Genomic DNA, 72,089 nt, shown 5'->3' with positions numbered 1-72,089 from the left:
CGTTTTAACATGTTGACCAGTTTGTTCTTTGCTGATGTTGCAGGATTGCTCTTTAATTTATAATATATGCATTTGTCGTTAACCAACAGTTCCATTTTATTAACATTATCAGCCCTGGTGAGTAATACTGTTGTGTGTCCTTTGTCTGCTGGCAGGAACATTATACATTTATCTTCCGCAAAGTCTCTTTCCATCACGTGACCATTATTATTTTCCTGATTAACAGTAGGCGTTGATGAAGGCAGTGTCATATTGCCGAAACACATTAATTACATAGATATGTATGCTATGAATAAGGCCAAATTCTAATAATCGTGTCTTATTTCAGTTGTATAAAAATAAGGAATTTAAATATGCTTAAAACGACTGACTTTTGTGTATCAACTTGAATGTATTTAATTATAGCTAGTATATAAATGTAGCCCCAAAACGTGCTTGGGTATATGGCGTATATTCAGTACTTAGAAACTAAGGATAAGGATCTATTACGGGTCCAAAAAAGTATGTTCCGTTTGAGAAGGAAAGAAAATATTAACTTGCCTGTTAATGCATATTAAATTCATTCATATGACCCATAGAACAGATTTAAAAATTCAAAGTTAAATGATAAATCCATACTTGACATGCTAACAGGACTATGACACAACTGTACATTATATTCTTAGTCACGGTTACGTACATGGTAAGGGATATCACTATCTTCAACAAAAAATGCCAAATATTTATTTGTTTTAAAACTGATACATTAAAAGATGTTTAAAAGAATGTGTGAATAAAAAGCGTTATGTAATAAATACAAAACAACATTAGTGTTTTGTTTGGGTGGTCTCGTTTTGGATAACGCATAAAAACAATGTCTCTGCCAGACGGCATCGATATTGATACAGGTCTCAAAACTCGTTCTTTCCGCCCGGAACAAAACGCATATGTAGTGTTATCTATTTAGTTAGAACAGTAATGGACGAGAAGGCATAAAATGCATGTTACGTAAAAGTCATTGTAGGCATTAAATACATGTTAATTAAATAAATGTTAATATAGTAGTGGACGAGAAAGGTCTGAAATCATATTAGATTATATTTATTGTGTGCAGTTGAGATAGTAAAGGATTGGAATGAACTGCATGCATGTCAAAATATTATTTTGTTTCTAAAATCTTACTTCATCATTATCCAATCATGGGCAAGCAAACCATTATATACTGTATTGTATATTCACCTATTTCTAGACTATGTCCAATTCCAATGTTGACCCGGGCTGCGACCGATCCGGTATGGAATAATTGTTAGTTTTGATCAAGTGGTGTGTCAAGTGCAGGATACAGATTGGTGGAGCCCATTACTATCCAGAATGGTTTACTGCAGCCGCAATCAACTGATATACTGTGGCACGCCCCCCTGGCTATGAGAACAGGGTCGTTGAGCTCATCCTGGAGTCATTCCGCCCTGGCCGTTGACTTCATCGATGTAGACTTCCGCCTAGTGATGGTGCGCTATCATCACACTGTTTTACCTATAGTTGGGAGACTCGTGGGGTGCAGTTGGGAGACTCGTGGGTGGACCCTTAAAATAAGTAACATAAAAGAGTGAAAACAAGAAACTGTAAAATTTAAAAATAATTTATTTGCCTAGAACACAAAATGAAAATGAGAAAAAAAGATATTACGGTATTGCGAATTATCTCCAAAAATAATCAGAGTTAAAGACAAATGTCCTAGTAATTTAATGTCCTGAATACAATTCAGTACAAGTCCCGAAGAGACCCAAAACTAAAGGCGATGTCGTGTTTGTTAAAGCTTATGGAGTTCTGATGTGTCAACAGTCTTTTGTTGAATTACAGTAATATAATTCCTTGTTTAAATTCAGTATAAATGCCAGTGAATGCCTTTATCCAATAATTGTATCTGACCACTTTTGTATTTCCAGAGAAAATAATCATTTGAATTAAAAAAGTTTGAAGAAAAGAAAATTCAGCCCGAACTGGTCACAACATAATACAACTTGAAGGTGCTACATGTAAAAACACGACTGACTAAAGCCTCAGAATCACTAGATTATATAGTTCTCTACTTTAATTCAGGTCACAATCTTAATTTGCTATAAAAAAGATAACCTAATGGAAAATAACCTTCTAGAATGATCTAATGAGCCTTGTTTACTTACAACACAATAACCTGTAAAATTCACTTAGGAATCTCTAATACCCTGACCATATCAACATTTTTACTCCTTCTTGTTTACTTGAATAATAATCCTGATATTAAGCTCATACACGTAACGAATAATTTTGATATGTATTAGTTCTTGACATAAATGAAAAAAGAGTCAATCAGGTCAAACAGAAATGAACTATATTTTGGACAAGGTCACGTCCAGCAAACAGTATTATATTAGAATAGCATGTAATGAAATACAATTATTTTTTTTTAAACTAACAAATAAACAATTAAATTAAATATACGTAACAAACCTTTATTTTGCATTTATTGCAATAGATCATGTTCACTTTCTTGACTGAAATTTGTTTTATAAATGTACCCCCCCCCATTTGTTAAAGAGAAACCGATATTAAGCGTGAATCTCAGGTAGAGACACCTTCTGTTTAGCATTCCCCATACTTCTCTGGAAGGAAGACATCTTTACTGAAGCTGTGTTTTTTAAAAACCGGATTATACTGTTTAGATCTGTGAAAATGTGACAATACTTGTAAGAATTTTACACAATCGAGTAAACAATATTTTTACAAACGCAGACGACTTGCCAAGCCTAATTTTGCTATTTTTAAAGTGTACATTTTAATAATTGATTTGCCTGGAATACAAAAGTGAATATATAAAATAACCTTCAGTAGTATTAATTAAATCCCAAACAATATTTAAGTTATAGCATAGGTTTAACGGTATTGAGTAATCCAAATGAGTTCCAGTGGTCTTCCGAATGATGTCCTATATTGTTCTGATGTGCCAATATGCTCTAATTAGTGTTGATATGACAGAAGTCCTGACGTGTCTCTATGATATAATCCAAAATGTCTTTAAATAAATTCACAGTACTTCCAATATATTTATTTAGTCCTAACGTTAATGAGCAACTTGTAATTCCAATGAATATTTGAAATAGATAGATTCTCTCAAATACTAATTGAGTACTTCCAGATGACTGTCTCAGCTACAGATGTTGTATATAGAAATTCTTAATTCCGTTACTCACTCCATTCTATAAAGCTAAGATACATTTACAGAACAGGATCAGAGTCCCAGGTTATTTCCAGAATAATCCATGTCTTAGTAAGATTAGGTTCTCTGACAACCAACCAATTAGAAATCAGGAAACCAGAATTTCCAAGGACGAAACCAATAACCTGAATTAAAATCCCATTAAATTTGTCAACAAGGTAAATTTTGCGCTTTCCAAGGTCAAAATTTAACATAAATATATTTCCCAAATTAAACGTGCCACCCACTGTCCCAAAACGGTGTAACATATTTAAAAAAATGTCCCTTTCCCAATCTACAATCTAAAATGAAACACATTATATCAGTAATGAAGTGGGGCTGTATAGGGACAATGGAAAACCCAGTCAAAAAACGTCATGGGGATGTATAGGGACAATGGGAATACAGGACCGGCACTCTGGGAACGATGGGAAAATGCATTACAGAACCCACCTGGTACTGTTTAGGGCCAATGGGAAATTAACATGGGGAATATTGGGCCTGTATAGCGACAAAGGAAAGTGGAGTTTATATAACGTCTGGCGTCCCGGTATGGGTTATTTGTAACAATGTTGCAACCATGTGAGGTGACGTCACATTACTGAGCAACGGAGTGGGAGATAGATTAATATAACACATACAATAGACAACATACAAAATATAACATACAAAAAATATTTTTGAGGCAAGAAAGCAATACTTTTTGAAGCATATGTGTGGCCCTGGAAGGGGCCTTTGGGTTTATGCTAACATTATTACGTTAACACTGAGGGCATCGAATAGGTCTTCTTCTTTTCCTCAATCTTTGTCCGACGTATGGTCAGTAAATCAGAACCCTCTTCAAGCAGCCTTGTCTCTCCGCATAAATTATTCTTTTCCAAACGCTTGTATCCGTGATCCTGATAATTGTCCACGATGATTTCACATGCACGAGTAAGTCCGTACGGGACAACATTTAACGAAAAGAGGGTAGATGATTCTACGTTGGTCCACATCTTATGACGAGAACAGGTGAAGGGTTCTTGTTCTAAAAATCAAAACCAAGAGACAGTTGCGTTTTATGCCTTGTATAGTCTGGTATATTTTTCACAATCCAATTCACAACACAACACAACACTTTAAAATGTTTATAGGCTTCTGCTGCGTCTGTATTCACTCTGTTTTCTTTTTAATTTCTTCACTTTTACAATTATTTCATCCAGTTCTTCCTCACTTTCTCCTTTTCGTCTCTTTTCTTCTTTTTTAATGTGGTTGGGTTCTTCGTTTGGGGAGGGTACCTCCTCTTCCTTTTCTGAACCCCTCCTGTTGTTTCTTACTGCAATCTGAAGACCAATGTCATTTTTCTTGACAATGATAACAGGTATCTTGACGTTTGTCTCTTCTAGCACCTGTCATGCTTTTTGGATGGTCTGGATAGTCTGAAGACCATTGCCCTTTCTTCTTAAATATACAGCAAGTATATTGACTTTAATCTCGAAAGGAGGGTAGGTAGACTGTGGGCTTGTATGAAGAAAATTTCTTATGACACCTCGCAAAGCTCTGATCAAAAGTTCGATCGGTGTAGGCTCTTCCATCGTGCTGCTCGGTTTGAGAGTGAAATGAATATTGGAAGGGAAGTCACACACCCTTTATATATACACTGATCTGCCATGGGTATAAAGTGATCCATGGTGTTTAAAATAGCCAATGTTCACCACCATTAGTAAACCCTGAAAATTAATATCCCATTTATGAGACGGGAAAACGTTCATCTAGACAAGTTAGAACGACGGCTTACACATACACGGTGAAGTTTAAAGATTTCAAGTCCAACGTACCACTGGAAAAAGCAGACGACTTCATCACTGAGATGTGGGATTCTTTGGTAACCACTCTGAAACGCCAATGTCAATCCAAAGAAGACGATCGCTTGAGACTTTCCATTCATCACGACAGTCTGAAATCCCCGGTTTGGATCGAGTTTAGCAACCCAGCAAAATTGACACCTTTAATCGACAAGATTCAACAAGTGCAACAGCCCAATGACTAGTTTCACATCACCGATGGAAAAGAGACACTGTTTATGACCCACGTGTCTCTTCCCCAAGGGACATGACTCAAAAAGGTGTTATTGGTGGACGACCTACGCACCATTAGATGTAGCCTCGTCCAAATTAACAACCCTCAAGACCACATGCGTTTATCCAGCACTATCATGGTGGGACGAACCTATGCCGATGAGAATGACACAGTAAAATGGAAAAGAGACTGGGAGAACATTCGAAAATCGAGCGGAGGCAAACAACAAAGAGAAGCAGAACTCCTGTTATAACAACCAGGCTTGTCAACAGACGCACCATGTGGCATTCCTGAAATGCAAAAACTGAATGTGCACCCTCAAGAAGTTAGCGAACTTCTTTTGTTTCGAGGCAAATATTTTAAAGACGGAAAATACATTAACGTCTTTCATCAGGATGAACATTTTGATACCATTACCAGTATCGCCCCATTCCTGGAATACAGTTATTACTGTGAGAAATGTGAATATGGCAATACAGATCGAGAGCAACACAAACATTGTGGATCGAAATATGAGAGATGTTTGGCCTCTCAACCCTGTCTGGACGAAGAACAAGAACGAGTGCATTGTAGAGCTTATCAGCGCACTGTTAACAGTCCTACCAGTTAACATCAACATATGAAGATGCAAGGTACAGGGCAGAAAAGTTCTTGGTGAACTGCTGAGATTGTACCCTACTTGTGGACAAGGCATACGTACCAATACTGCCAAGGCACACGTATGTTCAGGAAGGAAACGATGTCACATTTGTCACCAAATCGTGGACTTGGAACACACATATTACATTTCAAAAATACCATTATAAACATCAAGAGGAAGACGATGACCAGAAGAAAGGGAATTTATTCTTTTTTTCATATCGAATGCATGCAAGCGACTGGCATTCCCATTCCTAATTTATGTGTGGCTCACCGAGAAGTGCATCCAGGAGTCTATCTTTAGTCATTACCCTCAATGTAGCACGATTCCTGGAGGACGTGGAAAAATATATCGGAGACCGAACACGCTAGCCGAATTCGCCCAATGGATCTTATGCACCATCGACGAGACGTGGAGCCCAGAGCACATCGAATATTACGGAGATTATCATCGCTCTGCCACAGTAATGGCTCACAATTTCACAGGATACGATGGACAGTTTCTTTTGAGATCCTATACGGAACAACGCACCGCACGTCCTAAGGTGAATTTGAAAGGGGAAAAAATCATTTCCATGGCAGTGGGACAAGTACAATTTAACGATTCAGTGAGTTACTTGGCCATGTCTTTGAGCCAAATGCCTAACACATTTGGAATGACAGAAATGGCCAAAGGTTATTTCCTCACGTTTTCAATACCGAAGCCAATCAGCACGCCGTTCTACCCCATTTGCCCGAGGCTCAAGACTACGACCCCGACAACATGCGTACCGAACAACGAGAAGCTTTCTACGCTTGGTCCCAGACTCACGCCTCGGACCCCTTTGACTTTCAGGAAGAAATGTTCATGTATTGTCGTTCCGACGGGGACTTTTTACGGCATTGCTGTGGAAAATTTTGAGAACTGGTCATGGAACAATAAGGGGTCGATCCTTTGAAAGAAGCTTGCACCATTGCCAAAGCAAGTTCATTAGTGTACCGTCAACAAGTCATGCTCGAAAACACCCTGGTTGTCATTAACCCTCAAACAACTTTGTCAAACGTCAATACTCGGTCAAAGCCATACGTGGGCTTCAATACTTCTGCGATAAGGCAGACAAATGTATCCAGTACGTCCGCAACGGAGGAGGAAAAAAGACCATCAGAACGTAATCGGTGGATGGCTGGAACTTAGGAAACCCCAAGATCTCCTACGAGTTTAACGGTTGCTTATTTCACGGATGTCCCGTCTGTTACCCTGAACTTGGCAATAAAAATCAGTTTTACAACGGACCATGGAAGACTTGTACCAGGCCGCTTGTCAGAGGCGTTTGAAGTTAGAACAGAAAGGATACCAAGTGGTGGAAATGTGGGAACACGAGTACGATCACCGTTTGAAAAACGGTCCCGAGATTAAACGCATCTCAGAATATTACAAGTTGATGGACCCCTGAACCCGCGGAATTGTTTGTACAGTGGACGGACAAATGCCATATGTTTGCTGTAACACGCTGATGAAGAGATAGGAGAAGAAATCAAATACGTGGACGTGTATTCACTGTATCCATACGTGTGCAAATATTGACACTTTCCTGCAGGGTATCCACAACTGTTGACGGAACACATCGATCAGGACAACATTCGACAATACGAATGCTTGATCAAGCGCAAAGTTTTGCCTCTCACTGACGTTTACCATCCCGTTTTACTCACCATTGCCAAGGAAAACTAATGTTTCCCTTGTGTCGCATTTGCAATCAAGTTCAACCTTGTCAGCACGCTCAGAAAGAAAGCACCTTGACAGGAACGTGGGTTAACGCGGAATTGTTTAAAGCTTTGCACCTGGGATACCAACTGTTAGAGGTATACGAAATTTACCACTTTCCCAAGACACAAAATACCACAAGGGCGACGAGATTCAGAAAGGCATTTACGCAAACTACATGGATGTTTTTTTGAAACTGAAACAATAAGTCATCGGCGATCCTTCCTGGTGTCACACTCACGAAGATCAAAAGACATTCAAAGATAAATAGTGGGTACAGGAAGGCATTATTTTAGACCACATCGAGAAGAACGTAGGATTTAATCTTAGTCAGTTACGAAGAAGATCTGGACTTTGTAAAAGCCGACAAATTTGGAAATGTCATCATTGCGTCTTATGTGACAGCCCAGGCTGTCTTAGAATTGTTCGAAGCTTTAGAACTGTTAGGTGATCGCTTCCTGTACTTTGACACGGATAGTTGTATTTACATCGATTGCTCAGGACAGCAACACACTGAGATCGAAGGAAATCGTTTAGGAGCCTGGACAGACGAACACCCCGACGAGAAGATTCTAAGTTTTAAAACTAGCGGTCATAAAAATTACGGCTACGAATACCGTGAGAAACAAAGAGAAGCGCACATCGAGTGTTAAGTGAATTGATTGACTTTGAATTATTGCACCAGTCGAGTGATAAACTTTGGGGTATTGAAGAAGCCTTGCAGTCTGTAGAGGATGAAAAATTTTAAATTGACCATCTACGAACCGCACAAGATTGTACGTTTAACCACTCACCAAATCGTCAGTCGTCCCTTGGAAAAGATGTATCAAATCGTGTACCAGAAGCGAATGCGACTTCCCAATCACTTCACTGTGCCGTACGGTCACGTCAATGTTGGACAGCATATAAAAAGGGACGATATGCAAGATCAATAGTTCATTGAAACTATCAAAACCAAGCGAGAAAGATGAATCCTTTTAAACAGACATCATTCAAGTTCGGTGATTCTCAAGTGGAGAGCGATGCTGTGCCTTGCGATGAGAGCGATGCAGTAAAGCATTATGGGAACTTTGTTATCACTACTACTACTACTACCAATACACCTACCATAGAAAGTGATGTGGTGCGTGTCAAACCTGACGGATGCGAAAGTAATGCCAATCGTAGTCGTGGACTCTTTACTGATTTTCATTGTCAATGTCAACTTTCACGTGAGGCCATGAGTCTACCACCTTACGGATTCATCCAAAACTGAACAAACACCTGTTGATGTAACCATGCCCTCATGAACACGAACCTGTGAAACACGAATATTCGTTCTCTGTTCGTTTGCCTGAATAGTGTGACTTTGAAAATCGTCTTCAAACCTTCCAAGGAAAATGGCCTAAATATATGGGAGGACCGACACCCGAAGAATTAGCCAGAGCCGGATTTTTCTACCTGGGCGAAGGGGATAAAGTCAAGTGCTTCAGTTGCGGTGTGTCACTTCACCAAAACTCTTGTATTGTCTGTCTTCGTGTCACAAGCGATATTCTTGCACTATGGCTACCTCTGCTGTCTCTGCTCCCTCTTCGTCCGCTTTCAAAGCCATCGACGAACACTTGGATCGTGCCAGTTGGGAGACCTTGTATGTATTACATCCCTTTAACATGTTAATTGCTGGACCTAGTGGTTCAGGCAAAACCGAATTTGTCAAACGTTTGATCGAAAATAATCATCATTTGATCGATCTTCTTACTCAATGAATCGTGTGGTGTTTCAAAGAGTGGCAATCGGCGTACAGTCTCTTGCGAGAAAGTCAAGGCGATTTTATCGTGTTTGTAGAAGGCATTCCTAACGAAGACGATGGAATCGTGTCTGACCCCAGTCAGACTCATCTGGTCATTTTCAACATGTTAGGAGAAGATGAAGAAGAAAATAAACTGTGGTTTACACGCGAAGGGCATCATCGATCGTAATGCCAGGGTCATTTACATTACTCAAAATCTGTTTCAACAAAGTAAAGCCCCACAAAAACAGCTTCTACCCTCAAGAAAGGCACTTCGGCCAGGACACAACCTTACATTCGCAAACCACGACCTGCAACGACCGCTACCGCGTCTCCGGTAGCGTCAGGTTCTTCCACTTTTCCGTTGCTGGTGATGCCTGCCCAACATAATTTTACTCCCGTTCTTCCTCAGTTGATGAAGCCCGAGTCTCCAAGAACTTTACCTTCAGCGGTGACACCCTCCTCCATGGAGGTGTGTCCCAATAACATTTTGTGTTTTTACACGGCCAAATTACGTCAGGCCATCCAATGAGATCACGAAGCCCATTGGGAGGTGGCTTTGGTGGAAATCATTCACCAATACACATACCAAAATCATCACTGAAAAGCAAACCACTTTCCAGGTCGAAATCCTGAATGCCCAATTGCAACAATAAAAAATAAAATCGGGTTTGAGGGGATATCAAGTCAGCAAGCAATCCATCCTTCAGTGTCTACACGTTGAAAATTCATTCAAGTTATTATTTTAGTGGTGAACATTTGGTTGACACCCTTGCGGACAGGTTCGACTTAGCCATTGGCAAAGCCCTGAACAGAGCCAAAATAAGTATTAAGATTGAGTATCATAAAGTGGCTCGTCGCCTCATGATCACATTTCAGGATGCCGACACATTGTCCCTCAGGTTTAATAATAGTTTATTTGAAATTTTGGGTGGACATCCACAGATGGTAGCACACAATTTTAGTCCCAAAATCAACAGTAATATGGATTTGTACAGGGCTTTTGGAAACCCGGTAGAACTTAACGAAGGACTCAATTTGATCTTTGTGTACTCCGATTCAGTGGAGTATAACGTGGTGGGACACACCTCCATGCCGTTTCTGTGTGTCATTCCTTTCAAAGTGGGTAGTACCACATCCAATGACCAGGAAGGTGCAAACACCTATCACGTACACCGTGAATTTGTACATTCTCACTATTTACCCGTCAGTACGAAGTATTTCGACACTGTCAACATTACTATGAAAGGAGATCTGGGACAACATATTGCATTCTCCAAAGGAACAGTCACGGTGAAACTCCATTTTAGAAAACGATTCTCCAACGAATTGTAAGTCATGTATCCAGTGTACCGAGGCGTCGCTCGACAGCGAGGACACGGTTTAGGAGATATGTTGAAATCGATGGTGACGCGAGGACTGCACACCTTGAAAGATGCCGCAATGACACAAGGCAAAAAGGTTCTCCAAAATGTAGTCATCGACAAACAAAACCCTAAAGAAGCTTTCTTGAGACCAGGCAAAAATGTTTTGCTTCAAACAGGAAAGGACATTTTGGACCGACGAGAACCTTATATAGATGCCCAGAACGCTACTAGTCGGGTATTACCGCTTCCCTGAAATCTACAGCAAGGACAAGGTAGAAAGAGACGACGAAGAAAACATCCCTTCAGAGGACTTCACACTCCTAAAGCTAGAAAAACAAAGAAAAAAAAAAAAGAAATGCTAGAGATTTAGACGTTTTTGATTATTAAATCATAGAAACAGGAATGATGCACCGAGAGTCTTGCGCCTTTTCTAAATCGGAACTGGATCTGTTTTTCATGCCACCCACAATGTTGACAATGGAAAAATCCCAATGGGTCGAATTTCATCCCGTTTCCTCTTTGAAGGACTCAGCTCCCATCGAGTTTAAAATCAAAGGACAACCTGAAGATTACATCGATCTGAACACCAGTTACTTGTACCTGAAAGTCAAAGTGATCAACACGGACGACACTGCTCCAGGAAACAATCGGAGTCGTCCATGTGCCTGTGGTGCCAGGGCTGGAAGATGTCATCATTAGCCAGGTGCATCTGGAGTTTGAAAACAAACAGCCATTTTCAGGGCTAGCCAATAATCAAGAAAAGAGACTATTCAAATTGCCAAATTGAATGAATGTGGAGTAGTGTGATTAAAAACACTCACTCATTTCCTAATGTGTGTGTGTGTGTTTGTATAAACTCACGTACTTTTGTGTGGATAGTAGATTATTGGGGTTTGCAAGCGCTCACGTACGTTTGTGTAGATAGTAGAGTGTGATTTTTTACCTTCCTTTCTGTGTGGATGGTATAATTGTTTTTTTTCTGCTCGTGTGTGGATAGCATATTTTAGTGAAATTTTGCTTCTTCTCGTGTGGAGATAGTATAATTTAGGTTTGATTTTGCTTCTTCGATTGCGTGGATAGTATATTTTGGGTTTGATTTTGCTTTTGGCGTGTGTGTATAGTATAGTTTGGGTTTGATTTTGCTCCTTCGCGTGTGTGGATAGTTTAATTTGGGTTTGATTTTGATTCTTCTCGTGTGTGGATAGTATAAGTTTTGGTTTGATTTTGATTCTTCGCATGCGGATAGTATATTTTGGGTGTTGAATTTGCTTCTTCGTGTGTGTGTAGTATATTTTAGTGATGTTTTTGCTCCTTCGCGTGTGTGGATGGTATATAATATGTGATGTGAGTGTATGGGGATGTTTTCCTTCACGTCCGTGCTTGACAAATATAAAGTCAAAGCGTTCGTTATTCACGCCAGTCGCGTTGAACCGAGCTATAAGCTATAAGTGTAAGTGTATATATATACACATGCACACACACACACACACACACACACACACACACACACACACACACACACATATATATATATATATATATATATATATATATATATATATATATATATATATATATATATATATATATATATATATATATAGGTTCCACGTTTTAAAACAAAATCTCTTCCTAACTTGACTTGTTACTTCAACTGTTATTTGAGCTAAACACTCCCAATTGATATATATGGGACTTTCCAAGTTTCAAATGCTATCAACTGATTCGTCGATGCACCTACAATACAGTCTTATACTTCCTTGCCATTGTATAAAGCCTCACACACGTGTTAAGCGTCATTTATTGTGTTCTGTCAAGAGTACTAACATGCCTCGAGATCCAGGTAAGGGGCACTCCATATAATGGACGGGAGAGGGGGTTAGACCAAATGCATACGATTGTGTGTGTGTGTGTGTGTGGGGTCTACTGATGATGTACGTACGCATAGGAAACGGGAGAGGTGAAACCTTGATAATAATTTGTTTAATACGTAACCTGCTCGTTTGAATTTTAGCGGACACTAGACAAACTTTCTAAGGTTACGCAGCTTATTTCTTTGATGCAGGCAGACATTCAACGTCGGTGGACTGTCTGTTTTATAAAACACGTTAGCATTATTAATCCTCGATTGTTTCTGTGTGGATTAGATATAGGCCGTTCTATAGAATTGGGGGGGGGGGGGAGTCAAGCATGCGTACGTAGGTGGGGATGTAAGAAAGTACACATGTGTACAAGAAGGGAGGAGGGGGTCAAACGTTGCCAGGTTTTACGTACGTACTAAATGCTTGCCACCCCCCACCCCCATAGATACATAAAACTGTTATATGCCAACAGAAGGTTTAGAACTAAAATTGTATGTGCTGAAAGGAAACTCGATAATGTATAATTTATTCGTATTATGTCTTCATGCCTAACACTGGTAAGGCATTTTTTAGAACATTGTGAGCAAGCGAAGGGATAACATACACTTGTCTGATGTTATCTCACAACAAATATTATGACACAGAATAATGTTGGCTTTAGTTGTTTACTAATAAATCTTTCATATAAATTATTCCACTCATTATCAACGTTAAACATGCAAATTAATAAACAATTAATCAGACGCATTAATATTATAAAGAAAAATAAATAATAATGTAGGTCCAGTTTCGATATCTTTTGTACGACATATACGGTTCAGGTTACATATACACGTTCGTTGTATTTCCTTGTATTGGCATGGCATCCTAGAATGTGTGATGCGATGAAAATTGTCCAATATTTTGTGAGAGTGATTTTATTTATTAACATTCAATCAATATATATATAGTTTTTGTTGTTGTGAGGTTTAACGCCATTTTTTAGCACACGATAGGTTATATATGGCGGCCAGTATTATTGATGGAGGAAGAACCCGGGAAAACCCCGGGAAGAACCACCGACCCACGATAAGCTACTGGCAAGCTTTCTCACATACCCACATATATATATTCAGTGTGATTTGTGAAATAATATGTCTAGAGGGAATTTCAAGATAATTTATAATAGTTAAGGTATAGTTTTAAAGGGCAAAACCATGAAAACTCGATATTTATTATACTGTCATATTAAATTGATTTTAGCTTCTGATTATGCATAGCGTCTATCGCTTTCCCTCTCTTTCTCCATCATTCTCTCTCTCTCTCTCTCTCTCTCTCTCTCTCTCTCTCTCACGCACACACACACACACACACACACACACTAACAACAACACCAATGACAAACATAAAGTTCATGTGGGAATTATTTTACAAAATGTGAATCTGGACATTATGTGTGCATGTTTATATACATGAATCTCCAAATAAATCCCGTTTTAAAGAGGTTAATAAACACTTGTAAAATGTAGAAAGATACTAAAACAAACGTTTACCGAATACCTTAAAACGATTATTTGCTAAATTTAGGTATTCATATGGAATATTTAATATTGAACAAAGTCGTAATTTAAGGAGTTGAAATAGCTAAGGGTAAATTTTAAGTGATGTTTTGATGACAGGATTGCTATTTGTGAAGAAGACTCTTGTTTACTATTGCAAAAAATTAAAAGCACGTTGAAGACGATCAAGATATGGAAACATTGTTAAAAATCTAACGTCTGTTCTCTCTGCCGAAATAGGTGCGTTTTAAGAGCATTTTTGGATGAGATCACAGTGTCATTGTGTTTACGTGCAAGAGGCAATTCGTTCCAAGTAACAGGGTCCTGGTATTTAGTGGTCTCTAATTACTTAGTTTTGATAGTAGGAACAATGGGAATAGAGGAGGATATGTATATAGTTTTTTTTTTGTTTTTTTTTTTGGCCGGGGGGGGGGGGCATCAGACAGATGCCCCCCCCCCCCTCCTAGCCAAAGCTTGTAAATAGTTTATGTGTATTTGTCTCCCCCTTAGGCGTGTTGTTTGTTTTATGTTATATAATTTTGAATCAAATAATTAGAAATTTTGAGTAGGGTATTTCTATGTTCCCTAGTGTATCTATAGGGTTGTTCATCCGAGAGTGATTTCTATTATCCTCTCGGAATTCCTTCTCTGGTGTTTTTGTCGACCTTGCTAGGGTCGCCTACGTCCCGTGTTTGCTATGTGCGTATGCTATATGTTGGTGAGTGCTATATTATGTGTTCGTGTAGGGACAGCAGCTATATTAAATTCATTCTTCCCAGTTGTCTCCTATAAGCGTTAGTGGTGGATTAATTTTGAATTTTGTTGAGGAGTGTCATAGATTGTTTATTTGAAACTCTAGTGGTTCATATGTGTGTATTATTACTGTCTCGAATAGAAAAGGGTGCGGTATGCTCGAGATAGGGTCTTTACTTCTTTATTTTGTGTATGTCTCCCATCTCGAGCATTTTCCTCCCTTATTTTATTTGCCCAAAAGTCTAAAAGTCTTTATGCATCAATTGCCTTCCCTTTCGGGGTATTTGCACAGTACTAGATTCTGTGCTAATGTTAGTAAGGAAGAAAAGTATATAATGGGTTGGGATTTAAAATGGTAGGTATCTCATAAAAGGTTGTGGTATTTTATAATTTTACATTTTTTATTTTAGCCATATCATAAGGGTTCTTTTTCCAACTCTTCCTAGGGCCTGTTCACTTCGCGTAGCGCCATTTGACATAGCCCCATGACGTCATTATCCGTACTTCCCTCATGATAGGCTCTATTTCTTTTTGTCTATGACTATAACTTGTCCACACATTTTCATGGTTGTGATTATGTATTCAGTTATTTTGTGTGTTGTATTTTTATTAAAATTTCCGTCAAGGTATAGAATATTTTGAGGTCTGTATGTATCGTTTTTCTGTATTTCTTGTATTACCTTTTGTCTACTTTCTTTTGTTTTTGTGCACTGTATTATTGTATGTATTTTTGTGTAAGGACATTTTTTACACAGCGGACACATTGGCGATGCTCTGACCATATGCCGTCTCGCTGCTGCCTCTCCCGTCAACCATGCATCATGCATGTATTTGAAGCAGAGGCTTTGTATTTAGGGAGCCTAGTTTAGACCAGTGCCCCCATGCTCTTTTCCAATTTGCATACGTTCTTTCTTCTTCTATTTTGCATGGTATTTTGCTTGTTATTTCCCTTACCCACCCATATGTCAATTTTTCTTCAATTTCCCATAATCCTTTGTTTTCCCTATATTTGAAAAGTAAATCTTTTATACTCCTAAATTTCCTTGGGCTCTCAAGCAATTTGGTTAGGTTGTTATTTCTATATATTTCTCTCCTATTTCTTAAAGTAAATCCAAACCAATACATGTATAATCCTTCCCATGGTACTTTGGGGTCTGCATTTATTTTTTTAAATCTATTAAGAATATTCGTAATTATTAGTAATATTGGGCTTGGTATCCCTATCCCCCCTCCCTTTCCTTAGCTCTATACAAAGTTTCTTTATTGATATAATGCATTTTAGATCCCCAAATATAATTTATAATTTGTTTACCTATAATGTTTAATGTTTGGTTACTTATGTCAATCGACTTTAAAATGAAATTTGTATTAGAGTACATATACGTTTTTGCCATTTGGGCTCGTTCCATTATACATAAAGGCGTTAGTGCCCAGATATCAACATTTTTCCTTATTTCCTTTTCCATTTTTTGCAGTTTTCTTTCTCTTCGTTTAGGCCAAAGTACGCTTTAACCGTTTTTTTTTCAATAATTGTGCTGGTAAGCCTGAATGGTTACCTCGCCAGTTTCCTATTTCCAGAAATTCTGTTTTTTCCTGATTTATTTGCGATCCTGAAGCAGCAGCAGAGAGACTGGACCCACCAACTTTTTCGTCCAACAGGACCATCTATCAAAAACTCTTCTGATAGAAGGTCTTATTTCGCAAAATAAACCCTTCCAGCCAGAAACTATGATGACTAAATCCTCTTTTCTGGCTAACGGGGTTATTTCGACAGCGATAACTCGCTATAAAAAATAGTTTCTTCACACGGGGTGACGTCGACGACGACGTTGGTGGTGTAGTCTCTCTGCTGCTAATCATTTTAGGATTTCTGTTGTGAATTAAAAATTCGGGTTAACAATAATGGCCAACATTGGAGAAGCACATTCTGCTAGATTAGCTCGAGAGCGACTAGAAGCAATAAAAAAATTTCTTCCTGTGCGAGATAGTGTCAGAGAAAAATTACAGCAACGACAGCAAGCACAGGAAGGTTTCGCAACGACCACAGGGGAATTATTTAAACCTATCACCGCAGTCACTGGAAAGGTTTTAACTGCGATCAAGGGACGAACTGAAGAAGAGGCTGCAATTGAGGGCGGAAAACCAGAGCAGGGTTTGCTTCAAGCAATAAAACAACTTAGTGAACAACAAGTAGCAGCCGCAGCTGATCCAGGTGCAGTAGGTCCACTTGTAACTGTCAAGGAAACATTTATTAAAAAAGTTACCGAAGATGGTATCGACGAAATAAGAAATATTCCATTGAGTAACGTAGAGGAACTTCGGCAGTTTTCTGTTTGGATCGTCGAAAATTATCGTCGCAGACATGAATTTCTAAAACCAGAAGCTGCCATGGGCATGTCTCAAGCTGAGTGGAGGGATTATGTGTATAAAATAAATCGAGATCTCCCCCGAATACCTCCAAATGATGATACCTATAATTTTATAAAAACAGGAAGAATTGGGTATAATAAAGAACTGAGAGATCGAGCAAAAAAAATAAAGGAAGAAAAAAGAATCGCGAAAATGCAAGCGAAGGAAATGAAAAAGAAAGTTACCGCAGAGAGAGATCAATCACCGCCACCTGAACCACCTAAGCGAGCAGGAAGACCTAAAAAAGAGAAACCAGCGCCGTCTTACTCTGATCTTCCGGAGGGGGATGTTCTTGAAGAATTGGGTTTGCTGGAACCTAAAACTGGGTCTGGTTTTATTGCTTGCCCCGAAAATATCGTCAACGATGTGTCACGGTTAGAAGTTCTCATCGGAGGAAAACGTGCCGGAAATAACTCACCAGAAATAATTAATGAAGCGGCTGATATCTGTCAGCGACTATTTCAGCGTGGTATCATGGATATCGGCATCTACCGTGAACTTGTTAATGAACTCGCAGATGGTTATTACAGCGACTAGTTAGAGAAAACAACAATTAAATAAAATGATCATACACGATACTCGACCCAGCCCAGTCAGAGTAGTGAATTCACGATTACCGGTCTACAGAGCAACCTACGGAGATGGTCTCGGTGATGTTGTTACGGGTTTGTTTTCAAGGATAGCCCCTAAGGCGTTACCGATTGCGAAACAACTGTCGATGAAAGCGATTGATGTTGTCAAGGATAAAGCCCTTGGAGCTGTTGGTAATCTTGCCGGAAAGGCATTTACGTCAGTTAAGGGTAGACTGTTACGGTTAGTACGCAGACCTAGCGCGGTTAAACCACCGCCAGTAAAATTGCCGAGTACTGAACTTATGCCCGCGGATGTCAGTAAAGTAATAAATCAATCCGCAAATCAAAAACTTGCGGAGCTAGTAAACCAAATACCCGAACAAATAAATACGAGTCTGATATCAGGAAGTGGTCTTCGTTTTAGACGTCGATAATTTTATATAATGTTCAAACGAGTATCTGATCCAGCGTTCGACATGGATGCACCAACGCTTAAAGATGAATCTGTGCGTGATTATCAGTATTATTCCTACGAAGCAAGATCAGCCAATCAGCGGGGGCGAATTGAATTACAAGTACATGATACAAGTAGATATTTCTTACCCGCTGAAGCATTCCTTGAAGTCACGGGCGAAGTTGTAACAGATGTTGTCGCTAATACGCCATACGGAGGTAATGTCCGAGTTGGTCTTGTCAACAACGGCATCATGGCACTATTCAGAAGTGCTTCATATAACATCGATGGGAAAGAAATTGAAACGATTCAGGATAACGTCGACGTTGCTACAACAATCGTCGGATTAGCACGATACTCAGATGATTACACTAGATCAGCTGGTCCGACTATGATGTTCGCTAAGGATAATTCTGATCATCCTGAACACAGACCTCATGAAATAAGACAACCAAACGACCGTACTGCTCCTGTTGCTGCTGCTGCTGATATAGAAGATTTATCATTTCCCCTTCCTAATTACAATCTTGGTTTTGCTGTACGTAAATCGATGTTATCAGGTAATCGTAGAAGATTTTCATGTGCAATTCCGCTGTCTCACATCTTTGGATTTTGTAGAGGTGTCAGAAAGGTTATTTTTGGAGCCAAGCATACAGTTGTACTTGTTAGAAAAGGTGACGACAACGACGCTATCTGGCGAGACGGCGATGCTGGTGTTGCTGCCGGTAAAGTAATATTAACCAAGCTTGCGTTGTGGATGCCAGTAATGTCCCCATCGATCACTGAAGAGCAACGGTTGCTCTCTTTCATGGACACAGGTGGTAAATCATTGATATCATGGTTGACAACATCTACAGATTCCATTCAGGGCGCCGGTGCTGGGCAATTCACGTGGCACATAGCATCACAGCAGGGGGTGTCAGCACCACGACATATTTTCGTAGCGCTCCAGGATAACGCAAGAGTAAGTAATCAAATACGTTCGCATATGATATTTGACAAACTAAATGTCTCTGAAGTTTCGCTGCGAATAAACGGACATCAAGAACCATCCGATGATATAGTGATAGATTTTGGAAATAATCAAGTTGCACGTGCATATCATCGTCTGATGACATTTATGGGACGTGATCAAAATATTGATACCGGCTTGCAGATATCACAGTTGGATTTTACAACGTTGTATCCGATTTATTACTTTTCGCTGGAACATCTTGATCTAACCAAACAATCGGTCGTTGATATACACTTCAAGGCCAACGTTGGTGAGTTTCCCGCTGGTGGTTTTAGAGCGATCGCTGTCATACTCTCCGATAAAGCAATGTTGCTTGAAGGTGTTGGTGGACGAATGAGAGTCATCGATGCTCCAGTGGAAAATATGTAACATTGCTAGCAGCAACTTGTAAACAATTAGATCAACATCATATTAAATAAAATGTCATACAGTTACGTTAATGTGTCACTGACTCCTGGTCAGGTGAAGAAATTACAATCGAAAAACGCGAGCACATGTGGGACATCAATAACGTTTAAACACGATCAGCTAGCTGGCGGCCCAAACAAGCTGTCGCTGACCAAAACTCAGCTAAAACATTTCAATAGCGCGAAGCAGGGCACGACTGGAGTTCGAATTGATCTCTCTCCGGCCGCGGTCAAAGATATGGTCAAAAAGACCGGCGGAATACTTCCATTTCTTCCAATAATTGCCGCCGCATTAGCACCAGCAGCAGCCGCCGCGGCAATGGCAGCCGCGTTAGGAGCAGTTGGAACCGCTGCTGGAATGGCACTAAAGAAAGTAACCGGAAAGGGAATTTTACACAAGGAAAGTCTAAAAAAAAGACAAACAAGAACACAAAAACCAACAAGACGCCCCCGAAAGACAACTATGCCTCAGCCCAATCGTTTAAAACTTCCAGTGGAACAATACGGAGCGGGTCTAAGACTACCGGGAACTCCGGCGTCATGGTACCCAAAAAGGTTTTGAAAACACTTCCAGCATTGAAGCTTCCAGCGAGTAATTTTGATTTACTTAATGCTGCTAAACAATTACGCATAAAATCCTTCAAAGGTGTATTTATGCGAGATGAATTACCAGCACGACCGAATAATCCAGAAACAGGAATTATTAATCTTGACAACAAGGAAGGCCCTGAGACTCATTGGGTTGCTTACGCGATCGATCCGCGTGGAATTATCTATTTCGATTCGTACGGGCTAGCACCGCCAGTTGAATTTCTCAGGTACGTCCAAAGATTTTCAATTCCAGTTTGGCAGTCAACGTTACCAACACAAACACTAACCGATCCTCGGATATGTGGTCAGCAGGTATTGAATGTTCTCGCCGCGATAACAAAACATCCAGCGATTCCTCCTCATAAAATCGTGCATGAATACACGTTGAAAAATCATCAATGATTTCCAAATTTAAACAACCCCATAACAGATAAGGGTTGATATTTACGGAAGATCAAGCAGATCCAAGGAGCGCCGCGAAGATGTCGATTTATCGAAGTATGCGACCAAAGATGACGTTGATGATCTTTTAAATCTAACCGGGATAGACCCAGATGAGGTTGTTATTTTTCAGGACAGGCATGGTAAGCTAAAAACCAGTAATATTAGGTGGAATGACATAATTCGCAGGGTTATTGGAGCTGTCGCGGACAACATTGTTGTATTCACTGACAGCGGCAGAATCAGAGACTCATCGATATCAATTGCGATCCTGCGAGATGATGCACGAAAAGTCGCAGCGACGCGTGTAGCGAAGACCGGTGATACAATGACAGGTGAACTCAGCATGAACGGCAACAAAATAACCGTTCTAAAAAATCCGGAAGGTCCCGAAGATGCCGCAAACAAACAATACGTAGACACCGTTGATGGTAAACTAGCCACGTTGCGGGCAGAGTATGATGTTCACGTGGGTGCGTTCACAAGATTTCGAAGAAACTTTCAAAAAACTGGTGAGACCGTGGATAAGTTCTTTGGGGCTCCTCCAGTCGTCGATATGAAACTCGCTGAAATCAAAACCAACATTGACACGATCAAACAAACACAGCAGGATATCGTATCGGGAATTCCTGAGATCGTTAACAAAACCAGTTTGATTAAAGTCCCCGTTACAGTTACTCCCGGGCATATCACCAACATCGTATTCACGGTATCATCGGGATTCGCAACATGGTCCCGACAAAATAACACTATCAAATACACAGCAACGGTCACTGGCGTGTACAGGTTGTCTGTGTTTTCAACCGCTAAATTTGAAATCTTCACAACATATCCTTGGAGACATCCCCCCGATAAGTATTCCGGGGTTGTAACCGTAATACTAAACAGCGGAACCGAAGAAATATTTATACTTGAAGCCGCAGACAAGAAATTAACCGCAACATCCTACTGGTGGTGTTTGGAATTCGTCGCAACAACGCCTCAATTGGTTACCGCGTAATTGAATAATGTCAACGACAAAGTTGAAATCCGAAACATTTCCAGATGCACAACAATATCGATATGATCAGGAACGCGAATGGCAATCAACGTTGAAAAACACCATTGACAGATGCGCAACAAAAATAAAAAAATACAAACGCCGTGTGACCGTGCTGGACATAACAGTGTACTCGGTATCCGCGGTAGTTGCATCCACTGGTGTGCTATTGTCTGCGTTAACTCCGGTAACTGCTAAAATCGCGATCACAATCACAATTTCAGCATCAACGACGATTGCAGGAGTCGCCAACATCATCGCGAAAAAAATATCTTCGTGCGCGATAACAAAATTACACGAGTATACCCGGGTAGCCAACGCGGCCAACAGCGCCTACTCGAAATTGTCCTCGTTGATATCATCCAGCGTAGACGAAAATAACATATCAGATTCTGAATTCACGCTAATGTCCAGCATTTACAACGATTACGAGCGCGCAGCGAATACTGGAACCGCAAACGGTTTTCATTTGAAAACCAACAATAACAATAGCGATGGAGACACTTCAGCATCGAGCGCTGCTCGACATAGCAGCAAATACAGCTCCGGTAAAAACATCAATGATATCAATATCCTCGACGCAACCAGAGTTCAGCATTAATTTTCCAACTGCAATTCCAGTAAGTGAAATCGCGTTGGCACAATTACGAGTATATCACAGTTGGCCCAATATCAGGTCGACATCATTTCACGGACAGTTGCCGAATAACTCATTTGTTTTTTCGTATCAGAATAGCACTGATGGAACCCCAGATTGGAACGTCATTGCGTTACCCACTGGGAGTTATCAGATCGAAGAAATCAACAAAGAAATACAGCGTCAAATAAAACGTATCACCGGAAAAGAATAAAAAATATCAATCACTGCACACGAGCCAACGCTGTCCACGATCATCGAAATCTCAACACCGGGTTACGCCGTTGATATCTATAACAGTTCAATCAGAACAGTATTAGGATGGCCTCGAAATCCACCACCGGCACCACCGACACCACCCGTTGCACCCGAAAAATCCGATTATATCACTGACGCGAAGTCATATCACGGAATTACACCCGGTTATATGCCGCGTCTGGATGATATAAAAGGTGCAACGGTGGATAGGTGGATCCCGCCTCTTAGCGATGGCGACGATATTGTGTTGACTTTTACTCGTGCAACATATTCAACGGGAGTGGGAGGATTAGGATTTCGTGTTTATCTAAGCGAAATTACTGAATTTTTTAAAACTATTAATGTGGCGCACAGCGCGCAACTAGCGCATCTACGGCAACGCTTCCAAGAACATCTTTCTGATGTAACAGGTTCACGTGGAGAAATTAGAATTCATCCGAAAAAATATTTACCGGAAATCATTCCCCGGGCGTTGTTAAAATAATCATCGATAAACACGGCAATGATGACTTTTTACTGACAGATTTTCAGCTGAAGCAACTCCGCGAAAACAATATCACGATGATTACTTGTGATGCAGACCAAATCCTCAATGTTGCTCACTCGTGCATTTCACGGGATCATCTTGATAAGATACTGCAGTGAAAATCCTTTGAAAATATTTTAGTTTATAACACATTTTTTTACCACTGACCATTTTCCCGATTTCATAACGGTATTTTGCTATGAAAATCAACGAAATCGTCCATTTCACTGGTTTCATAACGGTATTTTGCTATGAAAATTAACAAAACAGACCAGCGTCGTGGATTCATAAGGGTATTTTGCTATGAAAACCAGCGAAATTGTCCAAAGTCACAGATTCATAACGGTATTTTGCTATGAAAGTCAGCGAAATAGTCCATTTTCCTCGATTTGATAGAGGTTTTGCTATGAAAACCAACGAAATCGGACAGTTGCATAATTTACACAGTAAAAAAAAAGTAATATTTTTTTTTTACTTCGTTGACGCTGTCAAGGATTTCACTTCTAGGTACCGGATTTCACTTCCTTGAAGTCAAGGTGAGGTATTTTTACTTCCCGCTGACTTCGTGAATGACTTCGTCATCGGTGACAAAGCTATCATTGCTTTCTAAATTCTCTGGATTTTCATCCTTGACGCTGTCAGCGGACATACAATGCTTTAATTTCCGGACCCGATTGTTAATTATTTTTTTAGTTTCATACTCTGCTGCCAGTGCCAGCCTGATCTTTTCGACTGCACGAGACAGTGGAACAAATTCATTTATTTGTGTCTCCGCTACGCTGGCCAGCGATTTATACAAATTATTTTGGATCATCTTTATGAATCGATATTGAGCAGGAAGAATATAACGCCCTGCGCATTTAGCTTCGTATAATGATTCAAAATCTGACAGAATAGTTTCAACATTTAGTAATATTTTAAATCCTTGTTTTTCTGATTATTGAATAGCATCAATCACATTATTGATATTTTCTTGATTTATATTTATATATACTTTTAAATCTTTAAAATAAAAAACATCACATCTCGCTGAGTCTCTAGGGTGTCTTATGACATCCTACCAAACTCAGGAGGGGGCGGAAACACTTACCCCCGATTGAGCCCTTAAACTGCCAAATAACAGTCTAGAAGGCCCAGAGGGTGTGTTTGCGAAACGACGAGACATTCCCCATTTGTGAACCTCCTAGCTTACCATTTGATATACTAGCAAGGCTCATATGGGGATAACACATAACATGTAGTATTTACATCTGTAAAGCTTCTAAATTGCCACCGCATTTTAGCAAGCTTACACAGTAGTATAAGACGGCACAAACACATAGTATTTACATCTGTAAAGCTTCTAAATTGCCACCGCATTTTAGCAAGCTTACACAGTAGTATAAGACGGTACAAACACAATGCGGGGTTATAATTCTACATCCAACAAGTTGCACACTACCCCCCTGAAATCAACCCTGTTTCCGGGTAAAAGGTTACCCCGAAACGGGGCAATAACAGAGTACGTGTACAACTTCGTTGGGTTTCGAAACCCCAATACAGTATTAGGACGATATTGTATATAAACTGACTGATACCCGAAGGTTCAGAAATAGCTCAGCGTGATTTGTTTAAAACGTATTTTCTTAAATAATAATCATGTGGAAACCACAGATGAGCCATAAACCCGAACAAGTGTAATAAAATAACGATATTGTCTGTGAAAAAAAAGATAAATACGCGTTTATTCTTGATGCTGTCAAGGATAAAATCATTCTTGCGATGTCCCTGTCCTTGACAGGGAGATAAAAACAAGGGAAGTTATTTACTTCCTTGTGCAGAAAATCGTCTGCTCGTACCTGTAATACTGCGCTCGATGAATTTACCTATTGCACAAGGGGAGGGGACTAATTGCATGAGATATGCCTAACGGAGTTATCTCCGTTAGGAAAATCATCGTGATAACGAAATATAATTTTCTGATTATTATACTTTTTTGCCAACGCGGATTTATATATTTTTTCTGCGACTCTTCGTACTGAGGGTTCACAAATACCGAAATACTTGCCAGCTGAGGTCATTGAGCGAAATATTATTTCTTCTTTTGTATTTAAATTTATGGATACAACTGCCCTAGATTCTCTCTTCCCCCCTCCCCGTATTACCAGCCCTACAATTTTCGCTCTGCGTCACAACCCTTAGATTGGATAAATTATTATTAAGTTTCTGTCCATCAATAAGATCAATTACAAGACCTTTTTTGATCTCTCCGCGAAAACACTCGAACACGATCCTGTGAATATAATAGTTTTTACCCCCAGCCCTAAACATTAAATAACCAGTATTACTAAGAGCACCAACTGGTTTTTTCAATCTGCAGTGTCTCACTATTCCCTCGCGAGATGCTTCGTAATTTTTAATGGTTGGATGTGAGACAAATTCTTGGCTCATTTATATAATAATGTATTTGTCTAATTTATAATTTGTCTGAAAACCTAGTTATATAATCACTCTCCGATTTTAGCGCGTCTCCATTATTTTTTTTATTGTAATATCGCTTGAGTTCCCGGTATCGTTTCCCCCCACACCCCGCACATAATTGTGTTTTACCCCTGACACCAATGCCACATCGCAGGCAACGAATAGGTCCTGTGCTTCCTCGTTTGATGCTCTGTATATGTTCACCGCAGAATTCCTTCCTACAGGGCTTACCACAGACTGTTACAGATCCAACTTTTAACCATCTGCAGTTGTTCATTGTATATATAATATTTTCTTATTTAAATATTTGTCTTAAATATAACAATGGAGGAGTTTTCTAGGCTAACCGCAGTTGGCGCCGGGAGATTCGATCTTGACAGGCTAAACCTGGATCCACGACGACGGCATCTAACTGATCTGTTCGATATTATCAGCGAGGGTAAAAAAGAATTCCGCGACGACGGCGCATCTCATGTATGGTCGACATTTAAAATTATCCGCGACGAGGACATCATCGATGCTACAATGACTGATGCCCGAGCAAAAACAATTATTGATTATATTAATCAACGCGACAAGAAATATTTTTTCAGAATAAAATTTATTGTCAACGTCGACGACGATACGTGGATTATCCGTGACAAACTCGACCCTGTTCTTGCTAACGGAAAGACCGCTCTGTTAAGCAGCAATTGTAAACCAGGAATGCTGACCGGGATTGATATACCATATTACGCTCGAGCGTATCCTGTAACCGCAGTCATTTATGGAATATACTTGGTAAAAAAAAACAAAAATTGATAAACTCGCTCCGATGAAAACTTCGACGGTGTTGAATTGTGTAGCCGAGCGAGTAATGGAACACTTTAAAAACACAAAACGAGGAAACGGTTTAACCGATCTGCGACGTGAAAAATAACATCATGGGGTGAATCGGTTAAGAATACCGGGGCAACAATAAATGATGTTGCTGCGCTATCAAGTAAATTAAAATACTCAATAACAGTAAAAACACTAACAGGGGAAATATTATACAGTTCGAAGCATTATAAAAAGTCAGGAACACCGATTGAAATTATTGATCATAATTCGCACGCGTGGACTGATGCGGTTACAATATTTCCACGAGACCGTGTTGTCAAGTTTTATCGTGGAAACATATACGAGGTTATTTACGCGCTGAGTAAAACCGACCCTGTGTCGGTGTGGTTATTTAGGAGCTCCGAAGATTCCGAGTATGATCAATTTGTGAGACCCAACGGAGAATTATACAGAACAGAATCGTTGCACCAACAAATGAAAAAACTCGCAAAAATGTATATGAGAGATGCTAGCGATGAGCAGTTATTGGTTAATTGTTTTACAGTTCCAAGTGTTGCCTCTCACGCCGCCAGAGAAAGAAATTCGTGGAGACCAACCCGAAGTCAGTTTCTTTCAGATATACAGTTAAGTTGTGTCGAGTATGGTCATGGCGGGTTGTGGAATACCCGATATGACTACCGGGATATGATTTCCGTAGATATGATTGCCTGCTACCCAGGAAGCTTTCTCGGAAACGGCGAGTGCCGCGAATACTTTGCGCGGTTTGGACACCCCACGAACTCGATGACACGAGTCGCCGTAAACGGCAGTTTACCCGACGCTGACCTGACAGGATTTGCTCGTGTGACTTCGTTTGAATTTGCTGCGGGACTTCATCCGTGCTGTTATGTTTGGTTTGGCAGACACTTCGTTGAAAAGCGCTGGGTACCAATAGTGTTATTTCGATACATGCTTGACAGCGGCATACTGGTATCGTTGACTGTCAGCGAAGCAATCATATGTTATCGACCGCAGACATCAGTTTGGTTACCAACACCAGAACGTGTAACTCTCGATGAAGTTATCGGCGAGTATGCACGAGAGTGTCCAAATACCCCAATGGATGTCATTGTCAGTGAGGCTCCTAAAATTCTCAAGATCAAACTCAAAAACAGTCAAATCACAGCGAAAGATCTTGGACGAAGAATAATCGGTAAATTTACTCAGGGTGCAGCATTTGATCATAAAATGCATCACACGCGGTTGATTATCGATGAAGCTGAATTGGATTTTATAATCGCCGACGCGGTTGCCAGAGACATATTTTGTAACAGGGAGGATGTGTTCTTGTCCGACGGGAAAAAGTTGGGCACAATTGTAAGTTATATCGACGGAGAATCGCCTCAATACACACATTTGAGATCTTCAATGCTGGCTTATGTTTCTATAAATTTGTTATCGATGGTAAATCGATTTCCTGACCCATATCATACTGGTATGGCAGTCAGAGTTGCCACGGATTCATTTTACATCGACAAGAAATATTCAGAATCACTGACCGATATAATGAAATTCTGCGGCGGAGATGAATGGGGTTCGTGGAGAATAAAAGCCGAGATGTTACACGAGTATTGTGAATCCGCTGATGTTGCAACAGAGGATAATTATTATAAATCAACAATGCCAGAAATATCTTCCGCATCGTCTGTGGATGATCCAATCACCAGACACAAAACTGTTTATTTGAACGGGCCGGGCGGGTCTGGTAAAACAACTCGAGCGATTGAATTATTTCGAAATTCAGATATGATTGTGCTAACACCTACACATAGACTTGCCAGGGAGATGAAACAGCGAGGAGTCAATTCTTGTACTTATCACAGCTTTTTCAAATACAGCGGCGGTACGTGGACACCAGATCGAATGGGCACAAAATATATCAATGATATAATAATTTGGGATGAGATATGTACGGTGCCGCTGGAAACGTTAAAAACATTTCTTGATTGGCTGCTAACGAAAAATACCGCAGTGATTATGTGCGGCGATCACGGTCAACCACCTCCGTTTGTCGGCGCATCTCCGCATGATTGGCTGAGGAATTTTGTTGATTATCACGAAGAAGTAACTGATGATTACCGAGCACTTGATGCAACGCTGAAAGAATTTAAAACACTAATCAGGCTACAACCGAATAAAATTCAATGTGATATCATGCGCAAGATGATTCCTGAAACTTCGATGAGCGACTTTTTACGCGTGTGGAAACCAAACGATTTGATAGTGGCGAGTAGAAAGATAGTCAGAGACTCACTTCAACAACAGCTATTTCAGTTACAAAAAAAAAGTTTCCAATGCTGCCAACGCCGTTATGTTATAGACCAACTGATACGCGGTTACAAAATATAGATGTTGATATTCCAGGAAAGACAGAGAAACAGAATTTAGTATTGAATGATATTGTGTTAGTTGACATCGATGCTGTTGAGGATGCACTAGCGATGAATAAATCCCCGTGGACGCTAGGATACGCAATGACCATTCATTGTTCTCAAGGACTGACTATCTCTGATACAACTGTCTGGATCATTGATGATCGAATCGAATGGTCCAACTTAGTCTACTTGGCGGTGTCCATAGTCAGAAGAATATCTCAACTGCGAAGAATTGTCTTGGAAAATCCTTCGGATTTTAAATCAAACAATGAAAACATCACCGATGGTGATGTAATAAGAAAAAAACTCGCCGGTTACAAACAGAGTGACAAAAAAATAATCGCGATTTTGATCTTGATGTTGACTTCGTTGTTGCGCTGAAACAACAGCAGAATAATCACTGCGCGAGCTGTAATTGTATAATGCTATGGCAGTATTCGAATAAAAATTCAAGACAATTTACCGTAGACAGAAAAGATAACAGTCGCGGTCATACACGTGATAATGTCATGTTGACCTGTCTTGAGTGTAATCGACGTCGGGGTGCCAGCGCTAGTTAAGTCACTTCAGTGATTTTGGCGGCAATTGTGTGTCCTCGGGAATTACCTGAAGTTGCTCACGGGTGAATCCGCGTTGAGGAGCAGTTGAATCCAACCTGTAGATTGCTGGTCTGGAAACGCTTGCGTTTCTCCCAGTGGATCTTGTCACGGTGGATATCTTATGTGTGGTAACACTCCAGATGGGATCAGTCGCTCTTCGTTTACCACCTTCAAGTTCACCTGGTTCATATAAATATCTTACAGTAACATTACCCAGTATTTGCTGTTTTTCTTTCTTTCGTTGCAGTGGTATATTTTTTTGAAAAACACCTTGTGTTTTTGTGATCGCGATGGAAGGTTTCATGTTGGTGGTTCGGGTAATTTCATTATTTAACGCAGCTATCACGCTTGGTAATCTTGCAACCCATTCGCGCGATCTCGTATCCTGAATGAATTCCCTCGCGTATTGATATCCAAATAACCGCTCAGCAAGTGTTCGATTGAATCGCTCAACAATTGCCTGATCACGGTGAATTTCAGTGTGTCCTCGTCGTATGGTGACGTTATGTTGTTTCATCAACGATGATACAGCACCTTGAAATTCTTTGCCAGGATCAACTTGTAATAAATTTGGCCATCGCAGAGGTCCTCGCCGATAAATTCTTTAAAACGCAGAAGCAACCTCAGATGCTGTTTTAGTCGTTAACGGTTCCGCATCTTTGTATCTACTGGCAACATCAACTATGGTTAACGCGTACTTGTATGTGCGTCTTCGGATAGTATCATGTGGCAGAAATAATATATCAGCTTGATGAACCTCATTTGGTACACTAACATCGAAATGCGCAAAGTGAATTTGTTTAGGGCGCGGTAGATAAATTTGCCATATTGCCTGTCGGGATAACCAATTTTTGGCAACCGCGCGTGTTACTGATGCCGCGCTGGCAAGTTTATCAATTGCCGCGTTACCTCTCCAGTATCCGCTTGGGGAATAATAAATCGACTCCATTATATACCAGTACCTAACGCTAATTTACCCTTCATTGCAGTTTTTATCAACCAAGACGCTAACCTTTCTTTGAAAGATTTATCAGGGATGGCATTTAACGCGTGAATTAATTTCACGTCCGCGAGATGGCGCTGTTGCAAATCCTTGCTTCGGTAAGCTACATCATGAGCATGGCACGCTGCATCGATAGCGTTTATCGGATACTCACCTGGTTTTGGTTGATCCTGAGCATCAAGTCTGATATCAAGTCGGGTTCCTGGACCACAGTAATTATATCCTGGAAGATGTTTTTCTCCTGGGTATTTAGCCCACGGAGCTCCTGGTAATTTCCCTAACTTTGCTGCGATATCACCTCCGCTTTTTTTTAATAAATCTAAATTTTTTTGTGCCACATTGTTCACACTTACCCGTGAGCGCTTGTCGATTATTTTTTGTTGTAATTGTTGTCGTATCCGTAGTTGGGGTACGTGCTCGGCATTTCACACAATATAAATTCATATTATTTTATGATATATCTAATGGAAATCACTGACTTTTCCGCGACAAAGCGACGAGAGCCAATCAAGCATAACTCAGTGCTACCAAATTCTGTTCGAATGATTATCATAGGCCCATCTGGGTCGGGTAAAACACAGCTGTTGTTGAATTTGATAATGAAGTGGATGAAGTGGGATAAATTATATTTGATTGCCCCGTCTGTGGACGATCAGCGATGTTATCAAGTGCTAAAAGATTTTAACGAGAGTGCAAAAACAATCATTGGAAATGCAAGCATTTCTGAGGCCGACGAAAACGTAGTTGAATTCATAACTGACATAAATGATGCGCCCGGCATTGATGACATCGATGGATCAATTAATAATCTAGTAGTGTACGATGATGTCATGCTGGATAAACAAACAAACCCTGCGAGAATATTCTCGCGCGGGCGTCATAAAAACACTGATGTCATTTATGTGACTCAATGGTATACACAAATTCCAAAAGTGATCAGAGATAATTGTGACGTTCTTGCAGTGTTTAACGGAGTTGACGCACACACGCTGAGAAATATTCATCAGACCTGGTGCAGTGGTGACATGGACCTCAATAAATTTAAAAATTTCTTTAGTCATGCTCAACGAAAACCACACGGGTTTGTGACGATAAATTTATATGATCCTCGGACACGATACCGAGCTGGGTTAGATACATTTTTTAACTAAAAATCCTAAAATGATTAGCAGCAGAGAGACTACGCCACCAACGTCGTCGTCGACCTCACCCCGTGAAGAAACTATTTTTTATAGCGGCTGGTTATCGCTGTCGAAATAACCCCGTTAGCCAGAAAAGAGGATTTAGTCATCATAGCTTCTAGCTAGAAGGGTTTATTTTGCGAAATAAGAACTTCTATCAGAAGAGTTTTTGATAGATGGTCCTGTTGGACGAAAAAGTTGGTGGGCCCAGTCTCTCTGCTGCTGAAGCTTTTCCAAATTTTTCAAATTCTTTTGTTAAGTGTTTAAAGGAATTAGGATCTTCTATAAAGTTTGTACAATCGTCTGCATGCTGCAGCATTTTTACTTCTTCTTTTATATTTGGAACTTTTATACCAACTATTTCTTTATTCAGTTTTATGCTGATGGCTAGCATTTCAATGGCTATTACGTATAATAACATAGATAGTGGGCATCCCTGCCACACTGATCTTTGTATTTCGAATGTATCCGTCATCGCTCCGTTGACCTGTACTGTTGAGGTTACGTTGTTGTACAGTATTTTAGTACATTTTCGGAAATTCTCTCCGAAGCCAAATTTTTTAAAAACCTTTTGTATATAATTATGTTCTAATCTGTTAAAAGCTTTTTCTTGATCAAAGAGTACCATGGTAGCTCTTTTTCCACTTATTTGTACATAATCTATTATAGATCTTATACTGAGTATATTATTTTGTATGTCTCTGTTTTTTGGCCTTCATGTTTGGTTTATGTTAATTATGGTCTCTAATTACTTAGTCTTGATAGTAGGAACAATGGGAATAGAGGAGCGTATGTATCTAAACGGGGTCTACAGTTCGGTGAAGTCTAATATATATTTTAGACAGGAAGAAGACAATAAACTGTAAATTAAGAAAACTATTTTGTTACTGTGTCGATCGGGTAACCAGTGGATGGTAAAAAAGACAGGTGCAGCTGATTGTGGAGTAGTACTCGGTTCTTGACACCCTAAGGATAGCCAGCTGTATGTTTACATTTTTTAAGTTTCTCTTGTTCATAGTGAAACACAATACATAGAATGTACTAAGAAATGCACAAATGTTTTAGAGGCATCAAATGAAACAATACTATATATGATTGCAGTGGGCGCCTCTCAGTTCCATTTATGCAGTTCTGTGTTTGTTCATGACGTGTTAATAATAATAATAATAATAATAATAATAATAATAATTGTGTGTATGTAATGAGGCATGTTGCATGACTTCATATAGGATCTGCACCGCTCTATGCTTTGTTTAATAGTATCGATTTGAACTGAGTGGCTAGATTGTATGCATTATGATGTCATTAGACTACAATTAGCAATTCGCCAGATGACGATCTTAGACACTCGTTACTGGCTAAATGTATAAAATGATTACAATTGGTCCAAAATCAGAATCATGTGGACCTCCAACTAGACTGGGCTCCATGTAGGGACACAACATACGTTTCGTAGACGAAGTATGACTGGAACCATGGTATGACTGTATCGCCACTGTCAAATACATGGTTGAAACGTTTACTAATATACCATGGTCAATAAACCACCACTTTTAAGGTCAAGAAATAAATGTTATTATTAGTGTTGATACTTTTTTCTAAATTAGTAATCTAATAATTGTAGAAAATAGCAGTAAATATTCATCAAGCTGCGTTTCTAGCAAGTTAGAATTCTCTGATTGTATTGCAATTTGTAACTTATGCAGATTTTAAACTAAGAGTGCCATTATTGAAAAAATAGCACATAGCAAAGAATAAATGAGGTTATTGTTTTTCTTTCCCACGCGTATCCCAAACACAGGATACGCATATATAAATATGGAACTGTAAAACTCGACCGGACAACCTACCATGCCACTCTTTTGCAGAGTCTCAACATTAAACATAATCTAGTTGCATTTATTGGCTTCCAGTCTTTGAGACAGAACATGTCCTTATCTCAACGCGACGAACATCTTCTGATGACTATGGAAGAGGTAATATTGAACATTTAGATAGAAAGGTACATTTTGAGGAATTACAAAAATTTGCTTCTTTATTTGCTTTTTATATATGGGATTATAAAAACGTGTAGAAACTTCGCACTTCACATAAATTTTGTTACAAACTTATATTTCAATTGTCGAATACTATATTAAAATGGGATGAAAATTTCGCCAATTTGTATTTCTGCACATTTAAAGCGCCCCTCACCCAAGGTTATGGACCACCCGTGGAATATCGTCAGCTTCAGATGTACGGGCAACAAGTTGGATACGGGCATCCAGGTCAACCAAATATAATTACAACGCAGGGTAATGTAGCCTATGTAAGTTTCATATATATATATATATATATATATATATATATATATATATATATATATATATATATATAGATATATATATATATATAATCGCTGCCATTTTAATCCTCTGATATTTACCATGATACTTTAAACACAGATTCTATGCCTGTTCGTAATACTACTAATACTACTACTGCAACTACTACAACAACTACTAGTACTACTAATGACAATAATTATTATTATAATTAATATTCTTCTTCTTCTTTTTCTTCTTCTTCTTCTTCTTCTTCTTCTTATTATTATTATTATTATTGTAACGAACAAACGTATATTTTTCATTACGTTTTGACATTTCGAAAATAAAATACATAAAATAAGGAAGTAAACATCTCGTCTCATAAATAAGGTCTTTATTTTCAAAAGGTACATATTGCAACCTTTTTTTAAGCAATATTTTTTTTTACTCAATTTATGGAAATAATTTTTTCTTTGTACATTTTGCAATTACTCAATTAAAATAGGCATCCCAGAACACTGTGGTAGTATCAAGCGGAGTGCGACCACCAAATGGAACTGTGCTAGCGATCTTTGCTTGCGTCTTCTGTTTTTGGCCGACAGGTGTCATTGCCATCATATATGCCAATCAGGTATGTAAACTAATGATCAATTGCATCATGTGGATCATGATCCGGTGTCTCGTATGTAAACAGCATATGGCGAAATTGGTCCCTATCTATATTTATGCTTTTAGTTCCTAATATCATAAAAAAGAAAATAATAATTTTATTTTTCAAGATATATTGTCTTGACCTTTCTTTGGGATTATTTTCCTTTTGCGAAATAAAATCAGTTATTGTTTATCTATTTGATAAATTCGGCCTTAAATTTGTGTTAATTCTAACTAAATTTTGTTATATGAGAGATGATGATGATGATATTCTTTTATTCCTCCATTTTCTGAAGATTTTAAGACAAAAAAGAAATGCATTTAAATACATAGAATCACAAAAATAGTAGATTCGTTACTTATTGAATTATTTCCAATAGCAAACGAATAAATAAATTAAAATCATTACTAATCTAGATAGATATATATATACGATAAAACATTTGAAAATGTATCCTCACAACAAAAATAGTTTCCTACTCTCTTTGCAATCCAGTACAAGTATTTCTTTCCTTATATTTTGAGTGAGTTCTCTATTGAATCGAATATATAATATCCTTTATCTTAATGAAATACTTGGTAGATAGTCTGATCATATTTAACCATGCCTCAAATTCTAAACGTTCTGATATATCATTTAAACCACCAAGTAGTATAATCAGTATAACATCATCGATCTGATCACAGAAATCACGGTAAATCACTGGAGGCATATACGAAAATAGACTTTCCATCAAGTGGTTTCTGTCGTCTGAGGTTAAGGCACAATTCATCGAAATGTGCAAAATACGGTCATGACTCATTTTGCCACATAGGGGACACAGTCCAGGTCTTGCTTGCATTCCTCCAATACGAATTAATGTCCCATATTCCATTTTTCTGCTTGAGTCAGTGTAAGCTATTTTCCATAGATGATGCATTTTTAATCCTGGATTAATTTTTAAAAATCTACCAAATCCCTCTGATGGATTTCTGATACTCATTTCATGTTTTCTCTCCTCTAATATCTGTATTCTTGTCCCAATTAAGTTTTTCCATGTTATTTTGTCTGGAAATTTTCCAGTGAAAATAAAGTCGTTGAGATAGTCTTCTAAATCATACTTTTTTAGTACAGTATTTACATCATATATAAAAGAGTTGTAGCTATGTTGGGGGTCAAAAATAAAATTTCCAACAGCCCAGAGGAAAACCTTTTTAGCCGTTAAATTTGCTGATGTTCTACACATGCGACCAAGGAATACGAGTTTTTGCTTATCTATGCGAGCTTCCATTGATATCATCCCCAAGCACGATGTCGTAGATCCAGTAGGCGATCTTTGAGGGAAACCTTGTACTCTCCGGGCGAAATATCGTTGTATTTTCTCCATTGATTCAATGCCCTGATATGACATATTAAACCAGAGTTCTGAGCCATACAAAGCAGATGGCAATATAACTCTTTCCCAGACTTTCACAGAGACTATAGGATTCATTCCATTTGCATTTAATCCAGTTGAGTATAGTGAGTTTGTTACACGTTTAGCTTTATCGTAGGAATAGATTATACGATCATTAGTTTTCATTGATTGCGAAAAGGTAACTCCTGCATATTTCACTTTTTTTGCTCTAGGAATATTCTGTGATCCCAGAGTAATTCCATTTGATGAGTACACTTCCTTTCTTTTACTAAATATCATCCAATTACTCTTGTTAGAGTTATATTTCAATTTCCACTTCTGTGCATACTGATAAGCTGTATTCACGAGTATTTGCAATCCATTCAGCGTAGAGCTTAGTAGAGTAGTGTCGTCTGCCAAAAGCATGCCAGGTATGTTCATCTGATTCACTGTTATCCCGCAATTAGTCATTACTAGCTCATTCAATAGGTCATTTATGTACACGAGAAATAAAAAAGCCGACATTACACGCCCTTGACCAACGCCTCTCCGTAATGGAAATGTGTTAGATATACATCCTCTACACGCTACACAGGCACTTGACTGTGTGTAGGAATGGGCGATTATTCTCCATATTTTTGCATTAATTCCTAATATTTTTAGTTTTTTTAATAGTCCACAATGCCACAGTCTATCGAATGCCTTTTCGTTATCCAGAAAAACAGCATATACATTAGAGTTATGATTATTAAAGTACATCAAACATTCTTGAAGAGTAAAAGCAGCGGAGATAGATCCAGCCTCCTTACGAAATCCAAATTGATAAGGATGTGGAAAGCTTATTTTGTCTAAATACTTTTGAATTCTAGTCATCAATATTTTTTCAAACAATTTTCCCAGACAAGATGTCAATGTTATACCACGATAATTCACTGGATCCTTTTTATCTTTACCATTTTGTTTGTATATCGGTATAATCATCCCACATCTATATACATTAGGCAAATACTCATACTGGATCATGTAATTAAAAAGGGCAGTTAAATGTCTGATTAAATATTTTCCACCATACTTTAAGTGTTCATTCGATATGCAATCAATGCCTGGTGATTTTTTTGTTTTTAGAGACTTGATATGCTGCAACACTTCTTCCTCTGTAATATTATTACATTTTATGTTATCAGTCTCTAGTTTGCTTTCTTCGTACATATTCTTCATTTTGACACAATCATTATGTTCCTCATCTGTTGTACCACTTAATTCAGAAAAATATAGTTTCCATAGATTGACACATTCATCCAAAGTATTAGATTCTACTCCTCGAAATGCAATATTACCAATGTCCGATTTATCTTTTCTATTTTCCCGTATGACTGCATAGAATTCGTCTATTCCCATTTCTGCACTCTTTTCTATCTCTTCAAATATACACTCTTTATATACCTTTTTCTCTTGCCTATGTTTCTTTCTAAACTTTCTTTTCGCGTCCTTGTATCTTCTTTTGATGCTACACTCTGTGCTTCTATTCATTCCTGCTTTGATCCATTCTCCGCGCGCTTTTCTCATATTCTGATGTAAATTTTCAAGCCCACTTTTCTTCCAATATGGTTTCAAGTGCGATTTGAATTCGGACTTTGGAATATATCGGTCTGATGCAGTTATTACACTCTTAGTTATCAATTCATTATACTTCTCTATATCTTCTACCTTTTTACACTCATAGGTGAAATTCAAGAATGCACTAACATCAGATTTATACATGCTCATTTCTAATGGATTTGCCAAGTTCCATTTCATTCTTGGAGATACACATGTCTTTTTATTTTCCTTCAGTATATCTTTTGCAAGTGCCGCTGTAATAGGTAGGTGATCCGATATTGAGAAATCGATTTTGTCATTTACTATGTGTCTTTTTACAGCACCTCTAATTATTTCAGGTATTAATATATAATCAAGTGTGGACGTTCGTGACATGTCTTTTGATCTATACGTGATGTAATGTTCATGTGGTTTTATCACCAGCGTAGCAACTATGTTTCTCTGTTCTATTCTTTTTTTGAGAGCAAGATCTCTTCTTGATGGATTTTTACACACAAGATCTGCATTCATGTCGCCCGTAATTATGCATATATTTTCAGCAGAATACCTATCATACACATCAAAAACATTTTCACAAAATTTGTCATATGCATCATCAGTTCTAGTTGTCGAGGGAAAGTAGGTTGCAATCAAAATTATAGGTTCCAAGTCTCTCACTAAGATTTTCACCGCCATAATATTTGGGAACTCATTTTGTAAGGTGCTTGCTTTGCATAGTGATGATCTATAAAATACGGCAACCCCGCCACTACCTCTATAGCATTGTTGTATCTCTTCAGTAGGTAGCGCAACTACTTTGAAATCATCATGTAATTTATCTAAATACGTTAGATTCTTTGTACAAAGCCAATGTTCAGTGATAACAAATATATCTGTGTCTGGTAACAATTCAATTAGTTTCTGCGTGCTAGACATTATACCACGTACATTCCATGTTGAAATAATGATCATAATTATAATTAAGAAGCAATTACTAGTCATATGGTTATGCTCATTAGGAATATATTTTGTAATTCTCATGCGTTTCATCAAGTAAGTAGCCTTCTCTCCATTTTCTGTTTGTTATCCATTCCCTACATTTTATTCCAGAACTCCAAAATGATTCATTATTCATCATCAGTTCAAAATCTTTATCCAGTACATTTAGTCGAAATGTATATATATTTGATCCATCCCAATGGGGTCGTTCCTTTATGAGGCGGACGAATGTTACTGTCACACCTTCCTCCTTGCACTGAGTTGCAATAGCTGTCCTTACTACATCTATATTTTTTCTCGATTTGACATTTGATAGCAGAATGCGTCTTATTTTGTTTCTTACAACTGGTTCAAACACATCCAGTTCTATATTCCTTTGATTGGGTCTGGTAATAATTGTCTCAATATGTCTATACGATGTATCTTCCTTTTTTTGTCTCTCCTCGTCATTCGGAATCATTCTTTGATCATTTGGTGATTTGTTGTGCCCTATTTGATCTTTATTTATGTTTTCATTTATATTTATGTTAGCTCTATCTTCATATCTTAATTTCTTTTGCTGATTGTAGGTTGATGTACTTGCATTGTGAGATGTTATTTCTGTGTGCTGATTATGATTCACATTTTCCGTTATGTTAGTCCGATCATTCCGTGAAAGTGGCGGAAAATCTTTCAATGTAAACATAGCGGGACCATTGCTAGGCAAATTTGCTGGAAGAGCTCTAGCAGGCTCTTTATGTATTTCTTTTTGTCCATGTACTACATTTTCTTGATCAATAGATGGAGAGATAACATGTCTACTCTCCTTGTATGCTGATAGTTCATGATTTCCATGATTTTCTTTCATTTGCAAGTCTACGTTTCTATCACTTCCTTTGTTAGACTGATTGAATAAAAGTTTGTGTCTTGTACAAATTGTGTCTAACTTTCCCTCAATACAGTTAATCTTTTTCATGATCACATCTAGATGTTGATGTACATGAGAAGATAATTCTTTAATCTCATTTTCCCGGGTTGCCATTGATGACATCTGGAAATACATTCCTCTATTATCATTGATTAGTTTTTCTTCCTTTAATTTCAGTTGTTCTATATGAGAGTTCGCCTCTTTGAGTTTCTTCGTAGTTTCCACTAAGTCTGACTTTAAGTTTAGGATCTCATTTTCTGTCCGTGTGATAATATCACCCAACTGGTTTTCCAGTAATCGACGTCGGGGTGCCAGCGCTAGTTAAGTCACTTCAGTGATTTTGGCGGCAATTGTGTGTCCTCGGGAATTACCTGAAGTTGCTCACGGGTGAATCCGCGTTGAGGAGCAGTTGAATCCAACCTGTAGATTGCTGGTCTGGAAACGCTTGCGTTTCTCTCAGTGGATCTTGTCACGGTGGATATCTTATGTGTGGTAACACTCCAGATGGGATCAGTCGCTCTTCGTTTACCACCTTCAAGTTCACCTGGTTCATATAAATATCTTACAGTAACATTACCCAGTATTTGCTGTTTTTCTTTCTTTCGTTGCAGTGGTATATTTTTTTGAAAAACACCTTGTGTTTTTGTGATCGCGATGGAAGGTTTCATGTTGGTGGTTCGGGTAATTTCATTATTTAACGCAGCTATCACGCTTGGTAATCTTGCAACCCATTCGCGCGATCTCGTATCCTGAATGAATTCCCTCGCGTATTGATATCCAAATAACCGCTCAGCAAGTGTTCGATTGAATCGCTCAACAATTGCCTGATCACGGTGAATTTCAGTGTGTCCTCGTCGTATGGTGACGTTATGTTGTTTCATCAACGATGATACAGCACCTTGAAATTCTTTGCCAGGATCAACTTGTAATAAATTTGGCCATCGCAGAGGTCCTCGCCGATAAATTCTTTAAAACGCAGAAGCAACCTCAGATGCTGTTTTAGTCGTTAACGGTTCCGCATCTTTGTATCTACTGGCAACATCAACTATGGTTAACGCGTACTTGTATGTGCGTCTTCGGATAGTATCATGTGGCAGAAATAATATATCAGCTTGATGAACCTCATTTGGTACACTAACATCGAAATGCGCAAAGTGAATTTGTTTAGGGCGCGGTAGATAAATTTGCCATATTGCCTGTCGGGATAACCAATTTTTGGCAACCGCGCGTGTTACTGATGCCGCGCTGGCAAGTTTATCAATTGCCGCGTTACCTCTCCAGTATCCGCTTGGGGAATAATAAATCGACTCCATTATATACCAGTACCTAACGCTAATTTACCCTTCATTGCAGTTTTTATCAACCAAGACGCTAACCTTTCTTTGAAAGATTTATCAGGGATGGCATTTAACGCGTGAATTAATTTCACGTCCGCGAGATGGCGCTGTTGCAAATCCTTGCTTCGGTAAGCTACATCATGAGCATGGCACGCTGCATCGATAGCGTTTATCGGATACTCACCTGGTTTTGGTTGATCCTGAGCATCAAGTCTGATATCAAGTCGGGTTCCTGGACCACAGTAATTATATCCTGGAAGATGTTTTTCTCCTGGGTATTTAGCCCACGGAGCTCCTGGTAATTTCCCTAACTTTGCTGCGATATCACCTCCGCTTTTTTTTAATAAATCTAAATTTTTTTGTGCCACATTGTTCACACTTACCCGTGAGCGCTTGTCGATTATTTTTTGTTGTAATTGTTGTCGTATCCGTAGTTGGGGTACGTGCTCGGCATTTCACACAATATAAATTCATATTATTTTATGATATATCTAATGGAAATCACTGACTTTTCCGCGACAAAGCGACGAGAGCCAATCAAGCATAACTCAGTGCTACCAAATTCTGTTCGAATGATTATCATAGGCCCATCTGGGTCGGGTAAAACACAGCTGTTGTTGAATTTGATAATGAAGTGGATGAAGTGGGATAAATTATATTTGATTGCCCCGTCTGTGGACGATCAGCGATGTTATCAAGTGCTAAAAGATTTTAACGAGAGTGCAAAAACAATCATTGGAAATGCAAGCATTTCTGAGGCCGACGAAAACGTAGTTGAATTCATAACTGACATAAATGATGCGCCCGGCATTGATGACATCGATGGATCAATTAATAATCTAGTAGTGTACGATGATGTCATGCTGGATAAACAAACAAACCCTGCGAGAATATTCTCGCGCGGGCGTCATAAAAACACTGATGTCATTTATGTGACTCAATGGTATACACAAATTCCAAAAGTGATCAGAGATAATTGTGACGTTCTTGCAGTGTTTAACGGAGTTGACGCACACACGCTGAGAAATATTCATCAGACCTGGTGCAGTGGTGACATGGACCTCAATAAATTTAAAAATTTCTTTAGTCATGCTCAACGAAAACCACACGGGTTTGTGACGATAAATTTATATGATCCTCGGACACGATACCGAGCTGGGTTAGATACATTTTTTAACTAAAAATCCTAAAATGATTAGCAGCAGAGAGACTACGCCACCAACGTCGTCGTCGACCTCACCCCGTGAAGAAACTATTTTTTATAGCGGCTGGTTATCGCTGTCGAAATAACCCCGTTAGCCAGAAAAGAGGATTTAGTCATCATAGCTTCTGGCTAGAAGGGTTTATTTTGCGAAATAAGAACTTCTATCAGAAGAGTTTTTGATAGATGGTCCTGTTGGACGAAAAAGTTGGTGGGCCCAGTCTCTCTGCTGCTGAAGCTTTTCCAAATTTTTCAAATTCTTTTGTTAAGTGTTTAAAGGAATTAGGATCTTCTATAAAGTTTGTACAATCGTCTGCATGCTGCAGCATTTTTACTTCTTCTTTTATATTTGGAACTTTTATACCAACTATTTCTTTATTCAGTTTTATGCTGATGGCTAGCATTTCAATGGCTATTACGTATAATAACATAGATAGTGGGCATCCCTGCCACACTGATCTTTGTATTTCGAATGTATCCGTCATCGCTCCGTTGACCTGTACTGTTGAGGTTACGTTGTTGTACAGTATTTTAGTACATTTTCGGAAATTCTCTCCGAAGCCAAATTTTTTAAAAACCTTTTGTATATAATTATGTTCTAATCTGTTAAAAGCTTTTTCTTGATCAAAGAGTACCATGGTAGCTCTTTTTCCACTTATTTGTACATAATCTATTATAGATCTTATACTGAGTATGTTATTTTGTATGTCTCTGTTTTTTGGCCTTCATGTTTGGTTTATGTTAATTATGGTCTCTAATTACTTAGTCTTGATAGTAGGAACAATGGGAATAGAGGAGCGTATGTATCTAAACGGGGTCTACAGTTCGGTGAAGTCTAATATATATTTTAGACAGGAAGAAGACAATAAACTGTAAATTAAGAAAACTATTTTGTTACTGTGTCGATCGGGTAACCAGTGGATGGTAAAAAAGACAGGTGCAGCTGATTGTGGAGTAGTACTCGGTTCTTGACACCCTAAGGATAGCCAGCTGTATGTTTACATTTTTTAAGTTTCTCTTGTTCATAGTGAAACACAATACATAGAATGTACTAAGAAATGCACAAATGTTTTAGAGGCATCAAATGAAACAATACTATATATGATTGCAGTGGGCGCCTCTCAGTTCCATTTATGCAGTTCTGTGTTTGTTCATGACGTGTTAATAATAATAATAATAATAATAATAATAATAATAATAATAATAATTGTGTGTATGTAATGAGGCATGTTGCATGACTTCATATAGGATCTGCACCGCTCTATGCTTTGTTTAATAGTATCGATTTGAACTGAGTGGCTAGATTGTATGCATTATGATGTCATTAGACTACAATTAGCAATTCGCCAGATGACGATCTTAGACACTCGTTACTGGCTAAATGTATAAAATGATTACAATTGGTCCAAAATCAGAATCATGTGGACCTCCAACTAGACTGGGCTCCATGTAGGGACACAACATACGTTTCGTAGACGAAGTATGACTGGAACCATGGTATGACTGTATCGCCACTGTCAAATACATGGTTGAAACGTTTACTAATATACCATGGTCAATAAACCACCACTTTTAAGGTCAAGAAATAAATGTTATTATTAGTGTTGATACTTTTTTCTAAATTAGTAATCTAATAATTGTAGAAAATAGCAGTAAATATTCATCAAGCTGCGTTTCTAGCAAGTTAGAATTCTCTGATTTTATTGCAATTTGTAACTTATGCAGATTTTAAACTAAGAGTGCCATTATTGAAAAAATAGCACATAGCAAAGAATAAATGAGGTTATTGTTTTTCTTTCCCACGCGTATCCCAAACACAGGATACGCATATATAAATATGGAACTGTAAAACTCGACCGGACAACCTACCATGCCACTCTTTTGCAGAGTCTCAACATTAAACATTATCTAGTTGCATTTATTGGCTTCCAGTCTTTGAGACAGAACATGTCCTTATCTCAACGCGACGAACATCTTCTGATGACTATGGAAGAGGTAATATTGAACATTTAGATAGAAAGGTACATTTTGAGGAATTACAAAAATTTGCTTCTTTATTTGCTTTTTATATATGGGATTATAAAAACGTGTAGAAACTTCGCACTTCACATAAATTTTGTTACAAACTTATATTTCAATTGTCGAATACTATATTAAAATGGGATGAAAATTTCGCCAATTTGTATTTCTGCACATTTAAAGCGCCCCTCACCCAAGGTTATGGACCACCTGTGGAATATCGTCAGCTTCAGATGTACGGGCAACAAGTTGGATACGGGCATCCAGGTCAACCAAATATAATTACAACGCAGGGTAATGTAGCCTATGTAAGTTTCATATATATATATATATATATATATATATATATATATATATATATATATATATATATATATAATCGCTGCCATTTTAATCCTCTGATATTTACCATGATACTTTAAACACAGATTCTATGCCTGTTCGTAATACTACTAATACTACTACTGCAACTACTACAACAACTACTAGTACTACTAATGACAATAATTATTATTATAATTAATATTCTTCTTCTTCTTTTTCTTCTTCTTCTTCTTCTTCTTCTTCTTATTATTATTATTATTATTGTAACGAACAAACGTATATTTTTCATTACGTTTTGACATTTCGAAAATAAAATACATAAAATAAGGAAGTAAACATCTCGTCTCATAAATAAGGTCTTTATTTTCAAAAGGTACATATTGCAACCTTTTTTTAAGCAATATTTTTTTTTACTCAATTTATGGAAATAATTTTTTTCTTTGTACATTTTGCAATTACTCAATTAAAATAGGCATCCCAGAACACTGTGGTAGTATCAAGCGGAGTGCGACCACCAAATGGAACTGTGCTAGCGATCTTTGCTTGCGTCTTCTGTTTTTGGCCGACAGGTGTCATTGCCATCATATATGCCAATCAGGTATGTAAACTAATGATCAATTGCATCATGTGGATCATGATCCGGTGTCTCGTATGTAAACAGCATATGGCGAAATTGGTCCCTATCTATATTTATGCTTTTAGTTCCTAATATCATAAAAAAGAAAATAATAATTTTATTTTTCAAGATATATTGTCTTGACCTTTCTTTGGGATTATTTTCCTTTTGCGAAATAAAATCAGTTATTGTTTATCTATTTGATAAATTCGGCCTTAAATTTGTGTTAATTCTAACTAAATTTTGTTATATGAGAGAGAGAGAGAGAGAGAGAGAGAGAGAGAGAGATATGGAGGATGGGAGATGGGGTAAAAGATCTTGAATTGTGAAATGGAACAATAATATTATCGTCAGTGATACTAATTTATCCACGATGACCGGAACTTCCTGGCACTTTACACATCATCATACTGGTTAATTTCTTTTAATAAATGTTCCTTAGAACTATAAACCTTACTATCGTTTGATTGATATCTCATTTCAGGCTAATAATGAGTCCGATAACAACGTGGCTTGGAGTAAATATAGAATGTCCAGGACACTTAGTATTGTTTCCATCATTGTGGGGATAATTTGGATCGCAATTGTCATCTGGAGGATTGTGGTATCGGTGACCTATGCAAGCTCATACTACTCGAATACGTACTACGGCTAACCAAGTAAAAAAGTATACAGTAAAACAGACTAGTGTAATAACAAACTGCTGAGATGAAATACTTTATTTATTTTGGGTGACATTAACTGACCTTGGTACAGATCTGCAAATATTAGATTGCATGTCATTTAACATCATGACAATAAAGGGACATTTTTGATTTTGTGAAAGTGTAGCCCAAACTGTCAAAGTTTATTAATCTGGAACCGATGTTTGCTAAAACTAATACATTATTCAAATTTGGCATGTTTGTGAAGATAATATTTTAGTGTGCAACAAATACGCAAGAAAGAACTTAAGTTTTTCGATTATAATTTCAATTGCCTTCCAAATTCTAATGAAATAAGTTCTTTGTCTAACATAGCAGATAACTGTAATGCGCGCGCGTGTGTGTGTGTTTGTGTGTGTGTGTGTGTGTGTGTGTGTGTGTGTGTGTGTGTGAGAGAGAGAGAAAGAGAGAGGATTTTAAACAAATTTTTAAATTTTTTTAAAGTCATATTGCTACGATGTCTGCAGTGTGGTAGTTTATAGTGATGTCGAGGAGTCCTAACACTAACCTCCTAATGCTGAGTGCCCAAAGAGGCAATTGCTCTAACCATTTCTTTTACAAGTGTTTGGTACGACTCGACTTGGGTTTGAACCCGCGACCTTTTCGGTCAGAGGCGGTCTTCCAACCACTAGACCATCGGAGCGGTGTAAACTGAAATGTACAAACATACTTCTCATAAATCACATCATCTGAACAGTTAGTCTGTGTAAATTGTGTCAATGTACTTCTATTATATTTTAACATGTTAACATTTCATTTTCAGAATCTGATTAGGTGAGGATATTTAAGATACAGAATCCCCACACCAATAAACAAGGATTTGTGAATGCCCAATAATAACTGGTTAGCTTAATACACAGAATCCCCACACCAATAAACAAGGATTTGTGAATGTCTAATGAGAAATGGTTAGCGTCTTGTATTCAACTCTCCTTCAAAAGACAAGTGTTAGATATTAATTTGTATGTTCATTTTATTTCCATGTATTAATAAATAAAACTCAGTGCAAATAAAAAATATATTGCTTTTGTGAGTGTATTTTAACCTCATTATTCCTTACGAAATTAAATATATCGAAATATGCGCATGCTTATGGCGCATAAAAATTCAATTAATCATACATATACACTAATATAAATGCATGTACAGAATATGTGTACATAGATACATACACAAATATAAAAAGATATATATTATGTGAAAGATATGTAGCATAACTGTTGTCATGATGTGTTATACATATATTTCCAATTGCTATTACTAATTGTATTCCTCGGAGATTAGTGCGTGTATAACACAAATGCAAATAAACAATCCTTATCATTGAGATACAAATAAATTAAGATAAATTTTTAACATCTGTAAAGACATGATATATATTTGTATAAGAAATAAAGGTTCACTTAAAGATATTTATTGAAGGACATATCGCTGCACTTATAAATGTCAGACGAGTTTACTAGTCCAAATAGTTATATAAACAACTAAAATGTCGATATGATAGTTTATACAGGACCGCTTAGGATGGTTTACAATTTCGTTTTCGTCACATTGACCTATTATATCTCTACGATAATTTGCATAATACTGAATAGGACAGAACCAAACGTTGTCTATGAAATTTGGGAAAGACTGCATAGGTTGCTTATCAATATTTCATTGAACTGCTCTTAAATAATTATCACACTTTAAACACATTTATAGGTTACTGCATTTGTATGGGAAAATATGAACGAGTTTTGGCATGGAATACTGCACGAACTTGTGAGTGCAGTATATCCTTCCGACAAAACGAGTTCATATTTTCCCAAACAAAAGCAGGAAACTTTTTATTATATGTTCATTTTTATTAAATGTTCATTTTTTATAACTAGATAAGGCTTAATAATAAAATACATTACAAGAAACAATGTATTTGATTTATTCTTTTTTACAAAATAAATTCACAACCGTAGATTGTTCAGTACACAATAACAGTGTTCATGCGCACATAGCTCCGCCCACCGACCTTTTAACTTCATATTGTACCTGTAGGCTCAGTCACTCATTTGAAAAATAAATCCCATTTTTCTCTATCTGAAATTAAAATTTAAAGTCATATTATGAATGACTGCGCCATTGAACAAAGTTCCCAGTTGGTCAGGAATGGAAGAATTGAGTTGTTCTGTCAATCCAGCTAAATTCTGATTATTTCCTTTTGTGTGTTTTCCGCACGATGTACTAATAAGATGCTGGATTCAACATTTTAGTTTTGGAAAACAACAAATTGTTTTCATTTTGGAGTGCAGTACAGCCGACTTTGTAATGTTATTTCGATTTTAAAAAATTAGTCTGGATTATAGGTCTACATATTACAGTACATTTCCACGACGTGGATCAGTATTTGGAAACCACGTCATTCTTATTAGCAGAAAGAGCCCACAAAGTACATTTTGAGGAGATTAAAGATGCAAAAGGGCAAGTAGACTTATTCTCATTATTATTACCAGTTAGAGATGGCATATTTTTATGCCCAGTCACTTGCATGATTTCTTTTGGAGGGACGCAAGCTTTCGACAGGTTTGTTACAGTAGTCTTCCTTACTGAATGGTTGGTAATTCTCCCCTGGATTTCTGCCCTTTTTGCGGCTCGTTTCATCAAACTACTCATTTGATTAACCCCCAATATTTTGTCCAGTAAAATATATTTTTTATATTGTTGAATTTTACACTCTCATAAAAATCTGTTTTCTTATATTTCGCAAGGTTTAGTATTCGCAGAGTACAAAACGTATTCCATATTTTCCGATATGTTTCCTTTACTTTCATATAATTTTATTTTTTCATTTATTCATTATTTGTCGTAAATGCTTTTACGAATATTATTTTCTGTATTTATATTTTTATTTTAAACAAGGACATTAATTGAATCTTTAGAAATATAATTACCATACCTGGGAAGTTTCTGTCAGTTTCTGAATTGGAATTGGTGTCTAATAAAAGGGGCTGTCAGCATCCATCATTTTCAAGGGCCTTCGTTTCAAATATTGCATGCAAAGATGAACTTGGTCTCGCTCCGGTGTTGTTCCAGTAGAAATAATGCAAGATATTGTTAATCTGTAGTCATCGTTCCCAGTACCGTCAGAGGTTTTGCTATCCCTCTCAGCATATTGAATATATTTTGTACCGGTTGAATCGGTGAAAACTGATATATCTCCAAACTTTAATTTTCTGTGCTCGTCTCGGCCTTTAAATCCAAACATTTTTTCCAAAAAAGTAGAATAGTGAAAATTGCAATGCAGCTGGCGTAAGAGAGCCCTTTTCACCGGCTGAAAATAAAGCTTCTTCGTCATTTTGGCTTATCGGCTCTGATGCTCTTCATTTTCTTCCAAATCGCATCCAAAGTGACGTTAAGACTTACCATGATGAGCATAATGTCAACCCTATGGAAAACGCTGCTCGTGCAGCCGACGAGTATTCATTATGTCAGTAGGACTTCCATTCATAAGTCGTATTTGTGTATGTGTGTTTGAGCTTTTGATTTCAACGTAGCTCTACTAATGTTCGAGTCATATCGATACGATGTGTGCAGCGTGGCAGTTTCTAGTGATGTCTAGCACTGATACATCATGCCACCGACATGTAGCATCATGTCCCGCCCAGACGCATTATCCTGACATCAGGCCGACCATATCTAACACAAATCTCATAATGCCATCCCCAAGGCAGCAGCAGACGCTCTAACCACTTGGGCTACCGGAACCGTCCTCAGTCTTCTGGTAAAAAATTAAAAAAAAAACTGTTTCAGTCTAATACAAGAACTTCCAAAGCTCAACATTGCACAACATTTAAGAGTCAAGATATTGCTAGCATTGATCAGAAGTCCTTGTCTCTTCCTACGTGTACCTATTGCACACAGGAAAGGGCACGTTATTTTTGATTGTCCCCAATGGAAATATAATCAACCATATCAAGAAATACCTATTATTTCTGTTATTTCTACGAGATCAAGGTCATGGTCATATATTGAAATCAATGCATGTTTGTTCAAACAGCAACTAGTCTGATTTTATTACGAAGAATTATAAACCATTCATTTAGAGATGTACTTTATCACCCGTATATATATTTTAGGGGACAGGTGATCTTATCAGGGACTTTTATTATCAGATACTATGCCTCTTCCTGAGAAGTCCTTTTCTGATCAAAGTGGTTGTATAAAGGGAGTAGAGTGCGGCTTTGTAAGTGTTCCTCTCCGTTGTGCTAATTTGTCATCAGACGTAGTCTCAGGACCCGTGACAGTCAGAATAGTGTCGTTATGACCCAACATGAATAGGCATTGACTGAACTGAGGATGAAGTTGTAGTTAATCAGCTTGTAACTGACAAAATCACAAACCTTGCGTGAATCAGAAAGTATGTCCTATTGACAAAGAAATCCCTGATTTGTATGAACACTTGTGCAGATAAATGAGCCGTATAGACAGGACACACCCAATGTATGTATGTGTATATATATATATATATATATATATATATATATATATATATATATATATATATATATATACAAGTAAACTGGCTTTTAAAGTGGTGTTATAAAGCATTCAGATATACCAATAGATTACACATAACTTAGGAAGTCATCGGGTTTGTAAAAACACCACATTGGAACAGAGATTCCTTTAATTCGAATCATTCGGACCTTCCATCGTACCAGAGAAACACTACAACTATAGGTCCTTTTTTAAGGCAAGGACATAACAGGACACCTCAAACCAAGAAACAAACAAATTGAAAATAATAAAAATCAAACAAGAAATAAAGAAATATATAATCTGAGTGAAAATTTATATATATATATATATATATATATATATATATATATATATATATATATATATATATATATATATATACCTGGATAGACCAAAGCCTAATGCAAATAAATAATAAAATAAATAATAAGTACATACGTATGCATTAGATTTTGGCTTGTATTTTATACTAAAATCCTATCACTAGGTATGATTAATGATGTTGTTGTTGTTGTTGTTGTGGGGTTTAACGCCATTTTTCAGCACACGATAGGCTATAAATGGCGGCCAGTATTAATGGTGGAGGAAGAACCCGGGAAAACCCCGGAAAGAACCACCGACCCTCGAGAAGCTACTGGCAAGCTTTCTCACATACCCACATTGGCTGAATCCGAGACTCGAACCAGCGCAGACAGAGGTGAGATGGCAGTGATCCGTAACGGAAAGCGCTTTAGACCACTCGGCCACTCAGGGCCCCCGTATGATTAATGAAATGGAACAAACTAATAATAAATGTTATTGGGAGATAGTGCAAAAATATTAATAAAGGAGCATTGATGAAATCAAATGGAGAGGAGGCTTTACAATACGCAACATAAAATCAATATTTTCATTTGAATAAATAACATGGCCGAAAATATTGGCAATGAAGAGGCTTTGCAATATATAATTAATGGCCTCGAATAGGCATTGCAATATATGACTAATCATCTAAAGCAATAGAAGTAGCCAAAACATAAAAGCGTAAACAATATCTTGAAACCAAACTTAAAAATATTCCGGAAATATAGTCAGCGACAAATATGCAACGTATATATAATACAATAAGGAGTTAAAATAAACCCACACAAGATAACAAATGAAAATAAATTTTCCGGATGTAAGGGTCAGAAATATGGAAAAGCGGGGGAAAGTCTTTATATCAATCTGCACGATCCATAATACTTGTGGAACCAGAATTCCCTGGAGATGTGCTACACAGTAAAGTCCAAGCGCATAGCTTCAACATACTATACACATTTCATTAACACATACTTGCTGACTTCTGTGTGGCAAAACAGGCACACATGCGTGATTCGACTGGTTCCAGAAAAGCAACGTTCACTACAACTTCTAGTCCTTCTTTTGAAATGGAATTATATCCAGAAAATACAAAATAACTTAGCTAGTATGTAACGAAATTAAAAAGGATTTGGTGCATTTGACCTTATAACTGATGCATTTAACACATTAAAAATGTAGAACACTAAGCGACATATAGAAGGAACTTAAATAGCGTAGTGATACCTGATGCAAATACCCTAGCAAGTTTGAAATAGTCTTTTCATCCAAATATCTGAGCACAATATAAAGTCGTGTATATTTCTCTGTTTATCTGACTGTCTCTTTTTACACATGCACATTCAGAGCCGCATATCTTCAGTCTCGTTTTCATCCAAACGTCCATGCAACACCGATACATAAATGGCTTATTTCGACGGCTATCTTGCTCCGTTTTCTGTCTGTCCGTCTATTTTGTTCTGGATATCCTTCTGCACATACAATCGCATATCAAATTACGTCTTCACCCAAACACTGGAACACATATATATGGACAAGCAATTACACTGTCTACAATATTTATTTTACTTTATTTGGCCTCTTCCGATTGTTTGATGTTGTTCTTTAAAAAATACAGACACAAGCATGTCAATTCATGTACATCTTCTATATAGGAGAATATTCTAATTGTATTTGCATCAGGGGTTGCAACCATTAACACCCCATCCTAACCCCATCATACTAGATTTTGTTTGCTTTTACACAAGCACGTGTCACCCTGGTCAACATATTGTGACGGATAGATTTATATTTGACACGTGGTGTCTTCCAAATACATTGTGAGAGACCAGGCTGTTGCTAAAATTGATTACACATGTAAAACATATAGCATACACTACATGCACACATTTAAGTAAATTGAATTAGAGATGAATTGTTTCTACCTTATCCTTGACAAACATTAAGAGCAATCAGGGCTTCTAAATGTTGTTTATTTAATAATTATATTTCATGGTTTGTAGTTGAGACATGAAAAATGACCCACTGACAAATTCAGTTTACCTCAGCATTATCTACCACACTGCTATTTATAATGACAGATTAAGCCAGATTCAATAACATGAGCAGAGCGATCCAATTTTGTGTTTAACAAATTAAATTAACCTTTTTTGAAACGTAATAATTTAAGTATAAAATTCGTTTAGAAAGCACGTAAAATGTACAGAGATAGATTATATTTAAATTTAGGGGATACAATAAAAGCTGATAGACTGCGGTGGCAGTCTCTCTTGAAGTCAAAAGAACACTCGCAAAGAACTGTCTACCGATTTTGTTTTCAACTGTTAAAATAAATACACATTCAGTTTCAAATACCAATATGTATATATAAAAACGCTTTAAGCATATACTGAAATGCACGTCAAAAACGTTTGAATGCTAAACTCGAACAGATTCTAGAAACATTTTGCTACAACTTTATCATTTACAAAGATTTTGTTGATGATGCAATATTTGAGAATGTCGGTTTTTAATGATGGCAACCAATGAAAGAATTATTTCAAATATACAAATAAATGAATGCTTTTATAACACAGGGATATAAGTTATAATCTTTCGATTTAACAATCAGGTATGTCCAAAGAACACTATTTATGTGTACAAAGCTTTCCTTGGCACCTCAAGACCAATACACGTTGACTGATACAGTTGCATGTTTAGATCTAAATCTAAGTTGTCAAGAGTAATTAATGAAAGACTAAGATATAAAAAACAGTACCCAGAAGAGACTGTGGATCATACTGACATAGGAAAAGTATTTAAAATTCCCGTTATCAAATTGATTTGACCATTTCGTGACATTTAAACTCGACGATGAGTGATTTAAAATATATAACAAGGATACGTGCAATTTTAAATATCATACATTCTCAATTATATTCATTGTAGTAAATAGACATAAATCGGTTGAAGAAACTATCGATAAAACTATAACGAACCGAGCTTACAGCTAAAACATTCGAAGAATCAGAAGACTTCCTGATTCAAACAATAGCTCAACGCTGACAAGGTTCATTACAATACGTTGACCTAAAAAATAAAGTTTTATATCAACCTTAACTTATATACCTAGCACACAATGGCAGCTGCTATGGTATCTAGAAATACGCATCTCGACGAAATTCATCCATAGCAGTTTTAGTGGCAACAACACATGCCTCGTATAAAGTACACCAATGTAAGTATTTCTTGTGAATTCTAGACGCATGGACGGAATTTAGGCAATCATTTTGAAAACAGATGAGGTCAGTTAACATGCGTTCTGATCAGTCAATTAAATGTACCTGCTATATATATATATATATATATATATATATATATATATATATATATATATATATATATATATATATATATATATATATATATATATATATTCCCCGGACGCAAGAACATATTTGTTAAAGATGTGCCTGGGAATGATAAAAGTCATAGCAGCTTCATGACCCATATCCGTCTACTTGGTGATTAATGCATAGATTTGTTTCGTTTTGGATTTATTCGGTCGAAGTGTTATTGTTTTGAAATAACAAGCAGCATTCAATACAGGGAATAAAATGATAGGGTTAATACAATGTTATGCTTTATAGAATGAGCCGATATTTAATCAGTGACTATGACTGTTACTCGTAAGTCTCCTACTGTGGCCATTATGTATGCACTCTCCATTTACATTCGATACAGAGAGGAAAACAAGTCTGTTTAGTCGCAAACTATTGTGGTAAAAGTGTGAAACAAAATTATTTTTCTTGGAATTCTATATCTTCGTTCAACCATATTATTGCTTGCACATACAAATAATTTGTAAGAAGGGGATCTGGTATCGACACGCCAGGAAAGGACACGAACACCTTAAGCAAGTCGTCGTGCCAAAGGAAAATCGATGTGAATTGTTGAAACGCACCCATGCAGTCTCTTTGGAGGACACATTGGAATTGCCCAGACGCGTGATTACTGGCCAGGAGTCCAGGAATATGTTAAGCGGTTCTGTCTCTCCTGCTACAAGTGTCAGAGAATGGCATCGAAAACGGGTCATCGACCCTTCCCATTGGGAAGTACACACCTTATCCGACGCGTCGCAATGAATTTGATCGGACCGATGAAACTCGCTTCGTCGCAAGGAAATTTGTATATGTTAACTGTCGTCGATTACCCTACACGCAATCGGAGGCTGTCGCGTTGCGTAATAATGAATAAAAAACCGTCGCTGAAGCGCTGTTTGGGATTTGGTTTAGTGACGTAGTGTCCGACGAGATCCTGATCGATCAAGGGACACCATTAATGAATCGCGTGAAGGCATAGGTGAACCGACTGATGTCGTTTAGCACATCACGACTACACCGTATCACCCCTAATGTAACGGACTGGTTGAGCGGTTTAATGGGACTCTGAAACATACGATTAAGAAGATGCGTGAATACGACCTCAAATATTGGCTTTTCACATATCGGGAAGTACCACAGGCGAGTTTATTGTTTTCCCCCATTGAACTCTTGTATGGGATGACCGAACGTGGCCCAATCGCCGTACTGAGACTGCTGTGGACGGACGAGTACGCTGTCAAGGAAGTACTACTACCTATCAGTAATTTAGCAACTGGAGGAAGTTTGTTCCCTCGCACAGGAGAACCTCAAGCGAGTAACGTCAGGCGGAGCATTGCAACAAGCGAGCGAAACCACGCCAAAATAAAGTATGTGACAAAGTGTTGTTGATGTTGTCCCAAGAACACAAGAAGCTGCACGTTTGTTGGAGGGGCCGTACTTAGTAGCCGGGGAAAGTTGAACAGATACCGAGAAAGAGAGACCATCAGCGATTTTGTCGTCGCAACAATCATCACAGAGGAAGACGAAGGCAATACGGAAGGTGTGAACACTGTCCCGAGCTGTCCATTAATGAGGGCTGAGACACCCTTGGACGTGGAATGTAACCCAGCGTTGACTACGGAGCATCGGGAAGAGATAGAGACTTTGTTGGTACGGTATTCCGATGCGGTTACGGAAATACCCGAGAGAACTTGGCTTGTCGAGCTCGGGTTAAAGCTGGTGGACGACCGGCCAGTTCAGCAGAAACCATACCATTTGCTCCCCGGGAAAGGACAAGTCGGAAGAGAAGAGAAACAGATGATTGCTATCGGAGTAATCGAGGTCGACGAATCTCCGTACAGCTCTTCTGTAGTCTTACCGCTGACGAAGGATGGAACACATCGGTTTTGTGTCGACTACATGAAGGTGGATCAGGTGACAGAATTTCAAGTCGAAATGCTGCCTGACCCAGAACATGTTTTCGCTTCTTTCTCGAAAGCGAAATATTTTTTGACGTTGGATTTGTCCAAGGGCTATTGGCAAATTCCTGTAAGGGAGGAAGATAGTGCAAAGCTCTCTGTTGAAACTCCCGATGGGCTCTACGACTGGTTAATCATGCCATTCGGAGTCCAGAATGCGCAGGGTTTTCACAAAATGATGCGGCAGTTGTTGGAGCCTTTTCTCGATAACAGGTTTTCACAATTCCACGATGATCGCTTGCTAGCCACAGAGACTTGGGGTGCAAAACTCACTCTGCTAGCTTGATTTCGGAGCGATTACTCAGGCGGGATTGACGGCTTGCCCTTCCAAATGCCACCTTGGGTTTCGGAAGTTGGACTCTTTAGGACACACGCAAGGCACGCGATCCCCAGAGATGTCGAAGGTATAACAGCTGCGAAACGTTGCAAACTCCACCACGAAAGCTGAAGCGAGGTGTTTCCTGGGACTGGCCGTTATTACCGGTATGTGGATAATTTCAGTGCGATTCCAGGGCCGTTGCCTGAACTGACCAGAAAATGTGCCTTGAGTAAAGTTATTTGGATTAATGCGTGTTAACACTCTTTCCTAACTCTTTCCTAACGCTGCAGAATAGGCTGACGTTCGCGATCTTGTCCGTTTACCATATCTGTCCAAAGATTTCGTACTCCGCAATGACACATGTGACACAGGCATGGGAGCAGTACTACTGAAGAGCACGAGGGAACGCTTTTTCCTGTCGAGTTCGGCTGTCGGAAACTGTCTGACGCCGAGAAGAACTACTCATTATCGGAGAGGGAATGCCTCGAATTTGGGATATCTCGGTTCGAGTGGTACTTATACGGGCGGAAGTTCATATTGGAAACCAACCACTAACCCCTCGCCTATCTCGCGCAGGCGAAATTGTCTAATGGATGCTTCATGCGATGGTCGCTGTTCTTACATCTGTAACATATGCAGATCAGGTACGTAAAAGGAGCGATAATGTATGCACCGATTTCATGAACAGGAACGCTAAAATGGCATATATCGCTCTGTAGATAATAATATGTTGTGTGTATATTCGTGACAGTATTTAGCGTGTATCTTCGTTATGATTTTGTTTCTTTTATTGCGTGTAGTAAAGCAAATTTGCATTTGGAGTAATTTTGGGGCAATAATTTCGATTTTATTTACAAGTGTGAGTGTCACGTTTGCTCAGCCCCAGTTCGTACGTCGTGTATCAACTAAGGTATTATTGCAAATCATAGTTTGGATGTCTAAGCCATTGCCGCAGGCTAGTGTTAATCTCATACGCAAGCTTACCGTGACTAGAGAGAAGATCCAGCATATTGAATCAACACAGCCGTTGAATCGCGCGACTTCCCACTTAAGTGTTACAGCTTAGTCCTAAGATTAGATATACATGTTCCTGTGAAACCTTCACAACAGTTAGTGTGTCTGACTCCCAATAAAGTGTTGATGTTGTCCCTCTGTTAGTAATATTACTTCGGCAGGTGTGCTCCCATAAACGAAGAGGCTTACAATAAAACAAAACCCTGAACTTCTTATATATAGGTCATTATAACTTTCATTTCTGGAAATAAGGTGAAATTATGTATTGAAACGTTACCTATGAGTAGATATGTATGTAAAAGCATTAAATTAAAGCACTCATCGTTAAATTAGGAAAATATAACAAGTATGTACTGAAAATATTGAGAAACTGAATAAGTACGTAAAATACTTTAATTAAATCACCTTGCATGAAACTGATAAGACTTTTGTTGTTCATTAGGAGAATGGGTCAGGAGCAATACCTAGTAACATTAAAACTGTTGAGTTAACTTCCTTCTTTTACTATGATGAAGTGTTATCAAATCTATATGATGTGTATGTTTGGAATTCCTAACTATGTCAGATTCAAGATGTGGAGGTAATAAGGAAATGATTTATGGCACAGTGAATCACATTTGACAAGACTGAAAAAATTACACCGGTTATTAAAATTCAAATAACATTCTGATTAAGGGAAAATCTTATTGTCAAAACTTTGGCCAATTCTAAATAAAACGCAATCTTAAGAAGTTTAAAATTCAAAATTGTTTGTTTCCTATGATTATTGAATTTGTCGATGACCAAAAGCTATCAAACAGAGTAACAGTTATGAGACAGAATTATACATCATGTATTACTTTCCCCTCTGAAACATATAATTTCATTATAATGTGTTAGTTTCATCATATTTCATAGCTAATACGCCCTGTGTTGGTAGTGCCTAGTGATATCAGAGAAATCTGAGAGCACAACGAATAGAACTCTTCATGCAATTTGAAATAGTAGTGAATAAAAGATATAAAACAAGTCAAGCTGAATGTCTTGTAAAACAACTGCAGAATGTACATGATAAGTACATGAAATAATGAAAACCATGCACTGCATATATAAACTGACCAGAATTCTCACTGATTTCATGAAGAAGGTCAAATATATTCTAGAATAGAAAAATCCAAGGTAGACTGTAAGGGAGGCAACTCAGCAGTTAACATCAAATGTGTGGACCAATCTTTGTAAACTGAACCACATCAGTTGGGAAACTTGCACAATGAAATTCTATACCCAGATTCATCCCATCTGTTGATAAAACAATATGCATGGATAATGTATTTTAAGAACACTAAGAAGGTCACCTTTAATTCATTTTCATACTGGAAATCATAAAATGTTGCTAAAATAGCTGCTATTTAGAAGATTGTTTTGGTTGTGATTGTCATCTGGATGGAATTGAATCTAAAGCAAATAGAAAATCATGCAAAGTAAAATAGAGGAGGAGACAAAACACAATGTAGAGAGGGATATCCATTTAGCATAACTCACCAAAAACTTCAATGAAACTGGCGCACATATATTTATTCCTGTGAAAGCTCCACAACAACTGGTGTGTCTGACTCCCAATTCATTTTTTGATGCTGTAATGCTGTTAGCCATATCAATTCGGCCGGTGTGCTCCCGTACACCTTGAAGCATACAAGAAAATAAAACCCGGAACTTATATATAGGTCATTATAACTTACATTTCTAGAAATGAGATGAATTCTGTGTATTGAAGCATTACGTTTGAGTAGATATGTACGTAAAAGCATAAAATGAAGGCTCTTATCATTACATTAGGAAAATATACTAAGTATGTACTGAAAATATTGAGAAACTGAATAAGTATGTGAAAGACTTTAATTAAATCACCTTGCATGAAACTTATAAGGCTTTTGATGTTCATTAGGAGAATGGATCAGGAGCAATACCTGGTAGCATTAAAACTGTTGAGTTAACTTCCTTCTTTTACTATGATCAAGTGTTATCAAATATATATGATGTGTATGTTTGGAATACCTATGTCAGATTCAAGATATTGAGGTAAAAAGGAAATGATTTATGGCACAGTGAATCACATTTGACAAGACTGAAATAATGACACCGGTTATTAAGAATACAAACAGCAATCTGATTAAGGGAAAATCTTCTTATTTTCAAAACTTTGGCCAATTCTAAATAAAACGCAACCTTAAGAATTTTAAAATTCAAAATTATTGGTATCATATGATTTATTGAATTTATCGATGACCAAAATCTATCAAACAGAGCAACAACTATGAGACAACTTTATACTTCATATATTACTTTCCCCTCCGAAACATACAATTTCCTTATAATATCCCAGTTTCATCATTTTTAATAGCTAATATACCGTGTGTTGTTAGTGCCTAGCGATATCAGAGATATCAGAGAGCACAAATAATACAACCATTCATGCAATTTGAAATATTAGTGAATAAAAGATATACAAGAAGCCAAGCTGAATTTCTGGTAAAATAACTGCAGTATGTACATGCTAAGTACTTAAAACATTATGCATGGATAATGTATTTAAGAACACTAATAAGGTCACCTTTAATTCATTTTCATACTGGCCGGCACATAAAGTTGTTGAAATTGCTTCTATTTAGAAGCTTGTTTTGCTATTGATTGTCGCCTGCATAGAAATGAATGTAAAGCAAATAGAAAATCATGCAAAGTAAAAATGGGGAGGAGAAAAAAAACACCATGTAGAAAGGGACACCCATTTAGCATAACTCACCAACAACTTCAATGAAACTGGCGCCGATATATTTGTTCATATGAAAGTTGCACAACAATTGGTGTGTCTTACTCTCAATAAATATTTTGATGTCCTGCTGTTAGCAATATCACCTCTTATATATAGGACATTATAATTTACATTTCTGGAAATAAGATGAAATATATGTATTGAAGCAGTACATATGAGTAGATGTGTATGTAAAAGCATTAAATTAAGGCACTCTATCATTAAAAATAATGTGCTAAGTATGTACTGAAAATATTAAGAAACTGAATAAGCATATGAAATACTTTAATTAAATCACATAGCATGAAAATTATAAGGCTTTTGTTGTTCATTAGGAGTATGGATCAGGAGCAATAAATACCTGGTAAGATTAAAACTGTTGAGTTAACTATCTTCTTCTACTATGATTAAGTGCTATCAAATCTATATGAAGTGTGTGTTTGGAATATCCAACTATGTCAGATTCAAGATATGGAGGTAATAAGGAAATGATTAATGGCACAGTGAATCGCATTTGACCAGACTGAAATTATTATTAACTGGACAGTTGATCTGGTGAATTTTCATCCATCAATTACCAATTACAGAAAAATGAGAATAATTTTAAACTGGAAATACAAATAAAAATAAGTTAATGCTTTTTTTGTAGAAAGCAGTAGTCAGGTTAATTCTTGATGCAACTGGTGGTTATTATACTGAACCATCATTGCCACCAACCCCTAAATTTTACATTCATTTTTGACAAGAAATAGCTTATTTGAATATTAGCCTGTGGCAAGGCAGCTAAAAAAAAGGTATGTGCCTTATGCATGAATAAAATTCACTAGTACTATAACAAAGTAGCATACCTTTCATCACCCCTCAACCATCTAGATTTTTTATATTTACCTCTGTAGCAGACACACGTAAATACGTTAGCCAAGTCGGCTGCTCATTTGCAGCCCAAGTTATACATTTGAAATACAGTGCTCATCTAACTGTGACAGGCAGTCACCAACAAGCCAACCCATTTCCAAGCCTAACTCAAAGTAAATCGAAAGCACATTACAGATTTAGCTTATGTGTGAATTTATAAATGCTAGGCTTACGATAATTAGGTTCATGCCTTCTACTTTAACAATTAGGGGGTGTCAAAATACTATACTATCCAGCGAGACCTAAGAGGGGAGACGGAAGTGAGACAAGCAGAGTTGTCGGAGGCATCAAGTCTAGTCGGTAGAGATAGAGAGTTGAGGAAAAGGACGAAAAGGAGTTGATAAGGAGAAAACGGAGGGGGAGGATTATTGAGAAGTCGAGAAGGAGAAGGAAGTTGGAGAAAGTCGGGATGAAGAGGAAAAGGAATTGGAGGGATAGAGGATTTTTTTTCCTGCTGTTTTTGTGGCGTTTAACGCCACTTTGCAGCACACGATATTCTATACATGGCGACCAGTAGTAATGGTGGATAAAGAACCCTGGAAAACCCCGTAATGAACCACCGACCCACGAGAAGATAATGGCAAGCTTTCTCACAAGTGAATAGGGGAAAAGAATACATAGATGGGTAGAATACAATGACAGGTGGAAAGCTATTTCAGACTACTTATCAAATGATGCAATAGTCTATCACAGTGTTTCGCAGAAGGAGAGTGCTTCAGATATTTGAGACACTTGACTATTGAATTCTTATTAAATTGACTTTCGTTGAAAAGATCCATTTTTTATATTCAATCATTTATCCGTTGGCATTGCTGAATGGGATCTCGGAGCTTTACATCTATCTTTCACTAATTTAACTTCCAAACAAAATCGAGCCTGGGTGGGACTTCTATAACAATTTAAATAGAATCATTGGAGCACCCCACCCCAACCATATCGTACCTTCCACAGTGGTAAGTTTTATGTCTGGTACGAGCACATGATCACGTAGGTACACATCATATGATATACTTTACAATTTATGCACATATATCAATATTTTTAATCCGATCCAGTCAAGCGAAGCGGGCCTATGGTGTTGGTACAAACAATTTCAAATAGGGAGAGAATTATATAAAATGATGCATTACACACAATCGTTAATTGCAATATTAAATATATAATTGAGCATCTGAAGGTTATGTGTCTATATTCATTTTCAATACCTTTGACAAGCTGAAATCTTGTCCATCTGCCTTTACAAGAAAATTAATCATCTATGTCAAACATATTAGAGAGTAATTATTTGTCGACTAGCTACATAACAATTAAGAACTCAGCCACAATTCATAATATCACCGCCCCCACATGCACACAGACCTGAATACCTTCTGTGTGGTTAATGAGAAGGGTGTGAAGAAGGTGCTTGTATAGGTGATTCAGACCGTCATTACATGCTCTTGCATTCTACAGTCATTATAGTGTGTTGTTTTTGTAGGCTTGCAGACTATATAAGAATTTAAACCTTTTGCACGTATAATACGATTTCAAATCGACATAAATATTTTTGTGCAAAAAGAAGCAGTTTATATGCTTTAAATAATGACTTGGAAGATGTTTTTCGCATTTTCTTTTTGTAACCGGATAGAGTCAAAAAATAAAACAAAAAAACATTATAAAAAGCTGCTTACTGAACTCCTAAAATACATTTGATGGTTGTATAAATGCATTACATTTAAACAATTTTTAAACCATATATAATTTCCTCTTAGAAGGAACTCAGCCTAATGTGCACTACTATATGCTTTTAATGGAGCCAAAAAACCCCATAATGGTTTCACGCGTACATGTGTGGTTACCGAAATAAACTATTTGACAATCAGGGTTTTAGCTTGAATTTTTCAGTATAATTATATCTCCGTAAAAATGCTTATACCAATCATGTTTAGGAAGGTCAATTCTTTGGTTACTAAATATCTCAAAATTCAGAATTAAATATGCTCAGACCACTGACTAAGCAGATGATCTTTTCTTTTTCAATCCGCCATTACAGTAAAGACAATATCGCCATTTATATTAAAAACATGGAGAGCGTATGACAGCCAATTACAAGACAAATATCTTGAAACAGTCATGAGATAAAACTGAGAAATTCGAAAGGAATCATTGTACGTTTAATATAAGAAGGAATTCTAATTTATGTTGTATCCGTCCTTATATCAGCCTCCAGGAGCCCTGATCCTTATGATACAGGTAATATATGCACACACAGCGCCACCTGTAGACCATTTAACAATAACATGCATTTCTATCTCGGAGGTGGGCGTTGAAAAGTGCGATAAAGGTTTTGTCTAAAACTAAGTATTAGCTAGGGGACGTAAGCGACTGGATTACAGATATTGATATATAAATTGGAGGGGCTTTACCGGTCCAGTTTTCTTTGTCATTTGTAGTTCTCCATCATTCGATATCGCTGGTATGATATGATAAGATATTGTCTAACTGATTTATTTTATAACCGCATCTGCCGATTTTATGTAATCAAATCTCTTTCTTTCACCCATTTTTTTTAAAGAGAAGAAAAATGAATTGCATAATGAAGAATAACTCCTTTCATATATCAAGGACAGCGGAATTATAAAATCCGTAATAATCATCAACCTAATTCAAAAATGCGTATGAAATGAGAAAAGCATACCTTGAATTAAGACTACAAAATCTGAGTTATAATTTTCAATGAAAACAAAAATTAATTATATCAAATTGTCCCTAAATAGATACAAACAACCCCCTACCGATTCCATGTTAGTATTTTGGGACTATGAATAAACAAATAAATGTTGATTGAAGCATCGGATATAATAATAATAATAATAATAATAATATAAATGATGAAATACTTATCATATTAAAAGCTGGTCTTGTCTTCCAGAGTACATACGTCATCATCCATTGATTTATAATGTTCATCTGAGCTATTAGCCACATGTCAAAGTTTTCAAGTATAACAAAACGTTTATAAATAATTAGCAGGATAATGCTTCAGTGTATAATTTTCGGTTTATCACATGAAGCATTATGTCTCGAAAGTTGACCCTCATTTTGACAAATTGGAATAATCGTCTTGTGCTACTCAGAAATGGTATAAGTAAGAGCAAAGTACTGAACTCAAAGTGATACGTTATATTTTCTCTGCCATAAAGTATCAACCACCTGAACCTGGAGGTGCATGTTCGAGTAACTACAGAATCGCGTTAATGTTTCTGGTGATTAGAGGCATTGGAATGATCACTAGCTTTTATGGCAGATTTAAAGATTAGTACCAATGAATGATTTTTGAGGCTTTATTCCCTCTAAGTCTTTATTTGCATGAAAAATGAGATACTAGTTTGGTAAGGCTATTTATGTAACCATATTTAAAGTGGAAATCAACCAATATCATCTGACAAATGAAAAAGACAGGATACGTACATCTGTTTACTGCATTATTTGCTTTACTTATTAGGTGAAATTGTTAATAAGACTCACCCTTTTGTTGAAATGTTGATTCAGTTGCGTACCTGATTAAACTAGATCTGGCAAAGACCATCGACACTAGTTTATTTTTTATACCTGGTATGCATCAATATGTGTATGCGTTCAGATTATCAATGATATGGTTATAGTAATCGAAGTAGTCTGTTATAATGGGATTCTAGCCAAAATCCTATTTTGTATTGGACGATATCATGATTCTCCCCCACTCTATATCCCCCCTAAAGTTAGTCTAAACAGCTACGAAAACAACTTTTGTTGAGAAAAATCCGTAATATAAGACTACTTATATATTTCACAACAAATTTTACTATGAAATTTCTAGCAATCGTACTGCATCTATCTTTTATATTTTGTATAGAATTACAGGAGACTTCTCGAGATATTTTCAATATCTCAGCTTTTGCAATAATATAACACTAATCATCACGACGGAATAAGTACATGTTTATTTTACCGCTGATACGAGAATCAGGTTCTAACAATCTGATATTGGATCATAAAGATGGTCAATAGTTTCACGAAGCCAACACAATAGTATATACTGATCACAGATTAAAGAGCTAATGTCATTCACTCTTATCAGATTGTGTTTGTGTACACTTAAACTGACGGGATATAATCGTATTGCGGTAAAGCCTACACAATATGAATTAACAATTAAATTCGTCGTCGCTCGTCGTCATTTGCTTTAGTTTGATTTTGTATCTGTATTTGTAAATGATGGTAATATCATTGGGGTATTAAACTGCTGGGTAATATACTGAGGGGATAAGTGATGGGGCGTAGTGGCAGGTCGTTAATTGAATAGTGAGTAATTTTCCTGCTTCCACCCTCACCCTGCAAGAGAATTCTCTCCATCTTTGGCGCTGTATCTTCCACAGTAATATCTTCCATTGTATTTCGTATTTCACACAAAATCTACCGAATATTGTTTCTCATATTTCAAAGCTCTCTTTGGTATCGTGTCAAGAACTAAATCGTGTTCCTGCTGTTGTTAACACGCTCGTTATATAGTTTAACATGCTAATGATTATGCAGTAATATTTCTTAGCGCATCTTATACAATACAGTTTTTTATGATACCACATGTAGTACTTGATCAGCTCGTGACTGTCATTCTCTTAGAGACTCGATGATATCTGGTTGAAGTCGATTACATCCTTTTTTGTCCTTATAAAACTTTGCTAACAAATTGTAATGTTTAAAATTAAATGTTTTGTCAGCAACCGCTTTATTAACCAGATCACTAAATTTAATATTAACAGGATCAGCAATAAAATTGTTATATTCATAATATACTTCAGTTGATGTATCGTTATACCTAACATCATCAAGAGAATTTCTATGGATCACAGTAAGTTGATGTATCGTTATACCTAACATCATCAAGAGAATTTCTATGGATCACAGTAAGTTGATGTATCGTTATACCTAACATCATCAAGAGCATTTCTATGGATCACAGTAAGTTGATGTATCGTTACACCTAACATCATCAAGAGCATTTCTATGGATCACAGTAAGCTGATGTATCGTTACACCTAACATCATCAAGAGCATTTCTATGGATCACAGTAAGTTGATGTATCGTTATACCTAACATCATCAAGAGCATTTCTATGGATCACAGTAAGTGGAGGTTCAAAACTCGTTGGTGTTTCGGCCACATCATTCACGCTGTTTTGGTTAAGATCTTTAACATGATCAACATAAATACAAATCTTAAATCATTTATTCTAATATTATCACGTATCATAGGTTGTGCAATAATTGCATATACTGTTCCAAAAGACAAAATTCCACGTTGATCAGTGTCCACGTTTATTTCATCTGCGGGTAAGTGTAGACACCACACAAACAAATCTTCTACATTTTTATATTTTGTTTATGTCAGTAGCTTTCTAGCTTCCATCCTTTAATAAATAAAATGTGGCGAGAATACAGTCAAATATACCATACTCAACAGGTTTCATAGTATTACTGATACATGTTATGTCATCGATTGTTTGATAAAACAGGTCTCGTTCAGCATCGCTGTAAGACTCAGTTTTAGACTCAATATGATTTACTGCTATTTTATTTGTTTCTCAGAATACATTTTGTGGTCGCTTTTTGTCAGATAATTTTCTAGTATTAGATATGTCGCTAACGAATTAGCATCATCATGATTATCTGCTATCTCGTATTACGTTTTCATTTTGTTGGGATAGTCCACACCCAACACACGAAATATCCTACGTTTGGCAAAACTATCCTGCGATTTTTCGAACGTCTATTTGTTATTTCAGCTAACTCGTCATGTTCATCATGATCATTTGTATTCGATCTTGTTTTTGTTTTTTATTTGTTGATTGTCATATAATTTCCCTGTTAAACTCGAACAACGTCTTTGTCAACAGCGACTCAACTCGTAATCGCTGTTCCTCGCAATAATGTGGATGACAGTACTTGCTAATAATACGAATGTCTCTGATAGCTTTTATTAGAGTTGGATTTCGCCTTCCAGAAACTCTAACAAAATTGTCTTTGCTTTTGTGTAGATCAGGTGATTAGAATGCTAAACTCTTTACTCTAGCAATTTCACTAACTGCTTGAGTTTTGCTTTCGGGGTACAGATGATGAACGTCAGCTATTTATAGTTGTGTATGGTGTTATAAAACCCTTTTGCAACTATGATCGACGGAGGATCAACACAGATTTATAACTAATTTCACATTAAATTGGATCGCATAGGTTTAACACATTAAACCTACCCTAAATCGCAATCTTTATACTAAATCATCAATCGTGTACAACTGAAACATTGTCAAAAAGCAGGATAATGACTTTCTGCGTTGACATCATATATCCGATGGTAAATATACGTGTTAACCCTGTTAGCATCAGCGAAAATAAACCGTTGCCTAGCCGCGTCAAAAACACCGATTTCTCTGCACAGAGTTGTCCATGTGGTTTTATCCGTCGATACCTCTAATCTCCAGTTGTATATGCTGCCGACACCAGCATTTAATCGTCCTTGTAAATAAAACTTCCAAATTGCAACAGCACAATGGCTTTGAATTTTGATCCAAACATTAGTTTGTTTCTCCATATATTGTCCACTCAGGACCTCCAGATTTGACACTGTGAAACCAAAAAGAAAATTTGGATTATTTCATATATATTGTGTTGATGCCGTTGCAACAAAACACCAAAGAATATCTGTCGAATCAACAAGATGTAGGAGCTCGGTTTGTGATGTCGGGAACACTATCCGCATAAAGTTTATTTCCGAGATCAGATACAACAACAGGAACGTACGTTAACGTTATTTTATTTGCCACCATATCGATGGCTCCTGTGATTGTACCTCCTGTTCGCTTAGCATAAAGAGCATCAACAATTGTACCTGCGAAAGCAGATGCCACGTTGATGTAGGACTGTTTTGTCATATCATCTGGAGATACTTGATAATTCACTGTTTTTATCTTGTTTTTCCCATATTTAGCATGCCTGTCATTGTGTCTCCGGATTTTTCTACTCGTAGTGTAGAATAACCAGTTAGAGATTTTTCTTTTAAACATTGGCAAACCCGTAGCTTTGCCATATAAGGCAGTCTACTGGGCATTAATGATGGATATGTGTTCTGTTTGTGCAAATACCGTGAGAGTTGCAGGGGTGGAAAAGGTAAGAAATATGAAGGAGAAAAATAAATTTCACTTCGATAAATCAAGCCAACGTCCAAAATTTCGATTTATTTTTCATTGTACATCAAGCAAAATCGCATCTACCGGAAAAGCATATTTCGCAACTAGATTTGCATAATATTGGGCATTTCTGCTGAATTGCAAATTATGATATGATGGATGCATTAATGCATTAATTAGTTAATAATAAATTAACAGCTACTGCAACTTGTGATAACATTTTTATTGGTTTAAAATAAGCACATATAAAATGGCCCCACCCTTTTTCACTTTCGAACTTTGTTTATGTAACACATAACTTAGTTTTAGTTTCCAGCGTTTTAGTGCCATTTGGGCGTTTATGGGTATAACACTATTAGTTTCGCAATGTTTCCCTAATTTCTAAACCATGTCCACGTTCGTTGGAGACAAATTGCTGTTTTTCCACTAAACTTCTTGAAAAGAATAATTGGCTCAAAATATTTTTGTAAACACTAATCTAAACTGATAAATGGTATTCGTATGACAGTCAGGTAGTAGGTGCTGAATATGACACATGTTTGAATGAATGTACTGATCTGTCCCGATAAATGGCTTGGCAGTCAGTCATTATTAAATCCGTGAATGACGGTTTGAGATAGCCAGTACGTAGGCGGCGGTCAACACCTGTGGGGCTGATGTCACCTGTTCATTAAAATGTCGAACTTTCCTGCCTGCAATTATTTCCTGAACAATTATGCGTACAAGGAAGACACAAAGATGGAATTGGTAACATCTATACCAAGCGCGATGTTCCAAATGGTCACAGGACCGATGGCTGTGCTATTCTACGTGTATTTACAAGACACCAAACACAGGATTTGCTCCAAAATATATTTTTACAATATATCCTCTTAAAATAAGTAACAGAAAATAGTGCAAGACAAAAAGCTTTCAACAAATAGTTTATTTCCCTAGAACACTAAATTAAAATGAGAAAAATATCTCACGGTATTGCGAATCAAATCCAAAAATATTACAAGAATTACAGACACAAGTCGGAGAAATTTAAAGTGCTGTATAAACCTGAGTACAAGTCCAGAATAAATCCGAGAAGCGAAGGCGATGCCGTGTCTGTGATAGCCATTGAGTGTTGATGAATCAACATTAGTGCGTTTAATCACAGCAAAATAATTCAAGGTTTGAAATCAGTATAAATTTCAGTGAATATCTATACCCTAGAATTTTATCAGAGCACTTTTGTGTTTCCAGAGAAAATATTCGCTTAAATTCAATAATTTGAACAAAAAATATTCCAGCCCAAAACTAGTGGTCACAACATATGATATACAAATTGAATGTGCAGGATGTTATAGCACGAATAATCAAGTCCTCACAGATGCAAGATTATATGGCTATCTAGTTTGACCTCCGGTAACAATTAGCGTTTTCTTAAGAAAGAAAAAACATTGCCGAATTTTAAAAAACTTCAATAATGATCGTGGTATTTACGACAAAAATAACTGAATTATTTATGATTCTTGTAGGAATTCCAAACCTTTATCAAAACAAACATATTTACTTATTATATTAATCATAATACTGCTATTAAGCCCATACATACAGAAAATAATTTCGCTATGCATTAGCTGTTTACAATGAGTAAATACAAATACATATAGGTCAAGAAGAAATTAATTCAATTTTGGATAAGGTCAGGTCCATCATACAATGTTTCATTCCATTTGCATGTGATGACATAACAAAAAATACCTAACAAACAATTAAAAAAATATAAATAATATCATATACATACCGCAAAAAAAGAACCCTTCAGCCGACGGTAGCTCCTCAGCCTCGGGATATACCAGTAAGTGTATATAATATACACCGATGTGTACAGATAAAACTGGCTGCATATCTCTCTCTCTCTTTCTCTCCGTCTCTCTCTCATTGTATATATATATATATATATATATATATATATATATATATATATATATATATATATATATATATATATATATATATATATATATATATATATATATATATATATATATATATATATATATATATATATATACTGCTTACTGTATTAAATGACAAACATATTGTGTTGCCAGATGTCAGTGGCTAATTGCTACTATTTTTCTTGCAAATTTACGTGGTTTGCAGAAACGCCACCGGTAATTCGCTGGACAGCATACATGTGTCCCGCTATAACAAAATACACTTTTTGAATAGCTGAAAATTCCGATGGGTCAGAAACAGAAAACGGTTGCGATTGTCAGAACTGGATTACTATGATGGAATGTGTAAATCACATTTTTTATTCGCTTGCAATCCACATATATTATTGTTGCAACATCTACCCAATGGTACGCTGAATATTTTATTTGCACAGTGTCACGTTGATTCAAATGACAGTGTTACGAACATGGCTGACTTAACATTGTTTATTATTCTAGGATATTCTGGCTAGTAGGAAAATGTAGTTGTGCTCTGAAACAACCTCGATTGCGCTACAAACTACTATGCATAATAACTTGCTTTATGGAATATCGCTAACCATTCGGATGTCTCCGTTGACAGAATTGTTTGACGAATGTAAGAAACAGGTCACTATCTACACCGAAAGTTGTACTAATGTGAATACAAAATTGCGTCATCATTATGTGTAGATGGTATAGCTAGGATTGATATCTTTCCGTGACTCATGATAATACTGCAATGTTGCCTCTCATCCTTAGTGAAACATCTGGAGCAGATTCATTGCACATTTTGTCAATGCCACTCGAAACTAATCATTCTCCCACAGTACGCAACATTGAATCTGGGAGATTATCATAAGCAGTCGTCACAATACCTTCTGCTTTGGAATACGTGTACGCATAGGCCTGGCAAGGTTTGTAATGGTGTTCTAAATTATGCCTATGATTCTAGACATAGTCTTGATATTCGTTAGTACACGACTTGTAAAATCTTGTTCAGATACGCCATCTCTGGGACTGGTGATCCTGTTGTCTTTTCAGAAATAATTTCAAAATCTGTATAATCAATGATTATAAACGATCTGCCAGACAAAATTGCGATCATCAGCTTCATTTCAAAAGACACCAGAAAATCGAGGCACCAGTATTGTTTCATGATTGTTTTTACGTAATCGTTTGTCCAACAGTACGCGATAAATGTAATTTGCCTCCTACCCGGCTACTAAATAATTGGCTTATCTATGACATTTTCAGCATTTATTGCATAATCCGATTTGAGACAAGAACAATACGAATCATGAATTTGATAAAGAGCATGAGAGCGAAAGGAAGACTTGTTGATACTCGCGCCGGAAGAATACAGGTTTGTAGAAGAGCTGGATGGAGACAATGACATTATTTGATGACATAAAATTTAACTAAGATTAAGGAACAATTTTGTTTGTAACGTAACAAGAGATTCATTAATATCTACATGAACCACGATTATTGCAGTGAAACCAAAATCAGCACAGACCGATACATATGCTTCCAACGTAAGGGCATTGTTGATGAGACAGGACATCAGTGAAAAGCGATGCATGCATCTAAAACTTGCCTCACAAATTGTATGAACGATCATTTGAGAATGACTGTCGCTAAGCACAATATTTGCTGGTTCAAAGATTATATAACATAGAGAGAACAAATCTGAATAATAATATGGAACACGAAAGTACTTTTGCAAGGTCTTTGCCATGATATGGTTTTCCTGTGCTTTTGAGATCTGTTAAAACGCAATCATCTTCATCTATAAATCCATACTTATTTGTCTGTCATAGCTACCGTTGACATGGCTTCGCTTCAGCTGCATGAGCACTCTCGTAGCACATTAAAGCCAAATGTCCAGAAATCGTCTATTTTAAAATTCATTTTGGCATTTTTTTTCGTAATTGAT

At 37.3% G+C, this 72,089-nt stretch overlaps 1 protein-coding gene across 1 annotated transcript; it reads left to right on the top strand.

The window, feature by feature from the left end:
• Nucleotides 1–12,598: 12,598 nt before the first annotated feature.
• On the top strand, nucleotides 12,599–47,699 carry LOC149796342 (trafficking regulator of GLUT4 1-like). Its single transcript, XM_089961016.1, has 6 exons — nucleotides 12,599–12,633; nucleotides 33,955–34,079; nucleotides 34,583–34,708; nucleotides 44,329–44,453; nucleotides 44,942–45,067; nucleotides 45,570–47,699. The coding sequence occupies exons 4-6, from the start codon at nucleotides 44,379–44,381 to the stop codon at nucleotides 45,738–45,740; spliced, it is 372 nt and encodes a 123-aa protein (XP_089817142.1). The 5' UTR covers nucleotides 12,599–12,633; nucleotides 33,955–34,079; nucleotides 34,583–34,708; nucleotides 44,329–44,378; the 3' UTR covers nucleotides 45,741–47,699.
• The last annotated feature ends 24,390 nt before the right edge of the window (nucleotides 47,700–72,089 follow it).

Source organism: Sinohyriopsis cumingii, chromosome 6 (genome assembly GCF_028554795.1).
Source record: "Sinohyriopsis cumingii isolate HCF-2022 chromosome 6, ASM2855479v2, whole genome shotgun sequence".
Classification (NCBI taxonomy): Eukaryota; Metazoa; Mollusca; class Bivalvia; order Unionida; family Unionidae; genus Sinohyriopsis; species Sinohyriopsis cumingii.
This window is presented reverse-complemented; position numbering and strand designations above follow the sequence as displayed.

Excerpts from the sequence above, each read along its gene's own strand:
- LOC149796342 (XM_089961016.1), top strand. The coding sequence starts at position 44,379 with ATGTACGGGCAACAAGTTGGATACGGGCATCCAGGTCAACCAAATATA. Across the intron at positions 44,454-44,941 it reads CGCAGGGTAATGTAGCCTAT|GCATCCCAGAACACTGTGGT; the intron begins GTAAGTTTCATA and ends CAATTAAAATAG. Across the intron at positions 45,068-45,569 it reads CCATCATATATGCCAATCAG|GCTAATAATGAGTCCGATAA; the intron begins GTATGTAAACTA and ends ATCTCATTTCAG.